The 69,593-nt window shown below is 39.2% G+C and overlaps 1 protein-coding gene and 1 non-coding gene across 2 annotated transcripts; one reads left to right on the top strand and one right to left on the bottom strand.

The window, feature by feature from the left end:
* The first annotated feature begins 16,282 nt into the window (after positions 1–16,282).
* Positions 16,283–40,691, top strand: LOC134660244 (regulator of G-protein signaling 7). The gene is made up of 17 exons (XM_063515990.1): positions 16,283–17,095; positions 18,844–18,988; positions 20,187–20,273; positions 21,136–21,293; positions 23,284–23,342; positions 23,864–24,006; positions 25,312–25,392; positions 26,330–26,443; positions 27,294–27,378; positions 27,728–27,777; positions 31,286–31,395; positions 32,544–32,657; positions 33,643–33,771; positions 37,351–37,479; positions 37,841–37,904; positions 39,570–39,662; positions 40,620–40,691. Exons 1-17 carry the CDS (start codon positions 17,037–17,039, stop codon positions 40,680–40,682), a joined length of 1,683 nt encoding a protein of 560 aa, XP_063372060.1. The 5' UTR covers positions 16,283–17,036; the 3' UTR covers positions 40,683–40,691.
* Positions 40,007–40,078, bottom strand: Trnat-agu (transfer RNA threonine (anticodon AGU)). The gene has a single exon. It is a non-coding gene; the product is annotated as a tRNA-Thr (tRNA).
* Positions 40,692–69,593: the final 28,902 nt, after the last annotated feature.

Below are 69,593 nucleotides of genomic sequence, written 5' to 3'. Positions count from 1 at the left end.
GTTTTAATTTAAAGATCTAAGCATACATAGGGTAATATAGACAGCGGGAAGCGACTTTGTTTTATACTATGTCAACTAAGTATGTATGTAGCGATAACATCTAGCCGCCCAGAGACCTATAAAAAGGTCTCCTGTTCCATTCTAATTTGAACTTTGTGTTGACAAAATAAAATTTCATTTTGCTTGGCAAGGTTTGACGTATGGGCGTCTAGAAGATAAAATGCCATTCCAAGCATTCTGTCGACGGATTGCAACAGTGGCAGGCATAGCCGTGAAATTATATTGTTGCTTCATTACTAGCCGGTTTCTCCTCACTGGATACCAGTGGCACAGTCTATAATGGCTCCTCTACACGATGGGCCAGCGCCGGCCACTCCAAGGGACGCATTTATGCGTTAGAGGGAGCAAGTGATATTGCTATCTCATTCTACCGCATGGCTGCGTCCCTTGGAGTGCCCGGCGCTGGCCCATCGTGTAGAGGAGCCATAAAACAATACAGTCATTCGACGATGCCGTATAGACAGGGCAATCGTGCGGGGTGCGACGGGGGACACCCGAACTGCATACATCGCCATGGTTAGTAGCCAATTAGTAGCTCGATACTACTTTCAGGGCTAGCGTGTCTTATTTGAAATGTTACTGTTATTTGGGCAGTTGTGTAAAAGTCTGACAACCCTACTGTGTTCTTGTGCGGTGTCGGCATATACTACTCTTTGCATCAGAGGCATCGATCTACTGTTACTTTTTACACTGCCAGTGGGCCCAGCGTCGATATTACGTCCGTATGACTATTTCCACCGGCTTGCCCAAAATTGTGCACCTTATTTTAGGCACCTCCCACGCGATTCCAATTTTACCCTTAGTCGCTGTATGGTCTAATCCGCCAGACAAAAAACGACCTTAAGGTTTTTTTATTATCTCGGAGTGATATCGCGTCCATGGTACTGAAGGGGTTAAGAATCGGGTGGTAAATAAATACATCCGGGTTATAAATATTGTCTATGTAACCGCTGTCATCAAGGTGTGTCGTATTCTTGTTAGCAACATGCCATTAATGGGTAGGTATAAAAAATGAATGAATAAGTACCAATAAAAGCCTAGGAGCAATTCTAAAGTCCCTTTTTATTCGGAACTCCACATTTGTTGACTGCAAGGCGGCGCCCGCGCGTGGCATGCATTTTAAAAACAAAGTTCGTTGACTTAAGGCTCAATAATGGCCTCTCCACACGTCACTGACAATCGCATGCGATTTCCAATACATTGCGGCATTTGATCAATCAACTGAATTTGTTGTTCCTACCTAGCCATTATAAAATCGCATGCTATATGTTGCAAGGTCTGTAGAGGCCTTAAGAATCACGAGAAATTCTAATGGAATGAGTGTTTCTACTATTATGTTATGAGCATTTTACCTGATGAGTTTTTGAGGTGAATGTACGAGTATTTAGCAATCGCGGAGTTAGAGGGAGTCCCTTAAATAAGGCAAGCCGCGATTAATATACGTAGGTACTCTACGTAGTACATATATATAGTTTTGTATGTACCGACCTATGTCCGCTAGGTTATAGGCAATTAAGATCGGTTTTCCTAGGATAGCGGTGCCGTCATATAGCGGCCGTCTCCATACTAAATAATACGGCTAAATATGGATGTCGTAGGTCGTAGTATTTGTATGGTGGCGGCACCGCTATCGGTCGGAGGAAACCAAAGCTTTAGGCACGCCCAACGGGCTAAAATGTGACAGATTTTTAACTTTTTTTGTTGTAAATCGTTTCTTGTTATTTAACCTTAATTGACCTTAAACCTATGAAATGTCTTTAAAATCGGTCAATTGTGAATCAAAATGTTATCTCTGATAATGCACACAACTCTAAATGAAAACGAATTCTACTAGAGTCCTCCGCTTGCTAGGAGCAAAATCTCAAAATCTCTCTCTTGCTCTTTACACACAAAATAACTACTTATTTGAGAACGTGACCGTGGGATATAATAAGTTGCTCAAACTTTGAACTGCGAGAGTAGACAAAAAGTGAAAGGAAATGCAAAGGTTGCCCAAAGTTTACGCGTCTTCCGGCTCCCAGCTGTGCCTAGAGTTGCGTAAGATAGGTGTCAATAAGTTTCAATTGGTTCTAAGTACCTATGTACCTATGTATTATTCATTCTGATGTATGGGTGTGATGTTTGGACACGAACACTCAAGGAGGAGAACAGCCTTTTAGTCACAGAACGTAAGGTGTTAAGAAAGATGCTAGGACCCGTCAAAAGAGACGATGGCAGTTAGAACAGCTAATAGCCGAGGCGAATATAAGTAACGGGTGAAACCAAAGCGCATCAAATCTACTGGCTCGCTTAATAAACTCAAGAATAAAATTGACAACAATGGTCATTTTATTTTAAGGACCCCTGAAAAAACTAATTGGTGACCCCTGGGCCCTGACCTAGGATGTTATTTTTTTCTCATTGCGCGCTGAGTCAAATGCTGTTTTGCCACAGTTTCATTTGCAACAAAGAGCGCTTGTTGTCTTGTCAAAACTCCTGAGGTAAAGTTTCGAGAACAGTTTGGGTTCTGTTCTGACTGTTCTAATAAACAAAGTTGACTAACAAAAGATAAGGGAAAAGTCCCAAATAAACAGAGTCACAATTCTTCCTAAACATCATTAAGTTTAATTGTCCACAATTAATAAACCACTCCTACAAGCTCCTACTGGTCCTGATAACCGAATTGCTTATTAAAGTGATTATATTTTGATTAAGTAACAAACCAAACCTGTTATCAGCCGATTTTCATAACCCAGTCTGTCAAGGTCGCGATATTCGCATTGGCTTCGCGAGTCCGCGAACGTCGAAATTCGAATATTATTTATCTCTTTCGTTCTTGCTTATTTGAGTGATAGAGAGATAGACTTCGATTGTTGATGTTCGTTTTTATAGCAGGTTATAAATTATACTTGGTCAACCAGATCTTGACAGTAGAAAAAGGCGGCAAATTTGAAAAATGTAGGCGCGAAGGGATATCGTCCCATAGAAAATTTGAATTTCGCGCCTTTTTTTACTGACAAAGTTTGGTTGACTAGCTATATAATATATTATATTATACTGGACATTTAGGTTTTAGCCGAACAGCGCTAACTTACCTACTGAGGGTCTATCGCCAACTATCTGCCTCTCTATCGCTCTTTCATTCGAGTGATAGAGCGAGAGAGAGGCCATAGTCCGTCTTAAAGCTTACTTTGCTCTCTGAGGGTCTACCGGGAAATACGAATTTCGTTATCTACCTCTCTATCGCTCGAATAAGCAAGAGTGATAGATTAGAGAGGCAGAAAAAGAAATTTCGATTTTTACGGTAGGCCTTCTGGTTCATTGTAGCTATCGACTCGCGGGTGCTCGCTATTTTTATGGTCGGTATATACTTTAATAAGATATCAAAATGTGAATATGCGCGAAGTCAGGTATGCACATTTGTTGTTATTTTGCTTATAATTGAATTAGCAATTTAGACAAACCGCATACTTACACTTTCCTACAACGTTAATAGGTAGTTTTTGAAGTGTAAATTTAACACTTAATGTTAAATAATTCGTCGATATTAGGTTTGATCATTTCTGTTTTGCAATTAAGTTCTAGGTTCTGAAAATAAAACCGAAACTATACTCTGTCAAGCAATTTCTGTCAGTAGAAAAGAATGGCAAATTTAAAAAACGCAGGCGCGTTTGGTTATTGTCCCATAGAAAATTGGAATAACGCGCGTTTTTCTACTGACAAACTTAAAATTGTTTGACCACCTATAATGTATTGGGCCCCAAACATTCCACGACTCTTCTCTTTCCGCACAGACTCTATTAATAAAACTTTTAAAAAGTTCCTAATTCGTCTATGGAACCCTAAATACCCCGAAATGCCTTTCCCGCCTTTTTAAATGTCAACCGATGTCGTCACGGCGCGTCTGCCGCCAAATATGGCCAAATGTCAAGGCCGGACGACAATCACTTTGCTTTTCGAATGGAATTAAGGAATTGAGATGTATTGGACCTTTATAAACAACAAATAACAACAGTTTTGGCTGTTTCACATTTTTATTTTATTACTTATAACTTTCAGCGCAGTTTTTTAATCGTCATTTCTTTAATAGAGTCTGTGCGGAAAGAGAAGAGTCGTGGAATGTATGGGGCCCAATCATGGCCCAATACATTTCACGACTGCAGCGATTTTGATAGCCCACGCAGTGCAAGTGTTATTTACACGTCATAAATTCATAGAAGTTTGACGTTTAAAATGACACTTGCACTGCGTGGGCTATCAAAATCGCTGCAGACTTTTCTTGGTCTGACTCTACATACTTTTTTTTATCGTGATGTGCGACTATAGGTAGAAACAAAAATTCGCAAACTCGTTATTTTTTTATTAGAAGCGTAATAAACGTTACTTACTAATTATTTAAACATTTAACGAACAACTAGCTCTGACTAAATCAAGATCTAGTTTTGCGATTACATTAATTGCAAAACTTTGCAATTGGTACGCCTTTCATATTCATACTTGAACTGGTTGTGTTAACCGACACAAACAAAGATCAAACATAGGTAAGTTACAATATATGTAGTTTGACCCAGGACAGTCTAATTTCAAACATAGACAGAGAGAATCGTACTGTCTTTGTCTTACGCTAGTATACCTACTAGCACCCAAAAGAAAGATAGAATCGAAATTCGCAAATTGCGGGCATTTTTTTCTGTCACTCTAATTACGCCTTCATTTGAGTAAAAGAGAAAGATCCTCGCAATTTGCGAAATTCGGGTTTCGCGGTAGCCCCTCTGATTCTTACTGACTGACAAGTTGTGTTTGCCAAACTATATTACAAAAGTAGCCTACTGGCTGGCTACTTTTGTAATATAGTTTACTAGCCTTCCTTACTGCGAAGGCGTGAGAACTATGACCCGTTGGTCGACGAATGGTCGATGAATCATAAAAATTAATGGATTAAGCACAGAATACCTACCCAGATCTTTGAATTCCAGGCCCCGATGTATCGCATATGTTTGGTAAGGCCTTAAATATACTGTGCCGTAAGTAGGTACTTTTTCTTCGAACTTGACGGTTTAGTTAGAATGCCGTCATGCATTATGTCTAGTTTAAGTAGACACAACATAATGCCCCCACCATAACAGCGGCATATCAGCGGTAGCAGCAAAAATAAGGTAGAGTTCGTCTAATCTAAGCTAACTTTGCACCAACTACGAGGGGTGTTCAAAATATTCTCGGTATGAGAATGAAAACAAACAAGTACGAAAAGTTTGATATTTTTATTTTTCAATATACTCCCCCCCTATGTTCATACACTTAAAAGATCGATCAATTATTTTTTTTAATCCCTCGTAAAAATATTTTTTATCTTTCGTGTAAAAATGCTCCTCCACTGCCGCCTTCAATGCTTCATCGTCAGAAAATTTATTTCCACGCAGATCCTTTTTAAGATTGGGGAGCAAAAAGAAGTCGCTGGGGGCTAAGTCCGGACTATACGGTGGGTGAGTAACAGTTTTAAACCCACATTCAACAATAGCTGCCTTGGCAATATGAGCAGTATGGACGGGGGCGTTGTCATGCAGAAGCAGAATACCTTTGGTTAACTTTCCTCGCCTCTTTTCTTTAATTACATCCTTTAATTGACGTAGAATGTTAGCGTAGTACTGTCCTGTGATATTTACACCTTTTTCTTTATAATCGATTAGTAATACTCCTTCACAATCCCAAAATATCGTGGCCATGACCTTGCCAGCTGAAGGGATGACCTTGAACTTCGTGGGATGAGCTGAACCCTTAATGTGCCACTGCATGGACTCTTGTTTACTCTCTGGGTCATAATGATGAACCCAGGTTTCATCTCCAGTAACTATTCTTTGCAGCACCTCATCAGGATTTTCACCGCACAGGTCAATAAAATCGGAACAACAAGCTACACGCATGTCTTTTTGAAGCCGAGTCAGCATTCGCGGAACCCATCTTGCACTTACTTTTGACATATTAAGATGGTCATGTATAATATCATGTACGGTACCAATAGAGAGATTGGTTACTTGTGCTATAGATTTTACCTTCACTCGACCATCTTCCAATATAAGTTTTTCCACTTTATCAATATTTTCTTGTGAAGTAGCTACTACAGGCCGGCCAGGTCTAGGGTCATCTTCAATACTCTCCCTTCCGCGTTTAAACTCGCTTGACCACTTTTGAATGGTAGATAAAGAAGGAGCAGACTCACGGTAAACACAATCCATTTCCTCTTTTATGGCTTTTTGATTTTTACCCTGTTTTGTCAAGAATTTTATCACGCATCGATGTTCTAATTTAGTTAACATTGTCAATTCGCACATGATGTTCATGTTTGTTCAGCAATTGCAGAAAAACAAAAGACTATCTCGGTTCGAATTATACTTTTTTTTAATGTCAATGAATAAACCTTAGCGGCCAGTAACGAAAGAAATTTTAGAAGAGGTCGTAAGATATCAATACCGAGAATATTTTGAACGCCCCTCGTAGAATATATATAACGAAGTAAAAAAGTGTCATTATAAACAACAACAATAAGGTAACGTTTATCAAAATTATCAATAATATCAAATATCTGGGTGACTCGGAAGACATATAAAAACTCGAAAATGCGCGTTTTCCCAGAGATAAGACCTAGCTAGATCGATTTTTCGCCCCCGAAAACCCCCATATAGCAAATTTCATCGAAATCGTTAGAGCCGTTTCCGAGATCCCCGAAATATATATATAATATCTGGGTGACCGAGCTTCGCTCGGAAGACATATAAAAACTCGAAAATGCGCGTTTTCCCAGAGATAAGACCTAGCTAGATCGATTTTTCGCCCCCGAAAACCCCTATATACCAAATTTCATAGAAATCGTTAGAGCCGTTTCCGAGATCCCCGAAATATATATATATATATATGTATATATAAATAAATAAATAAATAAACAAGAATTGCTCGTTTAAAGGTATTAGATATATAAATAAATAAATATATAAATAAACAAGAATTGCTCGTTTAAAGGTATTAGATTAGATATATATACTATCAAATCAAAGATCAAATAGAATTATCATTGACTAGCTGTTGCCCGCGACTTCGTACGCGTGGATTTGTATATTGGTGGTTATAAATTCTACATTAGCTTAGAACATTATGCAGCAAAAGATAGCAGTAGGGACGGTTAATCATTTGTTAATTATTATACAACGCATAAGATTTGTCTTTCACAACCTGGCTACGAAGTTTCAAGCCCCTAACTGAATAAAATTGTTCTCGATAATCTCGATATAATCTCTCTCAACCCCCAGAAGATTTTCAAGTCCACTATTTAATAAAACCTACTACCTAACTACCTATTTACGAAGTTTGAAGTTCCCAGCTTTAAATAAAATTTGAACCCTCTACCAACTCTCAACCCCTGTTTAAACTTTTAGGGGATGAATTTTTAAAAACGCTGAGATTACTTTTCTTGTATTGTAATAATATGCCTTTATACAACGATTCAAGTCCCGCACTCCAATAAATATTTGGGTTCCATACAAATTTTCGACCCCCTTCACCACCTTGGGGGATGAATTATCAAAGACTCTGAAATTAGTTTTCTTTTCTCTCAATAAAATACCTTTTTACGAAGCTTCAAGTTCCTAGCTGTAAATAAAATTATAACCTATACAATCTTTCAACCCCTTTTTAACCCTGTTATGGGATGAATTTTTAAAAACGCTGAAATAAGTTTTCTTGTGTTCTAATACTATGGCTTTATACAAAGATTTAAGTCTCGCACTCTCAAAAATATTTGATCTCCATACAAACTTTCAACCCCTTTTTCACCTCCTCGGGGGATAAATTTTTAAAAACGCTGAATAGGTTTTTTGTTTTTTAATAAAATACCTTTTTACGAAGTATCAAGTTCCTAGCTTTAAATAAAATTTGAACCCTATACAAACTTTCAACCCCTTTTGGACCCTTATAGGGTATGAATTTTTGAAAACGCTGAAATTAGTTTTATCGTATTCTAATAATATGTCATTATACAAAGATTCAAGTCCCGTACTTACAAAAAATATTGACCTCCATACAAATTTTCAACCCCTTTTTCACCACCTTAAATGTTGAATTTTGAAAAACGCTAACATTAGTTTTCTTCTCTTTTAATGAAATAACTTTTTACGAAGTTACAAATTCGTAGCTTAAAATAAAATTTAAACCCTATACAATCTTTCAACCCCTTTATAACCCTTTTAAGGGATGAATTTTTGAAAACGCTGATATTACTTTTCTTGATAATTAATAATATAGTTTTATACAAAGATTCAAGTCCCGCACTCTAAAAAATATTTGATCTCCGTACAAACTTTCAATCCCTTTTTCACCACCTCGGGGGATGAATTTTTAAAAACACTGAAATTTGTTTTGTTGTTTTTTAATTTAATACCTTTTTGCAAAGTTTCAAGGTCCTAGCTTAAAATAAAATTTGCACCCCAAGACAAAGTTTCATCCCCTTTTTTTACCCCCTTAGGGGTTGAAGTTCCTAAAACGTCGCAATTCCTTTTTTTTGCAATCGGCTATTATGCCTTTCTAAAAAGTTTTAAAGCATTTGTAATGGATTCAAACTTTCAACCCCTTTTTAACCCTGTTCGGGGATGAATTTTTAAAAAAGCTGAAATTACTTTTCCTGTCTTATAATAAAATACTCATATACAAAGTTTAAAGTCACACACTCACAAAAATATTTGATCTCCATACAATCTTTCAACCCCTTTTTCACCACCTTGGGGGATGAATTTTTGAAAACGCTGAAATTAGTTTTCTTATTTTTTAATATAATACATTTTTTCAAAGTTTGAAATTCCTAGCTTAAAATAAATCTTGAACCCCATACAACCTTTCATCCCCTTTTTAACCCTTTTGAGGGATGAATTTTTAAAAACGCTGAAATTACTTTTCTTGAGTTTTAATAATATGGCTTTATACAAAGACTCAAGTCCCGCACTCTCAATAATATTTGATCTCCATACAAACTTTCAACCCCTTTTTCACCACCTCGGGGATGAATTTTTACAAACACTGAAATTAGTTTTCTTGTTTTTTAATTTAACACCTTTTTGCAAAGTTTCAAAGTCCTAGCTTAAAATAAAATTTGCACCCCAAGACAAAGTTTCATCCCCTTTTTTACCCCTTAGGGGTTGAATTTCCTAAAACGTCGCAATTACTTTTTTTTGTAATCGGCTATTATGCCTTTCTAAGAAGTTTCAAAGCATTTGTAATGGATTCAAACTTTCAACCCCTTTTTAACCCTGTTAGGGGATGAATTTTCAAAAACGCTGAAATTACTTTTCCTGTCTTATAATAATATACCCATATACAAAGTTTAAAGTCACACACTCACAAAAATATTTGTGCTCCATACAAACTTTCAACCCCTTTTTCACCACCTTGGGGGATGAATTTTCGAAAACGCTGAAATTAGTTTTCTTATTTTTTAATTTAATATATTTTTGCAAAGTTTCAAGTTCCTACCTTAAAATAAAATCTGAACCCTATACGAACTTTCAACCCCTTTTTAACCCTGTTAGGGGATGAATTTTACAAAACGCTGAAATTACTTTTCCTGTCTTCTAATAATATCCCCAAATAAAAAGATTCAAGTCCCGCGCTCGAAAAAATGTTTGATATCCATACAAACTTTCAACCCCTTTTCCACCACCTTAGGGGATGAATTTTCAAAAACGCTGAAATTAGTTTTCTTGTACTTTAATTTAATAGCGTTTTACAAAGTTTCAAGTTCCTAGATTAAAATAAAATTTGCACCCTATGACGAAGTTTCATCCCCTTTTTAACCCCCTTAGGGGTTGAATTTCCAAAAACGTTGCAATCACTTTTTTTTGTAATCGGCTATTATGCCTTTCTAAGAAGTTTCAAAGCATTTGTAATGGATTCAAATTTTCAACCCCTTTTTAACCCTGTTGGGGGATGAATTTTCAAAAACGCTGAAATTACTTTTCTTGTCATATAATAATATCCCCATATACAAAGTTTCAAGTCCCACACTCACAAAAATATTTAATCTCCATAGAAACTTTCAACCCCTTTTTCACCACCTTGGGGGATGAATTTTCAAAAACGCTGAAATTAGTTTTCTTGTCTTTTAATATAATACATTTTTACAAAGTTTAAAATTCCTAGCTTAAAATAAAACTTGTACCCCATACAACCTTTCATCCCCTTTTTAACCCCCTTAGGGGTTGAATTTTTCAAAATCGCTTCTTAGCTCTTGTACACTTTATAAATTCAACCTAGTGTGCAAATTTCAACCTTCTAGCATTTGTAGTTTCGGCTCTGCGTTGATGAGTCAGTCAGTCAGTCAGTCAGTCAGTCAATCAGTCAGGACACGTGCATTTATATATATAGAAGATTAAATGCGCGTCGCGCCGATATCTTTGAGTATAAGGTACCTACTTACCTTTATAATCTTTATATCAAGTGTTTTGACATTGTTTTGACACCATTTTATGAGTGCGGTCTTTAAATAACATTGCAATGTTACCTATAGGTACTTACTTGCTTTTATATATCTTGGTGTACCTACCTACCTACTGCTACACGGCTCATTACTTATATTAATTATTGGTAGTACTCATTATATAGTATAAGGCCTAGTTTAGCCTTCTAGGTTTTTTTTTTCAAATCTGATTTGTATGGAGGCTTTGGACATATGGATATGGACATTGGACACTCTAGGTGAACATGTCAGTCTCATGGGTGCTTTCATAGTTCCCTACTCAAGGGAGAGATCATATAAAGTGGACAAAGTGATATACAATAGGTACACTGATTTCTTGAACGTCAGATAGTGTGGCTTTCGTAAAAACATGCGGCTGGGGTCTACCGCGAAAATCGAAATTCATAAATTGCGGGGATCTTTCTCTTTTACTCTCATTAAGACGTAATTAGAGTGACAGAGAAGAATGCCTGCAATTGACTATATAACTTCGATTTTCGCGGTTATAGCCCAGAGGGCCTACCGCGAACCACGTTCGACGTGTTGCCTCTCTGTCGCACTTGTAAATTCGTACGTAAGTGTGACAGGGAGGCAACACGTCGAACGTGGTTCGCGGTAGGCCCTCTGTGCCTATTTATTCTTAGGATTAGGTTATCGAAATGACTTTAGGCAAGTAAGTCGTGGCATAAAAGCCGGGACTTTAGGAAGGTAATGGGGGTAAACATAAACAGGTAGGTACCTACCTCATAAACCTACTCATAAATTATTGTTTAGGTACAGTCGCCATCAGATATATCGGACCGGCCGAGGTGGTCAAAATATCTAAACACGCGCTCTAACGCCTGGCAATAAAGGCGTGTTCAGATATTTGTGAACGCCTTGGTCGCTCCGATATATTTGATGACGACTGTAAGTAATACCTTTATACAGAGTTTGGTCGGACTCAAATCAATGACGAATTTAAATGGAATTTATTTAAGTAATAGCTTTTTCTATTAGTAGTTGATAAAATGGCAGAATAATTGATTCGCATAATGCATAAACTAGACTGATAGCACGTTTCCGTTCAGGATGTGACGTCACATGGAGATTGCACGCGTTGCAATTAATTGAAATCAATTTAGACTATCAGCGGCCGAGTACATGGCGGTTATACAGACAAAGAATTTAATTTCCGTAGGTACCTTGTTACAGTGACAATTAATATGAACGTCGCTATGGGACCTCATCAATTGTCACTGTGACAAGGTACGATGGTACGAAATGGTACGTACTAACTGAAATTAAATTCTTTGGAGTAGGTACTTATCCGTTCATACGAAAGCATTTTTGCCCAAGCTGAAACTATTAAGACCTCCACTCCGCTCTGTCCAAAATGACTATCCCGAATATTTTTTGTCGATGTACGATTTTCCCCAAAGATGTATTTAGTGTTTGTTTGCATTTTCAACGCTGTCTAGACTTTGAAATATTCTGTAACTGAATGCTTGTTGGTCGGCAGTGATTGTAATTTGTAAGTACCTAGTCAATTTGCATCGACAATTGGCCTTGACTATTGCAGCTTTCCAACGTACAGTGGACATGGACAAAGCAATGCATTCTATCTTATCTTCTTATCTTATGGTTTTCGGGGGCCCTTTTGGATATACTTCGACCCATAAGGGATCTTTTGTGCAATTACCCCCTGTAGTGTATACTAGATATAGTTATGTACGTAGTTCATAAGATATATATAAGGACCATTTACTCATGTATTTAGTGCAGTAATAAATCATCATTCTAGCTGAACACTTGTTTGTACTCAGCTCCGAATCCTCACCTTACATGGCGATCCTGCCATATACGGTGTCGCGCGTGCGGTCAGTCACCGAGTGATATTGAGAGCTCAATTAATTACAATGTAAACATAGCTCAAGTGGACGATTAATAGAACAATTAAAATTAAATAATGTAATGCTGTTTCTCACGGTTAAGTGGTTACGCTGTTGCTGATTCAAAGTTTCATCATGGGGGCTACAAAATCAAAAGTAGAGGTTATCATCGCACAAACTGCGGCCGGAGGTGACAATAAGGCTTCTGCGGGCATCTCCATGTGCCGGATGGTGGAGCTCATGGGTAATAGCATTTTGAATTCCTTTGGTTCCAGATAACCTGCTCCAAAGTCCTTCATTCTTTGTCTGGCGAGGGCGTGACATTCACATATTAGGTGTTTTACCTACCTACTCCATACTAAATTTCAACTAAATTGTATGATGTATCCCCCTGGCGGTCTAGCACAACTTGCGTTCTGGCGCGCGAGTCCATACTTCAAGTCGCGCCAGATGTATGGAGTCGCGCGCGAGAACGCAACTCATGCTAGACCGCCAGAAGTTGATATCCGGGATAAAAAGTAGTATAGGTACTATAGTTATGTTCTTTTCTGGGTTATAAACAACTCTGAAATAAGGGATTCTATTCTACAATTTTACATCAACTAAATCGACTTAGTAATTCATCACTAATCAGACAAACATCAGACATTTATTTTCATCGCTCAAGAATATCTTACACATTTTAGGAAGTAAGGAACAGAGGTAACATGTCAGCCTGCCTCGTTTGTCTAAACGGCCTCGCTTGCCCTCGGGCGTCTACTCACTCTCCTCTATCACAATTTGATCTGATTGTGAATTCCGATTAATTATGATAAATGATAAGTAAATCGGATATTATGAAATCAAATCTGAGCGGAAAGCAATCTAAAATCGATTTTCTTATCATTGTTGAGTACTACGACGCCAGCGACCAAATACCTACACGTGAATAAAAATGAAAAATTATATAATAATGTTATATCCATACTCATATTAATATTATAAATGCGAAAGTGTTGTCTGTCCATCTGTCTGTTACCTCTTCACGCTTAAACCGAGTAATTTGGACAACATTTGTATGTAGATATCAAAGAGAATAGATAGTATAGAGGGGTCCTATTACTGTCATAGTAAATTTTGTAGTCACAGTAAATTTACTGCCATCTATCGACATACGGTTAAAACTCAAAATGAAAATGTATAAAACTATCAATAAATGTAAAGTATATATGGATAAATGATTTTATTATTTTTATATCATGTCGACCCGTTTTCTTTCACTGATACGCAGGGCCGGATTAAGCATGTCGGGGCCCCTAGGCAGTGCAATGCTCGGGGCCCCCTTACAGTCAATTCTACATACATAATGTTCAGTTGTTCAGTACAAGGATGTAAGTTTGTGATTTTAATTTCAACCTTCAGGTGTCGATTGAGCCGATCCGAACATGCCGAGCGATGTCTTTTTCGCTCTTATTGCGTGGACATAAAGCTTTTTTCTATCAGTTTTTGCCGATTCCTTTTTGCGTCAAGTGTGGGGAGAGCCTTTTTTTTTCTCAATAGCGATTGTCCGACCATAAGACCATACGCCGATTAAAATGATTGAAATTAACGTAATAATATAGACTTTCCATGTATAAAATGACACTTCATTCACCAGTCAAGCTAGCATGTAGGTACAGAGTCAACCTGATAAGCACCAAAAAACGCAAGCGCAGTGAGCGCGAAATTTTTTGTGAAATAAATGTGAAAGCGTGTTAAAAAGGCCGGGCCGGGCCTAAAAATCCGAAGTTCCCAAGTGAGGCGTGCTTTCATGCGAGGTCAAAGCCGTGTTTCAGGATAAGCTCGGCTAGAGCACAGACGCCAACCAATGTCCATTGTACTGTAGCGAGGCCAAAGGCTAAGCTGAAGAAGAGGAAATTTGGAAGACAAACCAAAAATTGAGGTAAAAAGTGAGGCTGAAGGTCGAGCTCAGCAATCTCCACATTACTGACTTTCCATTGATGAGGTTTTAGGCTCTCGAGAGCCTGAAATTCGAGCTCGACATTGCTGACTAGGACATAGGTTTTAACTATAAAATAACATAATTTAGGTTCATAATCATCTAATGTTTCTGTGTCTGAGAAACTGATATTGGACATTAGGTATGAGTAGGTACCATAATTTTTTTTTATGAATTTTGGCTATTTGGAACAAATTTTTTTTTACGAGTGCGGGGCCGCCGGGGCCCCCTAGCCGAGGCGGGGCCCATAGGCAGTTGCCTACTCTGCCTTAGGGTTAATCCGGCCCTGCTGATACGATACCTATGTGTTAAAATTGAAAATATGAACAAACGGTGTCGTCAACGCCATCTAGCCGAGCATAGGCCAAAGGTGTGTGCGCCATCTATCCGAGAATGACTTTTTTTTGATTTCCGAGGCAAGTTTTTTCCTTAGACTATATTCATCTTATACGGAGTTACTTGTCTTTGGTAGATATGAAAAACCCCAAGAAAGGTCATAGTAGTTTTATTGGCGACGCGTCGCTGAGCCCGACTTCGTGTCGCTGTCTGTTACCTGTGCTGTTACGGAACCCTAAAACTCACCGATTAATGGTAAGGCAACATTGAAGTGTAAAATAAAAGCATAACTACTAAGGTAAGGTCATTCACTTTCAAAACCGAGGCCGCCTACGCCACCAGGAAACTGCATTCTGGGCTTTTATTCTACAGAGACAAAATGCATAGGTATAGAGCCTGTGCGGAAAGAGAAGAGTCGTGGAATGTATGGGGCCCCATACATTCCACGACTCTTCTCTTTCCGCACAGACTATGCTCTGCTCTTAACCGACATTTAAAAAAGAAGGTTCTCAATTCGTTCAGAACCTTTAGTTTAGCCAGTCAGCGAACAAAGAAGGAGGTTCAACAAAGGCGGTTGCTCAAAATAATCTAAGCACAACTTTATTATTAACCCTTTCAAAGCCGAGCCTATCGTGCGCGCCGCGTCATCCTGAACCTTGTCGCAATGCACGAAGGTTGATATTGCGCTGTAGCCGCGTGCGTCAGTTGACGTCTTGAAAGTAATAGCGTGAGCAGAATCACTTTGAAATGCTCACTCATAAAGCTGTATTTGCTGCTGACTGTATCCACTCTCGATTTATTGAAGTTGCTTCCATTCATAAATTATTATACCGTATATAATACACATGTTCCGATAAAAAACTGGTTGCAAGAACTCGATGTGCATAGCTCAAAATAGGTTTCGGCTTATGAAACTATGCAAGCATTTTTATCAGTGCATAAATTGCTCTTCTTACTGATAACAGCTTTTCCGGTGGATTACACATCTTGTTTGCAGTGCCATCTAGTGTCAAGTAGTGAAACTGACTAAAGAGTTTGAGAACGTAGCGCCATCTAGGGAATTTAAGAAGAGTCATAGTTTACTAAGATTTATATTCACTTTTCTATGTTAATCCACGTTCTTTATATTTTATAGAACAATGGCTAATGATGCGGTGCATGTTAGCTTACACGTTAGAGTCACTATTACAACCGTGAGGTCCGTGATTACAACAGAGGAGCTACCGCAAAAACCGAAATTCGCAAATTGCGGGGATCTTTCTCTTTTACTCCAATGAAGGCGTAGTTAGAGTGAAGGAGAAAAATGCCCGCAATTTGCGAACTTCGATTTTCGCGGTTATAGCCCAGGTTACAACTTGCCGTTACTGCCATCTGTGGGTACAAATCATAAAGTTTTGGCGCGAAAAACATTTAAATGTAACGGCGGAACGTTTTTTAATCAATTTATTCTTATATAAACTATTCACAATTATTATTTGTTGTGCTAACTAACTGTTTTTAACGCTACAAGGACTTTTTTATTGGTATTCTGTTCGCCTAAAAATAGCTCTAAATAAGGCGTTCAATACACTCGTAAACACATGCGCCCTAGATTTCTAGCTTTACAATCGACCAAATTCAGAAGTTGATACATTATCCTGCTGCCACAGAAGGAATAATTACATGTCAGATTAGTAGGGTTATACTCGCAAATGTCCTCTATCTCTTTCTTTCTAACTGCACCATCGTTTGTTTCTATCTCTTTTCAAAAAGGAACACTGAAAAATAGATAAATGGCGAACGGATGACGTTTGGTCGGTTTGGTTCATTATTTTAAAAATGATAAAATTTTACTAGTCGGAGTTTTTATTTACATTTCATGAATAAAACATGTTGTTTATTGTTGTGCACGATATTTTAAATAGTGCAAGTGCGGCGTAGTGTTTGGAATCTGTACAATAAACTAAAAACAAAATCTTCGTATAAATGTTTATTACTCGATAAAAATCTTTTATTCTACTGTATTTTCAATAAAAACAAATGCTTAGATCGTTAAATGAGTTAATAATGTGTCAAAGTTAATGTTTATAAGTGCCAGTGCTTTTTAAATCTTACTAAAATTAAATCTAAATAAGAATAGAGCTTCCTCCTAGTTCAACTAGTCAAAATGTATATTTAAAGTAATATAACTATAAAATTAAGTTATAAATAGTCGTGTTATAGCAAACTATACGTGAGTATTGTAAATATATGACATTAGGCACCCAAAATGATAAATTTCGTTACAAGTGTGTGATTTTTAGTCAGTTGTGAAAGAGTGAGTGATTATTAAATTAAAATGGTTACGATGAACTCTTCGGAGAAGGCACAGAAGGCCTGTCAGCAGGGCCCGTCCAGGTTAGTTGGTAACTCCATGTTTTTTATAATAGGTAATTAGCAGGCTTAAACACTTGATACACCAACTTTTCTGTCACCACTGTCACCAGGTACATACCTAGTCTGTTCAGAAAAAAAAAGATTTGAATGTATTGGGCCCCATACATTCCACGACTCTTCTCTTTCCACACAGACTCTAACCGCGTTTAGCAAGTTAGCATCCTAAAAAGTTACCTAGCAGGCTGGTTTGATACTAACTGCACTAACTAGGAACTAATTTTTAGGATCCTAGTGCTTAAGAGTCCGTCTAAGCTAAATCTCCGCTAACCAGGTTGGTAGCGATAAATTGATGCAGCACCACAATCATCATCATATTTTCACAGGAATTGAGGTTTTAGTTGACGCTTCCACACTCTGGTCTGTTGTGTCTATTTCATTTCATTTCAACTCACATTTATAGACGGGTCTAACGCGAAATTTATTCACATACCTTTATTTACCGACGTTTCGACACAGGTTTCACTGGTCATGGTCGTGGCTAACTGATGTCCCAGCATTATTCATCATATTCAGCGTCATTTCATTTCATTTCGTTTTCTTTTAATTTCTCTGTTGTTTGCCGAATTGGTGCAGAATGCGATTAGATGGATTTTAGCAGTTTCCACATTTAGGAATATGGTGATAGCCAGTGCTGGTAGGTACTTGAGTCTTTTGAATCTACGTTTGCACTTAAAAACATCTGAGTGAGAGCTTGAGTGTTTTATCGGAACTTAAAACGACTCAAGCCTTTGGACAGAGAGTTCGTCAAAATTATTGTAGGTTTTAAGTAAATAAACCTGTGTTGTCTACTTATGCTTTACAAAAAAAATCTTCTGATTTCTAATAAGGTAAACATACTGGTGCTCAACGCAGTCCCGCAGTATGTCATCTTGGAACTTAAGTCATTGTCAATAGAGGTGACAGCAGGGTGTCGTCTATTGGGTATTAGCATATCGAGCACTAGTATGTCTACCTAATTCATTACTTTAGTATTTATAGCGAAAAGACAAATACCAAATACTACAGACTTTGATTTCATCTAACTGTCATAGTTAAAAAAAGACACCACAAATGTTTTGAATTCCTCACGAATGTTTTGTTTCTATAAACAGGAAACTAATAAAGAATTCCATTGGATGTGTCATCAACTTGCATAAATAGCGGTAGTTTTTGTGGGTTTGTAATTATTAATATTCAGGGCATACCTATAGAAGCATGGGCTTGAATAGTACAAAGTATGAGTAATTACTTGTATTTTATTACTTTCTGGACAACGGCGCTAGAGAGAAAACTGGTGGGGATCACATTGAAAGACCGTAAAACGAATGAGTGGCTGAGCCAGCAGAGCAAGGTCACGGATGTTGTAAAACGCGTAGCCAGTTTGAAGTTGGAATGGGCTGGTCATATGGCACGAAAGACCGACTCGTGGAGTAAACGAATACTCGAGTGGCGACCATGGGGAGAAGAACATCCTCCAAGTAGACCCAATATGCGTTGGGAAGACGATATCAAAAGGACTGGGGATGAGATGGCTCCAGGTTGCACAGAACCGTGACGAATGGCGAAAAATGAAAGAGGCCTACACCCGAAGGGTAGAAAAGGGCTAAAGAGAGAGAGAGAGAGATTTATTACTTGGAAAACTTATTACCACATTAATTAAATACATAATTATTTAGGTTGAAACTTTCAAAACAAAAATTATCCTAAAACTATACCTTGTTGAATTTCAGAGACAACTCAAAATGCGTGAAAGAAGACAAGGAAAAGGATAAGGACAAAAAGGACATAGTGCCGAAGATTCCTCCGAGTGTGCAAGCGCTCATGTCCACCATCCCGTCCCCGGAGGAGTCTCCCAACTACCTCATCTACAAGAAGGTACACCTGAAGCCCCGTCTCCATATCGCGCGGCAAACTATCGAACATTGGCTCGCGCGGCAGCCGCGCGCAATGGATACCGGTATCCATTTGACATTTCTTTGACTTTAAAACATAGAGAAAAAAATACATAGAGTGCTCACTCCATACATCAGTTTTAGTACCGAAAAGACTATTAGCATCTAGCATCGAGTAGCGGAACTATCAGTACTGCTACTTGACAATACATTGTCAAGTAGCAGTACTGATAGTTCCGCGAGTCGATGCTAGATGTAGACACTGAAATTAATAGTCTGAACTGATGTATGGAGTGAGCACTCTTGTCTTACTATATTTCTCTATGCTTTAAACTGTCATAAGCGTGAGACTCAATGGTTTAGGAAAGGCGCTAGTGCTGCACTCTGGCGGCAAAACATTGCAGTAATACCCTCTATTGAGCTAATGTTACGGTTTAACTCACGTGTTTTTTTAGTCAACTTTCGGAGAGCCTAGGTCTCCATTTTCAAGCTCTAACAGTGCGTGAGTAGCGTTCGCGATTGCCGCGCGCCGCGCACTGCTGCACGCCGCGCCGCGCGGTGAGATAACCGGTTGGGCAGGCACTGTGGCCATTTCATGATATTTCCTATTCGCCAGTAACTGTTACAATAACTGGCCAGCCTTCAATAACTAGCCACCTTATACTAAAATGTATTCTGTTTATAGGTGAATAGAATTCATTTTTAGTTTAGGGTGGCCAGTTACTGGCGATTTACCCTATGTATGTTTGTATGGGTCAAATCTTGCTAGTTAAATTTAACCCACTGCCATCGAGCTGATCTGATGATGGAGACAGGAGGTGGCCATAGGAACTCTGTGATGAAACAACGCAACCTAATTGTAATTTGTATCAACCAGAAACATCTGTGAACGATGATATTAAGCTTAGAATAAATTTAAAAGTGGAAAAATTACTGTCTTGGGTGAGACTTGAACTCCAGAGGCCGAGAGAGGGGAGGCCGTGAGTTCAAGTCCCACCCAAGACAGTAATTTTTCCACTTTTATATTTATTCTAAGCTTAGTAACCTAATTGTGTTTGGGATTTGTAATTGTCTCGGCGGGTATTAAGCTTTGTTGCCTGTTGAAAGAAAAGTACAGTCAGCAATAAAAGCTTGTGTCAAAAATGTTTTTTTTTTAAACAAAATACTTTTTTGCATTAAAGATGGAGTCCATAATTGAGAAGATGCAGGATGAGAACACAGGCGTGCCCGTGAGAACCGTCAAGACCTTTATGACCAAGATACCTTCTGTGAGTACTTTTTAGGGTTCCGTACCAGGGATGTTGCGGATGCCGATTTTTTGACATCCGCGGATGCGGATGCGGATTTTTAAAGGCTCACATTCGCGGATGCGGATGTGGATGCGGATGTCAAGATAAATACATTAAAAACGTCAAATATTACATTTTAGTAATTTTTATTTCAAAAAACCGGCCAAGTGCGAGTCGGACTTGCGTTCCAAGGGTTTCGTACATTAAGTCCCACTCACGCTTGACTGCTCATTTCTAATAGGTTTTTTTGGCTAATGACTAAATTACCTAGGAGACTAGCACTTACGCCGATACTAAGACGTTCCTGTACCGACCTGTTCCACATCCGCATCCGCATTAACTCCGCATCGATTTTATGCGGATGCGGATGTTGAAAATAATGCGGAAGTTCCGCGGTTGCGGATGCGGATGCGGATATTCGCAACATCCCTGTTCCGTACCTCAAAAGGAAAAAAACGGGAGGAAGAAATCAGAAACGGGCAATCAAGCGTGAGTCGGACTTAATGTAAGGAACCCTTGGAAAGCGAGTCCGACTCGCACTTGGCCGGTTTTTAAAAGGCCGAATCACACTGGATGCGTATGCACCTATGTTCGTATGCGTATAGATGATAGCACTGCCGTTTAGGGTTCCGTACCCAAAGGGTAAAAACGGGACCCTATTACTAAGACTCCGTTGTCCGTCTATGTGTCACCAGGCTGTGTCTCATGAACCGTGATAGCAGTTGAAATGTTCAAAGATGATGTATTTCTGTTGCCGCTATAACAACAAATACTAAGTACGGAACTCTCTTTATCCTATCTCACAGTTGTTAATTTTAAATAATAATATCGTGTGTTGTAGGTATTCACCGGCACGGACCTAGTCAACTGGTTGATGCGTCATCTCACTCTGGAAGAGAGGGACGCCCTACACCTGGCTCACTTGCTCGCGGCCCACGGGTACCTGTTCCCCATAGACGACCACAACCTTACTGTGCGGAATGACAACACTTACTACAGGTACCTACACAGGGCCGGATCTAGGGTAGAGCAATGATATTATATAACCTAGATAGGTTATACTCATACTTGAGGAGCACAAAAAATATTTCCATATTTATTTCTGTGCGTACGAAGAAATCTGTTATTTTCGATTAATTTTTTCATTTCATCCGTCTTTGTCACACTCGTTGTTAAACATAAGGTCGTCTCTTTCTCTTTCGGTGTGCGGGAGCTCGTTAGCACGTACACATTTCTCGCTTGTCCAGCCGCGACTAAAGGCAACTTGTCCAATTTGTCACAAGGTAAGCTCTTCAATTTTGGAACGCCTATAACCTATCTTGAGTTATAAATCATTGGGGTAGAGCGAGTGGAGCGGCCGCTCTAGGCGCCAACATGGCAAATGAGAAAAAAATAGTTTTAAAAGACGCGAGTGTGGCGAGGGGGGGGGGGGGGGGTGGAAAATACGCTAGTTATCTTGATAATTATCGTGATTGTTATGCCTGATAATTATCGATTTGATAATAACCTAAAATTTATAAAAAAAAATGAAAAAAACGCCCCAAATAATTCAAAGAAAATAAATATAGCACCATCCACACCTGGGATAATTACTCGATATTTATCGGATGATTATCAAACTTATCAAAGACTATAATTATGTGGATAATTTCGAACCCTGATCCATACCAAATCAACCAACATAGCAAAACCCAAAAAAATACGGCGCTCTAATAATATTACAAAAAACATGATGTGTTTTTCAAATTCATGACACAAAAAGGTACAACAAATAACAAATTGCCAGTGTCAATCACCTCGGCTCCTTCTTTAGCTTGCTTTAAGAGCCAACAGGAGTGGTCATTTCTCCATACAAACGTACTCGACTGTTTCCACCGTGGGTTTTGAAGCTAGAACAATGTTTTTTTCAACTCAGATTAATATTGTCAATATCTGTGTCGGACCGTTTTGCTTTTTTTGATATTTTTGTTTTTTAAGGCGCTAGAGCCCTTCAAAAATGGCCAAAATGGCCTAATTGACTATGCCGCAATGAGAGGCGTGCTATTCAAAACTGACATCAATTAGTTAAAAAAGCAAAACGGTCCGACACAGATAATGTCATAATCATTTAGATTTCCAAATTTGGTTACGATTGGTTAAGTTTTGGAGGAGGAAACAGTCGAGTACGAAACCTCGATTTTTGATATTTTTACGAAGGATTTTTCGCCTTGTCCTTATCGCACTAGTTTTAGGAGCCGCTTCCGTTAGCGAGACGGGTATATTTACCTAAAATATTTAAATCTTAGCTCCTGTTGGCTCTTAAAAGTAGATTAAAAAGTTGGCTTCTCGACCACACATTCTACAGTATCGACGAATTTTTAAAACTTAAATTGTGAGATACCAAGAGTATAATTATAATTAACTAGAATAATGATTAAGTATTACCTATATTATTAGTTAATTTTATTCAATACGTTTTGTAAATAATTGACATGTAATATTAATATTATACAATAAATGATTATGATTATGATTACATAACATCGGTGTAGACTGTAGAGGGTTCTGGGTAGACTATCGTGCGCGGCGCGTCATTGTGAACCTTGTCGGAATGCACGAAGGTTGATATCGGTGAAGGAAAACATCGTGAGGAAACCGGACTAATCCCAATACGGGCCTAGTTTACCCTCTGGGTTGGAAGGTCTGATGGCAGTCGCTTTCGTAAAACTAGTGCCCACGCCAATTACTGGGATTAGTTGCCAAGCGGACCCCAGGCTCCCATGAGCCGTGGCAAAATGCCGGGACAACGCGAGGAAGATAAAAATAAATGATTATGATTACATAACATCGGTGTAGACTGTAGAGGGTTCTGGGTAGACTATCGTGCGCGGCGCGTCATTGTGAACCTTGTCGGAATGCACGAAGGTTGATATTGGGGTATAGCCGCGCGCGTCAGTTGACGTCTTTGGCGATTTCTTATTATTAAAGTTTTATTTATATTGTTTTACAGATTCCAAACACCATATTTCTGGCCTTCTAACCAATGGGAACCGGAGAACACGGATTATGGTAAGTTTGTAAAATCAATGATCCCTGGCAATTTAGCGTGGCACTAGTCTTTGTCAAAGACTGATGCAATCATTGGTTGTTTTCTGACAAAGTGATAAAATGATAAAATTTCAAATGAACTAGAATACCATAGTTATGTAACTTTAGTCTCATTATAAATAAATAAATAAATATTATAGGGACATTATTACACATATTGACTAAGTCCCACAGTAAGCTCAAGAAGGTTTGTGTTGTGGGTACTCAGACAATGATATATATAATATACAAACTGTCTCTGTTAAGCCCAATGGTTGCGGTTGAGAATGCCTCAAGGCGTTAAGTCCGCCACTTGTACTCTTTTTGTGTAAATTTGTGCAATAAAGTTAAATAAATAAATAAATACATAGAAAACACCCAAGACCCAGGAACAAATATCCGTGCTCATCACACAAATGCCCTTACCGGGATTCGAACCCAGGACCGCGGCTTCACAGGCACCCACTAGGCCAGATCAGTCGTCATTATGGTTTATGTTTCAGCTGTGTACCTGTGCAAGCGGACGATGCAGAACAAGGCTCGGCTGGAGCTGGCCGACTACGAGGCCGAGTCCCTCGCCCGGCTGCAGAAGATGTTCAGCCGCAAGTGGGAGTTCATCTTCATGCAGGCCGAGGCCCAGAGCAAGGTATGTCGGATCTAATCTTAGTTCAGCCGTGTACCTGTGCTAGCGGACGATGCAGAACAAGGCTCGGCTGGAGCTGGCCGACTACGAGGCCGAGTCCCTCGCCCGGCTGCAGAAGATGTTCAGCCGCAAGTGGGAGTTCATCTTCATGCAGGCCGAGGCCCAGAGCAAGGTATGTCGGATCTAATCTTAGTTCAGCCGTGTACCTGTGCTAGCGGACGATGCAGAACAAGGCTCGGCTGGAGCTGGCCGACTACGAGGCCGAGTCCCTCGCCCGGCTGCAGAAGATGTTCAGCCGCAAGTGGGAGTTCATCTTCATGCAGGCCGAGGCCCAGAGCAAGGTATGTCGGATCTAATCTTAGTTCAGCCGTGTACCTGTGCTAGCGGACGATGCAGAACAAGGCTCGGCTGGAGCTGGCCGACTACGAGGCCGAGTCCCTCGCCCGGCTGCAGAAGATGTTCAGCCGCAAGTGGGAGTTCATCTTCATGCAGGCCGAGGCCCAGAGCAAGGTATACAATACAATACAATACAATACAATACAATACAATACTCTTTATTGCACACCTCACATACACGTAGTTTACAATAAATGTACAATAACATAAACAAAGACAATAGAGGTAACAACAGGCGGTCTTATCGCTTAAGAGCGATCTCTTCCAGACAACCTTTGGGTATCGGAGACAAAAGAATTAGAATATACGGTAGGTGGCGCAAAGAAAAAATATGAAAAGTCGAATTGAATATAACCAAACAACACAAAACATTAATAAAGATAAACATACTTAAATACGTGTAACCATAAACATACATCTAGACATACATACATACATCAAAACTATATATTAAATAAAGAAACAACAGTGTCAATTATTATAAAAATAAGAACTAAGGTATGTCGAACCTAATCTTATTTCTAGACACGGCTAATTTTTATGTGACGGGTAAACTTATTTTAAGATATGCCGCTGCCGCCACCAGCTTAGTTACGCCAAGTTACACCGTCACACACAAGTGTTGAATTGTCACAAAATGAAAATACTAAATTCACTCGATTATTATTACTTCACAAACAATATTTAAGAGTAGGTACCTTATTAGTGTTGTATATGTAGGTAGAATAGGAATGCATGTATTGAGGGTAGGCTTGGTGAAAATAAATCAGTTCTCTTTGAGTTAGCATATGGATTGTTTCATTGTACTTTTCCTAAACATTACAATTAGTATCTAACTAGTATTGATATTTTGAGTACTGAAACTATTTTATAGGTTGTGTTTTTAAATATTCACATTAACTTTTTGTGCAGGTGGATAAAAAACGCGACAAGCTCGAGAGGAAAGTCCTAGACAGCCAGGAGAGAGCCTTCTGGGACGTTCACCGCCCGATGGTGAGTTACTAAGACTTAAGATCTAATAAACTAAAATTTATTTCTAATTATAACTAAGCAAACATCGAAAAATTTTAATAATTGACTCGCACAGAAAAAAAAATCACATTGGTATGGTATTTTAATAGTAGTTTATGCAACAGTGATATAATAAGGGTTCTTAAAATTCAAGGGTCGAAGTTACAAAACGAGACGTAGTCGAGTTTTGTAAAAAAAGACCCGAGAATTTTAAGAACCAATTATGAGCTGTTGCATACATTACTTTTTCTATGACAGCTGCGGCAAAAAAAAAAAAAAAAAAAAAAAAGAGTAATTATTAAAAAAAAAGAGTTATTATTTAAAAAAAATTGAGTTATTATTTAAAAAAAAAAAGAGTTATTATTGTAAATGAAAACATACCTCTTTCAATCAAGATGATCGGAACTTGTATCTTTAAAAAAAATAAAGCAGTTGTATTATACTCATAAGATGACTGCTAGCAGTCATCTTATGAGCCTATAGACAAATCATTCAAATGACATTGCTTTAGATATCACTGTCAGTCATTTAATTGACACATTTAAGTGCTGGAGTAGAAAAAAGTTATTATAATCATAATCATAATCATTTAATCGCAATTCATGGTATTACAGGTGTTAACTTAGATTAGGTACAGCATGGACCCTACAAGGGCGTGGCAACATAATAATATTATACAAAGCCTTAAATTACATGTAACAAAAAAAATCTCTACAATTATAAAAAAAAAACTTAACCTACACTAACTCTAAAATAACCCACCCTGTATCGTACCCGGCTCAAAGGTCCCCATGATGGCTGCAGCATTCCCCCGCTAAACTGCTATGGAGACCTGTTGAGCCAAGTACGCTAGTAGCGAGGATAAAATGGGCTAAAATGTTTTTAGTCAATTTTGTAAGTAAATATTTTTTTGTTTCAGCCCGGTTGCGTGAACACCACAGAGTTGGACCCCAAAAAGCTGTCCCGCATCAGCGCGCTCAAGGCCAAACGGATGCGGCAGTGCCAGGAGATCATCCAGCAGCACAACCTCAAGGTAACGTTCCAAAATGAAAGCACACTACCCATTACCACCCACCAACTAATGGACTTGTAGAAAGGTAGAGGCGTCATAGAAAAACTCGAGACCACAGAACAAGTAGAATGGCGATGCGAGCAGGGTACGTGTCGCCGCCGGTTATGAGCAAACGCTCGCATGCTAGTACTCGCGCGCGCTGACCGAAAAACGTAAACATGCCTTTTGCGCCACAATAACGTTCAGATTAAGAAGCCAGACATCAAATCTGTCTAAAGGAGGCGTATCCATTCACCAGGCACACAAGTTTTTACTACCGTTGCGCGAGAAATGTGGAAATGTGGAGAGGAACGAGCGGCGACACCGGTTCCGATACTAACTGCGCGCGATAGCCGTTCTAACCTCTTTAATATGTTCTGTGCTCGAGACACAAAACCCGTCAGGCGTCAATAGTAGTTTGTGTTACAAGGGATCAAAATGATATGTTTCCGTCAAGGGCGTACATTGAATCCTGAATGAAGCGATGGATTCTATTGTAGAATCCTGAGCGTAATGAGGGATTAAGTGTTAACGCCCAAGACGAAATAATTTTGATACCGTGTGACACATACTGCTTTTCACATCAACTATGAGGAAAATAAAAAAATCTTAGTGTTGACACAATCTGATGCTTAAACAGATTATTTAAGCTAAAAAAATAATGTGCAAAAGAATGTAAAAATAGTGTGCTAGAACAGAAAAGTGCCACTTTAATCCCTCCTAGCAGGGAGGAAAAGTGCCACTTTGATCTCTCCTATCAGGGAAGAAAAAGCTCCTTTCCGAATAGGTGGTGTGAAAAAACTATAAACCTCACATATGTTTTTTTTTTCAGAACAACCCAATAGTGACCATCACCAACCCCGAAGAAAGCGAGGAAGAGATACAGAAAAAAGCTGAAAACGTCGTCAAAGAAAACGGTACACAATAATTTATCAATGTAACTATAGTTTGTCAAAGGACTGTCTCATTTTAAACATAGACAGAGATAATCATACTATCTTAGTCTTACACTAGTACTAGCACTCAAAGAAAAGGATGAGTATAGTTTTTTTTTGTTCTTATTTACTGACAATTTGGTTTGACCAACTATAGTAATGTGATGCGATGTTTAATAAAAAAAAAACTTTTTTTTAAATTAAGCATTATAATCATGTAGTCCTAACTGTATTACGCGCTAATAATGTAGTTAGTTGCAAAAATCCTAATACAATTTCTTTATTGTAAGCGTTTTTAATACCAATGTATTTAAAAATAATGTTGTTTTAGGTGAAACCTCCGAACCTGAGGTAACTGTGTGCATTCCCGAGGCTAACAAGGTAAGATTTAAGCATATTGATTATTTTTCAATTTTGAATAAGTAGTTAAATGCACACACCTAAAAAATATAGATACTCTGGTACAATCACTTTTCAGTAGAAAAAGGCGGCAAATTTAAAAAATTTAGGATAAATAAATAAAAATAATAAATAAATAAAATGCATTTATTTCAGACAAACATGGTCCATATTTTGTTAGTAGGTACATCTTAACAATTTAAAACTTATAGCTAAGGTTAACTTAAAAATAAACTTAAATAACTATCTTAAGTAGGATAAAAAAAAATCGCCTTTTTAAACTGATAAAGTTGGTGTGCCAGACTATATCGTCCCCTGCTTGCTATACGGCCACATCTCAATTTTTTTTGATTATTGAAAACTTTACTTTATTATTTTTAATTAAAATTGAATCTCCAATGATCATAAATTTTATGTCGCCGTATAGCAAGCAGGGGACGATATCATTAAATCAAATCACTAAACTAAAATCTGGCAATGGCGCCCAAATCTTTAACCTTTTCCACGCCGTGTCAAACAGAAAAGCTGTCACTCAGACGCCACATCATTGAAGTGTCAAAACTGAAGTTGAACTTTATGCATATGCACGTAGGTCGATGTTGCTCTGTGGTCTGTGACCGATTAATCCGTCTGGCGTTGAACCTACGGTGCGGATATATCGGTCATTGGTGTCCAAAAGGTAATATAGGGTGGTTGACTGTCAGGTCAAATCAAGTTCTTTTTTTTTCTCGAACTGTCGGAACGGTTAGATACTAGTGTATATATTATGAAACGCACACACAGTGAACGCATATAAACCATGGAAGTATTCTGTCCGCTCAATTATGACCCAACGTAAAGTATTCGATTGTAGACGGTGCTTACAGACTGTTCGATTGGCAACTTCAGTGCGGCCGAGATGACAGTCAGTGACCGATGGCTAAATTGGTTTATAAAAACCACGTTTTTTTGTAATTAAAGATGTCTTCATGTGTCGTGAAGTGGTGCAGAAGTTGTTTTAGTTCATATCAAGGACAGTGGAATCACTTTTCACTTGTAGTAAACAGATAACTTCAGTAAAATTTGGAATAAACATGACGATATTTTTTCAATACTACCGTGCTAAGCTAAAACGTAACAACTGCATACGACTTTCATAACAACATACGACTTTTTAAATTGCGAGGATAATAGGGATGGTTTTATGCCAAATGAAGTAGACTATTTTATTAACTTATGATTGGTTTAGGTATTTTCTATATACAGTAGAATCCGCTTATAATGACATTGAAGGGAAGTAACAAACATGTCATACTAAGCGGATGTCATATAAAGCATAGTTGATAAACTTTTTATTTTATGTTTTCCAAATTAATCTCAAACTATTTTGTGAGAGATGAGTTTTATTAACCTTATACCAATTATCAACTTTCACCGAGAGTAAAAACTAAAACAATTTAAACGCCACAGACGTCCTCGCAGGGAAAGATGTGGGGCCGGCCACGAAAACCAGCGAATTTGTCAGTATAACCGGACATAATTCTATAAAAATAGTATTTATAGGTCGAAGTCATCTTATCCGACTTTGTCACAAAGAATTTCATATGAAAACCAAACTTCGCACAGTAATTGCGTCATAGTAAGCGGTTGGTCAGTATAAGCGGAGTCATAATAAATAAATAAATAAATAAAAAAAAACGGATAAACGAATAATAAACGGATTCCACTGTAATTATAAATGTAGTAATAAATTCCTTCTTACAGATTTGTATTTTCCTTTTTTATTTCATGAGATGGAGCTATAAAAAAACTACCTAGTTATTTCAAATTAATAATCAAATTTGGTATTGTCATTTTACATTACTTTCCATTCAGATTCCCACAAGATGCTATTCGCAGAGAACTATGGAAAAAATTTGTCCAATTAGAGAGACATGAAATTGAGTGGATACCTGGCAAGATATCTAATGTTCTATTCATGAGATAACCCGTGAGATACTCGTATATGTAGATACATTTTTTTCTATCACGCTTTCACTGAATTAATTTAACAAATACACACATTATCTCAAAATGTTGATCATTTTAATCCACCCTCTACTGTCACATATATGTAGGTTCTGTCTCAAGCCATTTCCGTCAGTAGAAAAGAGCGGCGAATTTAGAAAATGTAATACAATTGTGTAATACCTACTATAACCTAGTACCTAAGCAAATCCGTAATATTTTCAATTGTATCTGTTAGGGAGACCTGTTATTGGCTTCATGATTGTATCCTAGTTGTAAGTCTATATAGTTTGTTAAAGCTGTTGGTCTTCTAATAAAATAAAATAAATAAATAAAATAAAGTAAGCGCGCGAACGGTTATGGTCCCATACAAAATTGTAATTATGCTCCTTTTTCTACTGACAAACTTGCTTGACCGGCTATATATAAAATATTTCCATTGGAACTGAAAGTGGGGATTTATTGTGACTCCGCCTGTTCAAATGTTTTTGACCCGATTCGTGTACGCATGTAAATTTTGCAGGCTGTATAGCCTGTCCGATTTCTAAGATCAAGTTCGCCATACATTTACTATGGCGTACTTGATCTTAGAAAAACGGACAGACTATACCAGTACGGCTACCATCAATTTAGCACTGACAAACGCCGTTGAGAACGTAATTTACTTTCTATACATCTCGCTCGTACTCGCATATTAGTGCAAACGAAATGTATAGAAAGTAAATTACGTTCTCGATAGCGTAAATGTCAGTTTTGACACTGTCAGTGACTCATGGTACGGGCTCTGAACGTGACTTCGCACTGCCATACAGATTGATAATAAAATATACAAAATACTTATTATAGCGGAATACATTTATACCTACAACAATGAATATTTAATTATGTTGAGTTAGTCTGTCATTTAATTTCATAACAACATTTTAACTAGTTATCTTTTAATCTGCATTAAATTATTATACGTGAATTATTTGACTGGTTCTTCAATGTATGGCATAAACCTATCCCTGTCCAAGTCATATTCTAATCAAATATGAACCGCGAACTCTCAGCGGCCAGTACGTACAGTAAGAAGGTTATTAGCGGATTAATGTCGCTGATTGGTAGTTATTGACATTATATGCATTTCATCTACACTTAGCTGTGTACGTTAGTGTAATAGAGACAGGCTCTGTAAACGTATCGTCTTATTTAATATTTTAAATGTAGGCGTAATTGTGTATGTGTACTAATTTGGCCCGAGAATTTGAACGGTAATGTTCCCAAAGGCGGTTTCCAGTTATATGCTTTCACTGCGCACACACGACGTCACGTTCAAATTAAATCCTCCTTCTACATAGTTATAATTAAACATATATATATTTATACAGTCAGCAACCCTATTGGACTTATGTGCTTATTGTGTCTTTTTTCTTTTTCCTTGTTTGTTTTATTTTGTTACTGTGTTTTGCGACAATAAATGACTTTTTATTTTATTTCATTGTACTTAATGTTTCTTTCACAGATTTCCACGCCAAGTATAGAGCGGCAGGTGGATGCGGCTAGACGGAACCTCGCGATGTTGCGAGCTCGCATGGAACGGCGCAACGTGCGCGTGAGCAAGGTGGCCGAAATGTAAGTTTGCGACGAGATATCTGGAAACCTAATTTCAAATTTCAGGACCCTTGGCTTAAGATACTAGCAGGGATGTAACGGATGTGGTTTTATCGGAACCGAAAGCGGAACCAGATGTTTTAAATTTAGTTTATCGGAACCAGAAACGGAATCGGAACCGAAAACGGAACCGGAACCAGAACCGGAGCCTGAGTCAGTACTATCAGTAGGTATACATTACACAACACAACACATACGAATAGGTACTTTAAATTCGAAAACACGGATAAACCAGAACATGTAATTACTGCAGCACGTGGCAAGCGGGCCTATGAGCGAATGACTGGTATAAACCTGTTTGTTTTTGATGTACACCGCTCATGTCCCGCTGCCGCGCTAAGCATTGACATCCGATATAACTTCCGTTTCAAAAGTAACGGAACCGGAACAGAAACGGATGTGTAATACCAAACGGAAGTTCCGACTTAACGGAAACGGAGCTCTGTAACATCCCTGGATACTAGGGGTCCTGTCATAGTAAATTTTGTAGTTATAGTAAATTTACTACCATTTATCGACACACGATTAAAACTCAAAAAGAAAATGTATAAAACTATCAACAAAATGTACATATATGGATAAATGATTTTATTATTTTTACATAATTTTGACCCATGTTCTTTCACTGATACATATCAAACGGTATCGTCAACGCCATCTTTATAGGACCACTCGTGCGTCTGTCTGTCTGTCCGACCATTGATATGTAAGAAGATACTATCTACTCCGGATGTTTTCTGAGTTACTTTATTGTCCCATTATTTTATAGTTCGTTTACCTAAGATTGTTTACCTTCTTTCTAATGCTAAAAAAACGAACTATATGCGACGTGCGTAGTGTCAGGCGTGTCTCACTCCGCGATTTCGTCGCTTTGCTACAGGTAGCTAAAAGTACATCCGTTCCACACCAATTTTGGTGACTAGCCATAAGCCGCGCGTGGCGCTGTCGCCACCTAGCGGCCATGTCTGTGCTGATCGTAACAGACGCGTTTTATTAGAGAGTGAGTCTTCTGTACTTAGTACTATTATTTATTCTGTGGTAGTGCGTTAATTTTGTTAGTTTTATTACAATGAAGTGTATGTAAATGTAACATTACGTGAATGTTTCAGCTTCATAGCGTACTGCGAGCAATACTCCGAGTACGACATGTTCCTCACCCCCCCGGAGTACCCCAACCCCTGGATCCACGACACCACAGAGCTATGGGAACAGGAGAAACAATGGTAAGTACACAAAGTTAACTTAGACTGTTAAGTGTGACGTACATATTAAATACCTATCTCTTTATAAACTGGAATAAATGAGGAGTGTCTTTTCAAAAGGGTTTATTTTTTCTGGGAATCTATTTCTAAATTGGACCTTAAGTTTTCTTGAGCAAGGTTCTCTCTAGAAGTACCGCTAAGAAAAAAATAAACCCTTTTGAAAAGACACTCCTCAAATGTCATATACTCAGAAAAAGCAGCCGAATGGCAGCGCCATCTCTCTCGCTAACTCGGTATCACCTGAGCTGATCCAGTTAGAAAGGTCGAACCATACTGTTCTACCTTAGAGGTGGCCAGGGGGCGCCATAAGCCTTCAGTATGAAATGCATATACTTGGAAAAAAATCGATCTATGCCGCTGTCCCCCGGTGGCCGAGAGGCATCAGGCACCTGCCGCGATAGCAGAGGACGCTGGTTCGATTCCAGCCTGGGGCACTAGAGGCTTGGGTCACTTTTAGGGTTCCGTATCCATAGGGTAAAAACGGGACCCTATTACTAAGACTCCGCTGTCCGTCCGTCCGTCCGTCTGTCACCAGGCTGTATCTCACGAACCGTGATAGCTAGACAGTTGAAATTTTCACAGATGATGTCTGTTGCCGCTATAACAACAAATACTAAAAACAGAATAAAATAAAGATTTAAGTGGGGCTCCCATACCACAAACGTGATTTTTGACCGAAGTTAAGCAGCGTCGGGCGGGGTCAGTACTTGGATGGGTGACCGTTTTTTTGCTTGTTTTGCTCTATTTTTTGTTGATGGTGCGGAACCCTCCGTGCGCGAGTCCGACTCGCACTTGGCCGGTTTTTCTGAGTATATGACATTTATTTCAGTTTATAATTTATATAGTAGTGTATTTTCTGAAAATAATTTAATTTCTTCTAGTATGCACCTATCTCTTTCCTATGAAAAAGTGTGACCATTTGGTTCTCAAGCATCGTGTGTTACAGCAAGGACCCGCTGCCCCTCCGGCGCGTGCGGCGCTGGGCCTTCGGGCTCCGGGAGCTGCTTAATGACCCCGCCGGCCAGGACCACTTCGCCAGGTTTCTCTCCAAGGAGTTCAGCGGGGAGAACCTCAAGTAAGACCTACTCCAGCAAGGACTGCCACTGCGGCCAGGACCACTTCGCCAGGTTCCTCTCCAAGGAGTTCAGCGGGGAGAACCTCAAGTAAGACCTACTCCAGCAAGGACTGCCACTGCGGCCACGACCACTTCGCCAGGTTTCTCTCCAAGGAGTTCAGCGGGGAGAACCTCAAGTAAGACCTACTCCAGCAAGGACTGCCACTGCGGCCACGACCACTTCGCCAGGTTTCTCTCCAAGGAGTTCAGCGGGGAAAACCTCAAGTAAGAGCTACTCCAGCAAGGACTGCCACTGCGGCCACGACCACTTCGCCAGGTTTCTCTCCAAGGAGTTCAGCGGGGAGAACCTCAAGTAAGAGCTACTCCAGCAAGGACTGCCACTGCGGCCACGACCACTTCGCCAGGTTTCTCTCCAAGGAGTTCAGCGGGGAGAACCTCAAGTAAGACCTACTCCAGCAAGGACTGCCACTGCGGCCACGACCACTTCGCCAGGTTTCTCTCCAAGGAGTTCAGCGGGGAGAACCTCAAGTAAGACCTACTCCAGCAAGGACTGCCACTGCGGCCACGACCACTTCGCCAGGTTCCTCTCCAAGGAGTTCAGCGGGGAGAACCTCAAGTAAGACCTACTCCAGCAAGGACTGCCACTGCGGCCACGACCACTTCGCCAAGTTTCTCTCCAAGGAGTTCAGCGGGGAGAACCTCAAGTAAGAGCTACTCCAGCAAGGACTGCCACTGCGGCCACGACCACTTCGCCAGGTTCCTCTCCAAGGAGTTCAGCGGGGAGAACCTCAAGTAAGACCTACTCGAGCAAGAACTGCCACTGCGGCCAGGACCACTTCGCCAAGTTCCTCTCCAAGGAGTTCAGCGGGGAGAACCTCAAGTAAGAGCTACTCCAGCAAGGACTGCCACTGCGGCCACGACCACTTCGCCAAGTTCCTCTCCAAGGAGTTCAGCGGGGAGAACCTCAAGTAAGACCTACTCCAGTAAGGACTGCCACTGCGGCATGTCTGCTCAACGACCCCCATGTAATGCAATGCATGCAGAAGTAATTTAGTACCTATGTACGTGTTAAATACTTATCTACCTAAGATCTAGTGTATAAATTGTTTATGTACCTTATCTGACATGTAAAACATTATGTTTTATGAATAAATAATCAATCAATCAATCACATCTGTAATAGTCAATTTAGAATCTCGCGCGAGCCACGAGACGAACCGCGAGCCGCGCCACGAGACGCGAGTCCACCGCTTACACTCGCGTCTCGTGGCTCGCGCGAGAGTCTAAACCGCTTTTAAGGTTACGGAGCGGTGGCTCGCGCGGGACGATCAAAATGACTTTAAAATAGATGGTAGGATCCTATAAATGTGCTATACGCGTGCGTCCGTGAGGGACAAAAACATACGCAATGCGACACTATGGTTGATCGAATTTATTTGTTGCCCACCATAATCCATACTAAATTAAGGTGGGGAATAAAAAAAATTGTGAGACTGTGACAAGGACAAATTATAATAGCGCTTTCGCTGCTACTCCTACTGAAAGATACATAAGACTATCCCGTTTGGTTTTCCCCCACCCCTCATGCCAGATCCAGTTATACTAGATTCATGGACTTGAACGACTGTTTTGGACGACCGCGTGCGTCCAATCCGCGGCCTTAAAAAAACCGGACATGTGCGAGGCCAACTCGCCCGCCGAGGGTTCCGTACTATTAGTATTTACTGTTATAGCGGCAACGGAAACACGGTTCATGAGATACAGCCTGGTGACAGACAGACGGACGGTACGGAAGCCTAAAAATAGGGAAATATAGTAAATCAGCAACCAGTCTCACGTCTAATGTGTACGTGAGCAGTTAACCAGCATATGCCAATTAGGGATTGCAATCCGGTCTGGTTTTGAATCCGGCCGGATCCGGCCGGATTGGTATTGCGGATGAAAAATTCGTCCAGTCACGTATTTTATTATGTTTTTAGCATTATATGCGCAGTTAAGGATATTATTCTAATAGGTTAATAAAACGACAGTTTGAGGTTTCAAAAAACAACGTTTTTATTACGTAACCACTAAGTCTTATTGCAATAATCAGTCTCACAAATTAAAATCTTCTTTTTCTCTTAAAATATCTATAGCCCCACAAGTCCCACAAAAAGGTGCTTTCAATTCTTCGCTTTATTTAGCAGCATAATAATAACAAAATAACATATTCTATTTACTTTAAATTCGACAATAGTAGTTTATGCAACAGTGATATAATAAGGGTTCTTAAAATTCAAGGGTCGAAGTTACAAAACGAGACGTAGTCGAGTTTTGTAAAAAAAGACCCGAGAATTTTAAGAACCAATTATGAGCTGTTGCATACATTACTTTTTCTATGACAGCTGCAGCAAAAAAAAAAAAAAAAAAAAAAAAAAAAAAAAAAAAAAAAAAAAAAAAAGAGTTATTATTAAAAAAAAGAGTTATTATTAAAAAAAAAGAGTTATTATTTAAAAAAAATTGAGTTATTATTTAAAAAAAAAAAGAGTTATTATTTAAAAAAAAAAGAGTTATTATTGTAAATGAAAACATACCTCTTTCAATCAAGATGATCGGAACTTGTATCTTTAAAAAAAATAAAGCAGTTGTATTATACTCATAAGATGACTGCTAGCAGTCATCTTATGAGCCTATAGACAAAGCATTCAAATGACATTGCTTTAGATATCACTGTCAGTCATTTAATTGACACATTTAAGTGCTGGAGTAGAAAAAACATTTAACTTGACTGCTGAATGAAGTATTATAAATATTTCTTCATTCTATTTTAAATGCAGTTAACACTTATTATAACTGGGCTATAATGGTTTGTACTAAATTAAACGAAATAACATGTACGTTATATTATCATGTAATAACACAATTAATTAAATATAAAACAATTTAGTACTTACTTACGGTGCACGGGAATCTCAATTCTCAACTAACATTTCGACGACACATATTTCGTCGGTAGAAGACTGGCTTCAACTAACAAACAAGTTGTTGTGTTGCTGTTTGCGAGCGGAAACGCGGGGAGGGGAGCATTAAAATAGAATTACGTTCGAATATTGACGAGAAATTCTAAATTTTAGCAGTGTTTTAAGCTGTTATTTTATATTTTAGAGCTTTTATTCCTTTTACCGGATCCGGTGAAATTTTCCGGATCCGGTAGCTTGAAAAATGTACCGGATCCGGCCGGATTACCGTTTCCGCCGGACCGGATTGCTATCCCTAATGTCAATCTCTCGTGGTATCCATTCTGTGACTACCTGTCAGCAACAGTTAACCTGAATATTTTTGGTATATAGGTTCTGGCTAGCGGTGCAAGATCTGAAGGCCCAGCCGATAACGGAACACATAATATACACGTATACTGAAAAACAGCTTAAAAATTAAAATAAATAACAAAATAACAATTTACATTAGGTAAATGTAAATTATGTTATTGTGTATTGGCATATGTTAACCAGCATATGCCATTCTCTCGGAGTATCCATTCTGTGACTAGGTATCCATTCGTCAGCAACACAGGTTAACCTGAACATTTTTGGTATATAGGTTCTGGCTAGCGGTGCAAGACCTGAAGGCCCAGCCTATAAGGCGCGTGGCCGCCAGGGCCAAGGAAATTTGGAAGGAGTTCCTGGCGGCAGACGCGCCTTCGCCCGTCAACATCGACGCCGCTAGCAGGTGAGTTGTTTATTCTACTAGCGACCCGCCCCGGCTGCGCACGGGTTAACAAATTATACATAAACCTTCCTCTTGAATCACTCTATGTATTAAAAAAAACCGCATCAAAATCCGTTGCGTAGTTTTAAAGATCTAAGCATACATAGGGGCAGACCAGACAGACCAGATGGTACCAAAAAGACTATTAATTTCAGTGTCTACATCTAGCATCGAGTAGCGGAACTATCAGTGCTACTTGACAATAGATGTAGCACCGACCGGAAAGTCTAATGCTCAACAACATAAGACTTTCCGGTTGGTGCTACATCTATAATTTAAAATAATTTAATTTGTTCTAATAAATATATTGTATTGTTCACAGGGAGTTGACTCGAGTGAAGGTGGAATCCGGCACGGCAGATAGATACTGTTTCGATCAGGCGCAGGTAAATTGTGACGTTATCTATGAAAAGGGACCTTATTGTGGATGGCGCTTGCGCCATTATTAAAGATGCTCCGATATAAATAAAATGCCGCGCGACGCTGTGCGGCGTAAGCGCCATCGACAATAAGGTCCCTTTTCCTAGAGAATGCCCCAATTAATCTATGAATATCGAAATTTCATTCCATAAATACATACTTTTATCGAAATTGTTAATTGAAAGTACCCTCAAAAATACTATAAAAAATTATACGTAAGTAGTCATGTTTATTAAATACACATGTAGGGTAATTCGCCAGTAACTGGCCACTGTTAGTAATTGGCCACCAAATGAATTTTATTCACCTTTAAACGGAATTAATTATAGTATAAGGTTTCAATAACTAGCTGCCTTATACTAAAATGAATTCTATTTATAGGTGAATAGAATTCATTTTTAGTTTAAGGCGGCCAGTTACTGGCGAATTAGTCGAATTACCCTATTTTACTTTTCTCATATTCGAAATTAACCTATTGCACGCCAATGACCGATATATCCGCACCGTAGGTTCAACGCCAAAGACCGATTAATCGGTCACAGACCACAGAGCAACAACGACCTACGTGCATATACATAAAGTTCAACTTCAGTTTGACACTTCAATGATGTGGCGTATGAGTGACAGCTTTTGTGTTTGACACGGCGTGGAAAACGTTAAAAGTGAGAGTGTTTAACTCGGGTGAAAGGCACCCATTTCACCTGAGGTAGTTTAGCGCTCGAATGCAGCGACAGGCGTGGCTCACTCCGCGAGTTGATCGCTACAAGTACATGCGGGACACACCAGTTTTGGTGTCTAGCCACAGAATAAATAATAGTACTAGGTACAGAAGACTCACTCTCTAACAAAACGCGTCTGTTACGATCAGCACAGATATGGCCGCTAGGTGGCGACTGCGCCACGCGCGGCTTATGGCTTTCCCCAAAATTGGGGCCGAACGAATGTACTTTTAGCTACCTGTAGCAAAGCGACGAAATCGCGGAGTGAGACACGCCTGGTCTAGCCATAGTAGTTGCCGCGCGCTACGGAACGGACGCCTGCTCGCGCCTGCGCCACCTAGCGGTCATATCTGTCGTAATAAATGTGTTTAGTTAGAGAGTGAGACTTCTGTACCTAGTACTATTATTTACTAGCTTTTGCCCGCGACTTCGTGGCGTGGAGTTAGTAATTTGGGTAGCTTATTTTTACCCAATCTGCTTTTTAACGATTCCCCATACAAACTTCCACCCCCCTTTTCACCCCCTTAAAGGGAGATTTTTTGGGATAAAAACTACCCTATGTCCTTCCCCGGGACTCAAACTATCTCCATACCAAATTTCAACTAAATCGGTTCAGCGGTTATTTATTGCCTATACAAATTTCCACCCCCCTTTTCACCCCCTTCAGGGGTGAGTTCTGAGATAAAAAGTATCCTATGTCCTTCCCCGGGACTCAAACTATCTCCATACCAAATTTCAACTAAATCAGTTCAGCGGTTTAAGCATGAAGAGGTAACAGACAGACAGACACACTTTCGCATTTATAATATTAGTATGGATTATGTAGCAGTGAGAGTAGTGAGACCGCCAATCCGAGACTGAAATGCGTGCCTTTCACCCCTTGGTTAACAATCTATTGTTTGTTTGTGGCAGGCTCACGTGTATCATCTGATGAAGTCAGACAGCTACTCGCGGTACCTGCGCTCAGAGATGTACAAAGACTATCTCAACGGATCTAAGAAAAAGGTGAGTTCCTTGGACCCTAATAACCCGAGAATAGGATATTTGACTACTAGTCAAATTTTGCTACTATGGAATTTATATGAAACACTAGCATGTGACGTCACAATCAAATTACCTACTCTTTATAGTTTTATACGGGTTACAAAATAGAAATTGTGTCTAAAAATAACTGCTGTCTACATTAATCTATTTTCTGGTGCTTTGTTTCATGCATGGTGTAAAATAATTTATTTTAAATACAGTCAAATACCCTATTTCAATCATTTCTTGGTGAAATAATTTTGTATTAAACAGACTGCAAACGATACCACAATGCTTAGAAATAAATGAAAATTGGAAATATTCACTGTCTCGGGCGAGACTTGAACTCGCGACTCTGGATCACTAGCCCATCGCTCTGCCAACTGAGCTACCGAGACCACTCGATGACTGGAAATTCACCAGCGGAATTAATTTAAAGGGGTGGCGCATCGTTACTGGTGAATTTCCAATGAATTGGAACTCCGGTAGATGTCGCTAGGGCGCATATGAGTGATAAAGTGGAAATATTCGATGACTACTTTAAAAACACAAATCAAAATATTTGATTAAAATATTTTTCCAAAAATTGTATAAACAGATAATGTGACCGGCATTTTTAAATCTATATTCTTCTGAGGCTGAAAAGTCTTCAAAGCTAACATTTTGTGATCACAATAATATTTTCCTACTAGTCAAATCAGTTACTTTTTTAGAACTGTCAAAACGATTTGCTAATATGGAATTTATATGAAACATTACATCGTGACGTCACGGTCAACTCACCTACTTTTTTATATTTCTATCCGATTTATTAAATAAAACTTGTGCTTAAAAATAACTACTATACATGTTTTTCTATCGGTGCTTTATTTCATGCATGGTGTGAAATAATTTATTTTAAATACAGGAAAATACCCTATTTTATACTTTTTTTTTCAGACATCAGTCAAAGGAATCCGGTCCATCGTCTCATTTACCGCACGTAAAGAGACCACCAACTAACGAACACACATAGAAAGACGTGTGAATCATCTTGTGAAGACTTGTGAAACGGGGTATATTTCCGTTTGAACCGTAACTATGTAACGAGTTTCGTAACTTTGGTAACAGCAGGTACGAGTTCCGAAACTTTGGTAACAGCAGGTACGAGTTCCGAAACTTTGGTAACAGCAGGTACGAGTTTCGAAACTTTGGTAACAACTGGTGCGAGTTTCGAAACTTTGGTAACAACTGGTGCGAGTTTCGAAACTTTGGTAACAGCAGGTACGAGTTTCGTAACTTTGGTAACAGCAGGTACGAGTTCCGAAATTTTGGTAACAACTGGTGCGAGTTTCGAAATTTTGGTAACAACTGGTGCGAGTTTCGAAATTTTGATAACAACTGGGGCGAGTTTCGTAACGATGGCAGCAACTAGTATGTGCGAATTTCGTAACCTTGGAAATTACTGGTACGAGTTTCGTAACTTTTAAATTATCGATTGGGAAGTTGGTTTAAAAACAGGTGTTTTCTGATTTCTTATATTTTAAAGCGTGTTTTTACGCAACAATAAGTCGAAAATTGTGGCATTCACGTATAATATTTTAAATGATGGCATTTATTAGTTATTAAAAAACAAAAAAAACCTAATGCGTTATATCTAACGCTTTATGTATCTAAGTTTTTTTTTGCATTAATTGATAAGAAATTAAACATTTTCTTGTAATTCTTTGACTGGAACTGACAGTTTTTTCAGATAAGAATTAACAGTATAGTTAATATTATATAATTTTCAACTTCAGTCTGAAAATCTCGAAATAGAATCTAAATTCTGGTGAGAGAATTAAAAAAAAAATGATCTGAAATCGTTAAGCTATGTTACTTTATAGTTAAGAGGCCATGTTATTGTATTAAAACTATATCTAAAATAATCATTGAGAAAAAACATACTGTAAGTAAATAGTTAAAACATTTCCCTGACATAAACTTAATATCATGTGTAAACCTAGTAAATATGTGATCAACTAGAAAGTATAGTCAAACTGTGTTTAATATGCGTGTGCATATCTAGAGTTAGTCGTGATTATTTAGCATAATCGATAAAATCGCCAAAAATCGTAAAAAAACTAAATATAATTACTGTTACTTACTTCATATTTCCCCTGAAATTTTGGCATTTGACAAAACTTAGCGCTCTCCGTTTTTATGCATCTGTAACCTCGTTTTGGCACTTTTAACGTCACAGTTAAGTACCCTTACCATGAGTTTGACACTGACATATTCGCTAGCGAATGCGTAAACTAACTCACATTGCATCTCGTACTGACATTAGTACAAGTGAGATGCACTGCGTTTGAGTATTAAGACGGTGATAAACAAGTATACTGCCAACTCTATGGTACGCAGACACAGTAGCCTATGCACGCCTGCAGTGGTCAAAAGGGTGTTGAATTGATATTATTCGTGGCAAGTTATTACTTCGTTTAACCACTATCAACTCTTTGGATTAAAGGCTAATACAGTTCACGTGCTTTTGTATGACAAGCGATGTGACAGCTGGCATGTAATGTCATACATTACAACCGGTATGTATAGGCGCGGGTTTATGACGCGACTGGTGTGGTTCGGCCTTTAGGTCCCCTATAAGCTGTAATATTTATAATATTTAGAAGATAAGTTACAATACTTACCTTACATACACTTATTATAAGTTATTTTAATTCATGTCATATTGATCATGTTAAATATATAAGGATAAAGTGAAAATCATATGTGAATACGACTTTATTATCAAAGACGTAAGATCATTAGATTCGGACGAAGCTATCTCTGCATGGTATTTGCAGTGATAAAGTGTGGAAATGTCTTCATTAATGTCAAATTTCTAACAGAAATATGACGTTAAGATGACACTCCCTCACATTGTTCTGTTAAAGCCGGTACAGAGTTAGCTTAGAAGGACAATATGATATTTTTGTCTTAATGATATGTTATCAAAATGATTTGGGGCATTATCTATGAAAAGGGACCTTATTGTCGATGGCGCTTACGCCGCACAGTGTCGCGCGGCATTGTATTTACATCGGAGCATCGTTAATAATGGCATAAGCGCCATCGATAATAAGGTCCCTTTTCATAGATAACGTCACATTTAATCATCATGAGATTCATGAGTGTGAATAGAAAAAAAACCTTTAATAATAGAAATAGTGCTATTTCTGTTTTTGAATAATTTCTTGATTTATAGATAGTGAAAAGGTATGTATTATCATTACTATTAGATTATAGGTACTATATTCTGTTTTATAGACTCAGCCAAAAACTTTAAAATTAAGTATATATTCTTAATAAGTTTAATAACCTTAAAATCATAGATTTTAACCTATTTTCTATGTGTCGCACAATATCATGTGATTAAATACCCATCGTATATCTTGTAAAAACTGGTGTACCTAATGTCATATCGGCGAATTTTATTTTCGCCTAATTTCATTTCCTATTTTATCTTTTTTTTTTGTTGAAAGTTTTTTTGCAAACAGATGTCTGTCAAATTAATTATTCACATCGTTTCATTTGGGCAAATTGACATTTGGCATACTTAATGCACATTTGCGAAAAATACGTATGCATATGGTATGTAGTGTGTTGATTCGCCCAAATAAAATTATGGCAAAAAATAGTTTGGGAGGTGACAATTTGCGATAAAATTTTCGCCGATATATTAAAACGTAAAAATTAGAAAGAGACGGTTTTTGTAGATGTCCTCTTCTAATTGAATGCTTAGCTTTTTTCTTAAGTCTGATCCTACCAAAGCTTTTTTTTTAATAAACCACAAGACTGTTGCGTACATACTGCCTTTAACAGTTTTTATGTAAATACTATTTTTAATCTATAGTATAGACAATACTTGGATGTTATATATACGTAGGTGTAATTAATATTATTATAATCTCAAATATTCGCCATTTTTCTTTCATGGGTATGGGAGAATGTAAGGTTAAAAGAAAACAAAAATTAAAATAATTACAATATAGCTCAAACGTGAATTATTTTAAAAGTTCATGTCGGTTACTACTTTCCTAGTTTCAGCTTTTATATTAAATAATACGAATATTTATCAATTGCACAAATTCATGACATTTACTGTAGTTTCAGTTTTTATTTACTTATATTAAGCCAAAGTAAAATATAAATACTGTTTACTAAAGGCGCTAGTGCTGCACTCTGGCGCCAAAACATTGCAGTAATACTCCCTATTCAGTGCAAAAATAGCTTACGAGTTAGACGGACTCTAAAAACAATCTGTTTCGAACAAATGTCATTATTTTTTTCTTACCGGAATTTTCATAAAATTTGTTCATTACGCTTATCCAATTGCTCCGCCTGAGTAACGCCATACAAAACTTAGTTGATATATGTTAGTCTTAGTTTGTGGGTTTATTCTATTAGTTATGAAAATGGAATTTTGTTTGACACAATTTCGTAACTTACCAAGAAAATATTACGATTTGCTGATGATATATTTTTTTTTAATTTGAAGTTGATCTATACATTTTTTCAGCAAAAAGGAAGTTTTTTAAGTACCCATTTTTTTATAGGTACCATGATGTTTTTGGGTAGCTTTTAAGCCGGAAGCCAAATTAAATATGTATTCTTATTAATATTATGTTTGTCTCAAGTTAAGAAATGTAATGTTAATTATCAAATCATATCCAAGTGTTTTATTGGATACACTGTGTCATACATATTACTTTTTATTTATTATATGGGCGGTTTGCTGTCTCAATCTCACTTTACGATGTCAAAAAGAGACAGTCGCTTAATAATATATTTAATATGTTTTTTTTAAATAGACCCTTTGGAATTTAGTTTTTTTTACCCAAAAGTTTGAACTTGTCAATACATTGTAGGTACGTATTTTCTCGGAATCGTTCGTATTTCTCACGCTACTTCAGTCAACGTCAGTATTTTTAGTACTGATACCGAGTGAAATAACTATAGTTCGTTTTTTTAGCATTAGAAATAAGTTAAACAATCTTGATGTGTCTTTTAATTGAAAAACACATTTTAAAAATAAGTTACGGCAAATATGTAACAATTATGAATCTAATACGATCATTTGTGACGTTCCACGGCAAAAGGTACCTTATGGCACTTGGCGCTTACGTCGCATAGCGCCGCAATAATAATACCGCGCGGCGGCGGAGCGGCGTTAATAATAGCGTAAGCGCCAACGGCCATAAGGTACCTTTATCCGTGGGACGTCACATTTATATTCTTCTGCTTTCATAAGTAATAGTTTTTGATTTTTAAAAAGCGTTTTTCAATTAAAAGACATGTCAAGATCGCTTACCTTCTTGCAAGTTCTTTCTAATGCTAAAAAAAACGAACTATACCAGGACACGTTCGTGCGTTTCCGTAAAAATACGATGGTAAAGGATTATTCAATGTCAGTTAGTATTAGTTTGGACTTTGGAATCTCCGTATGATCCTGTGTATCTAGTGAATGTATTCCATAGCAATGCATATGTAGATAGTGTACCAAAGTATATTACTAGCGTAATTATGTATTAGTACCTACATATACCTATATGAACCAGAAATAAATTATTTTAAAGTGTATATTGTGATTTTTTACCATTGTCCATTCTTAATTCGAACCCTATAGCGGTTATTAATCCACAGTTGCGCACGGAGACCGATTTACGAAGTACCTAATTATACTATAATTATTATAGTCTGTCAAGCTGGATATGTCAGTAGTAATGTAAAGCAAACTAAAGTATGGGATCCCTAGGAAAAGAACAATAAGCAGCAATGTACATCGAACAACGATGACATGTAAACAAAACAGTTCCACAGATAAGATATAAATGACACGCGATTTTCGAACAATTCAAACGTAGTGTGCCACTATGAGGGTGGCATTTGTAAAAACCCTCTATAAATAAATAAAGATTAAAAAAAAACGTAGTGTTGCTAACCCGCGTTTTTTTTAATTTGCCGCCATTTTCTACTGAAAGGTTTACTTGACCAAGTAAGTATAATAATCTGTGGGTCCAACGTCGGTACCGGCCGAATGTACCTGTGTGGCTACCACCAGTTTGGCAGTTTTGGCACTGACATAAACGCCATCGAGAACGCAATTTACTTTCTATGCATCTCGCTCGTACTCGCATACCTATTAGTGCGAGTGAGATGTATATAAACTAAATTACGTTTTCGATTTTAGTTTTGAGCGTATATTTCAGTAACTTTGAAACTGTCAGTGACTCACGGTACGGGCTCTGTAATGTACAATTGAGTAAATATATATTTTTTCGTTAAAAAAGTGGCCTTAGAAATGATTTTTCATACATCTAATCTTTTGAGTATACGTCTGTAGGTCCAATACGGGCAATAAATTAAACCAGATATAGAATTTATCCGTCTAATCATTAATTAAGAAGTTTTTAAGTTACACTTAATTATGACCCCGTAATTCTTATTATTTTTAATTTACTGAGCAGCAATGTACTGCAAACATTACGAAACATAAGATGACATGAAATTAGTACGAGATACGAGCTTTTTATAGTAACTGACAACAAGCGTTGACAGTTATTTTAAAAGCGGCCAAGTGCGAGTCGGACTCGCCCATGAAGGGTTCCGTATTTAGGCGATTTATGACGTATTAAAAAAAAACTACTTACTAGATCTCGTTCAAACCAATTTTCGGTGGAAGTTTACACGGTAATGTAGGTACATCATATATTTTTTTTAGTTTTATCATTCTGTTATTTTAGAAGTTACAGGGGGGGACACACACATTTTTTTTTTTTTTTGGAATTTAAGTGTCTCTCGCGCAAACTATTCAGTTTAGAAAAAAATGATATTAGAAACCTCAATATCATTTTTGAAGACCTATCCATAGATACCCCACACGTATAGGTTTGATGAAAAAATTTTTTTGAGTTTCAGTTCTAAGTATAGGGAACCCCAAAAATTAATTGTTTTTTTTCTATTTTTGTGTGAAAATCTTAATGCGGTTCACAGAATACATCTACTTACCAAGTTTCAACAGTATAGTTCTTATAGTTTCGGAGAAAAGTGACTGTGACATACACGGACAGACGGACAGACAGACAGACAGACATGACGAATCTATAAGGGTTCCGTTTTTTGCCATTTGGCTACGGAACCCTAAAAAGCTCTTATCCCGTAACTTGTGTGATGTATTTATTACATTGCGGGCCAAATTATTTTGTATTGTTAAAATTTTCATTGTATTTCTAAGTAAAATCGAAATATACTTCTTAGGTCCTATGCTAACCACCGTTTAAATATTCGCCCTTATTGGATTTAGACACTACATGAATACGTAAGCGCCTGACATAAAGAAAAAGTCGGTTTCTACTATGTTGCTACTACTTTTTATCAGGCGCTTACCTTTCCTGTATAGACAGGTAGTATCTAATATAGGTACCCAAAAAAGACAGCATTTTTTGTAAGACCGTTATGTTATTTAAATATAAACAAGTGCGAGTCGGACTCGCGCACGGAGGGTTCCTCACCATCAACAAAAAATAGAGCAGAACAAGCAAAAAAACGGTCACCCATCCAAGTACTGACCCCGCCCGACGTTGCTTAACTTCGGTCAAAAATCACGTTTGTTGTATGGAAGCCCCACTTAAATCTTTATTTTATTCTGTTTTTAGTATTTGATGTTATAGCGGCAACAGAAATACATCATCTGTGAAAATTTCAACTGTCTAGCTATCACGGTTCGTGAGATACACAACCTGGTGACAGACGGACGGACGGACGGACGGACAGCGGAGTCTTAGTAATAGGGTCCCGTTTTTACCCTTTGGGTACGGAACCCTAAAAAGATAGGTTTTTTTTTGTAAGACCGTTATTTAATTTAAAAAAAAAGACTAGCTCGTAATGTAAAATGTCTGTTTCATACAATCCGTCAACGCATGCGTTCAACGCTGTGTTTATCGCATAAAACAACCGCACGCTTAAGCCCCTCCACACTCGCGTTCGCGGCTTCGCCCGCGCCTCACGTACATAGTCTGGAGGGGGCTTTAGATAATCTATGTATATCGTTAGGTACTAATAACTCGACTAGCTTCCTTAGAACTGACGACAACGTTACGTACGTTGATATGACGTAATTATTGGCTATACAATCAATATTTATTTTGTCGTATTGACGTCAAGCGACATTTGCAAGTCAATTTATTAATACACACCGAGTTGATAGGTGAAAACCGCATGATAAGCCGTTCAGTAGTTTTCGATTATATCGTGAACATACATATAGACGCGGCGGGGGACTTTTTTTTAGGAGTACACTTCTGACGGTCTGGCATGAGTTGCGTTCTCGATACATCAAGCGCGACTTCAAGTATGGACTCGCGCGCGAGAACGCAACTTATGCTAGACCGCTGATACATGTTCCTGAGTCATGGGTATATTCTATATATATATATATAAATATATATATCGTCGCCTAGTACACATAGTACAAGCTTTGCTTAGTTTGACGCTAGGTCGATCTGTGTGAGATCGTCTCCAAATATTTATTACTAACTACCCGCCCCGGCTTTGCACGGGTTAACAAATACTCCTAAACCTTCCTCAAGAATCGCTCTATTGATACCTAGGTGAAAACCGCATGAAAATCCGTTCAGTCGTTATTGAGTTATCGCGAACATACAGACAGACGCGGCGGGGGACTTGGTTTTATAAGGTGTAGTTATATTTATGGTGGGTTCTAGAAGCGAGTTAGTCGATCTATAGTATATTCCCATCTGTCCCCGCCTTGGTCACATGGGGACAGAGAACACACCGTTTGTATAATTATTTCTTTTAAATCATATAATTAACTCGAAATACATTCAAGGTAATATTATACTTAGCTAGCGTCATATTTTGTTTGAGCATAGACAATAGAGTGACGCAGCCGTAAAATGGCTGGGTAAATATTTGTTGACGCCAATACCTACTGTTCACTTGTGTAACTTCCAGTAGGTTAATCGATTCACACTGTATATTGCAATTATAAAAAATGTTGCAAGATGATTTTAACGGGTCTTCTTTTCCCCCAACGGCCGCGTAGAATTTAAATTCTTGGCAGTATGACCATCGGACTATAAGGAATTTTATATTGCACTTACATACTCGTAGTTCAACCATCGTACCACCAAATTCCAAAATTTCAATCAGTTCGATTTTCGAATCACGAGAAATTCTAAAATTCCACCTATTTAGCCCGTCGAATCACGGTGATTTTTTAAGTTCATCTAATTGTAAGCAAATCACTAAGTACATAGTATAAAACAAAGTCGCTTCTCGCTGTCTGTCCCTATGTATGATTAGATCTTTAAAATTACGCAACGGATTTTGATGCGGTTTTTTTAAATAGATAGAGTGATTTAAGAGGAAGGTTTATATATACCATAAAGTAAGTATAGTATAGAGTAGTCGGCCCATACAAGCCTCGCTTAGTTCCACAAAAATTCAAGAGATGTCACTCAGAGCACCATTGGGCCTAAATATATATTTGTGTTATTTCAAATCTTGCCAATTTTTAAATTAACATGTATAGTTCTAATTTATTTAGCATATTACAACAAAAACCTTTTAAAACATCCATTTACACATAGTAAATCGACGCAGAAAAAAATTTATAAATAATGGCATGAACTATTCTAAGCGCCATCTATCGCATTACTAGACAGTTAGTTTCTTGCCGTTGTAACACACTAAATAGCTCGATTGTTTGAGAAAGACTATCAATAGATGTCACTGTAGTAAATCCTCATACTTTATGATCATATCAACATTATTAAGTAATAATATAATTTATCTCAAAAATGGACGGCAAAGTCGACGTTGCCGGTTAAAAAATAGGTCGCGAAGTGTGTAGTTTATGGTCATTCTAAAAATTAAAAACATTGCAGTCTCGATTTCGGGACTGCAATGTTGCATACAAATTCCATTATTAAACGAGTTCCAAACTTTTTAAAACTTTAAATGGCCTTATCAAATGCATGCATAGGTCCATTAAACAGCCAAACAGATGATCAGCACTTATTATTATTATAATGTTGGTACCGCGACTATTTAGGTGTCTCAAATACGTTGGCGAATTTTTAGCAGAAAAATACACTTCAATTTTTTTTTAAAGGCGGCAAGCAAATCTTTTTAATGGTTTTACTTTTCTCTGTGAAAATTAGAACGTTGCTTCTGTAAAATATTTCTATTTCTTGCACCATTTTTGAGAAAAGCACTATATATGACTCGGCTGGAAGGCTACTTGCTGGCTTCGGATTCAATTAAACGGACTCCCAAGGTCGTCCGTTTAAAACGAATCCTCAGCCTGCAAGTAGCTACTTCCGAACCTCGACAATAATGTACTATTGTTCTTAGAAACGTGATAATAATTAAAATATATTAAACCTACATGGTATCATCACCCACACTGTTAAGTGTTAACTGTACCGATGTACAGTTAGGAGTGTTGCTGTTTGTATATTAATTTACTTAACCTTACGCATTGCAAAATTGTCCTCATATAGCTATACATATATTTTAGGACAGTCTTACACTAAGCGACCTACTTGGTAACAAAACATTGTAAATTCTTGAGCAGTTTGAATAGCAGGGCAGGTGACAAAAACTTGCTCAAAAGCATAGAAGGTAGCATCCTATAGAAGTGGTCTACGCGTGCCTCCGTGAGGGACAAAACATATAAATTCGACCAATCATAGCGTCGCATTGCGCCGCTATGATTGGTCGAATTTATTTGTTATGGTGGCCAACCAATGAATTCGACCAATCACGGTGGTCAATTTACGGTGGGGAATAAAACAAGATGTGAGACTGTGACAACGACAAACAATAATAGCGCTTTCGCTGCTACTCCTACTGAAAGATACATAAGACTATCCCGTTCTGTCAGTTATCCCCTGCTTCTATTCATGCTCAAAAGAGAAGAGACATCCGACATTTAAAAAAATATCCCTATATGTATGAGAGCAATAATACAATGTGTAAATGTAAATACATACATATCTTATATTTTGTGATCATATAAAAGCTGGAAGTCCTAGGTTCGGATCCCCCTAAAAGTGTATTAATATGGTGTCCCATGGTGGTGGCCCATTTGTCCCCGCCGCCATACAAGAGGTGTGGACAGATGGGAATAGATATAGACCATTAATATATACGCACACAATTAAAAAACAAATAAATGTCCTATGAGGATTTGAACCCAGGACCTCCTACTTCATAGGCAGAACAGGGTCACTGTCACTACTGACTAGCTAGGAGGCCGTAGAAATAATATACAATTTATATATGTTTAAATTAAGTACAGTCAGCGTCGTATAGTAGGTCGCATCCAAAGTATTCAAATAGTTCAGTTCGCCATACAAATAATATGGTGTACCGAACTATTTGAATACTTTGGATGCTACCTACTATATGACGCTGACTGTACTTATATAACAATTAACAAATCAGACTGGTAGCCACAGTTTAATAGCTAATCTAGGATTAAAACTTTTTAGTGGCTTGCCATTATGTTCAAAACATTTAGCTTCATACCACATCAAATATTTAAGTTTACCGCCATTGCCCGCCAGCATTGAACAAATTGGTTGTTAGTGGGTAGACAAAATAAAGTCACTATCATGTTAAACATTGAATTTATTAATTGTATTTTATTATTTTTAAGAGAATCTTCATAGCATGTGTCTGTCCGTTGAAACAGGAATCAATCTCAACCATCTTCCACTCAAAATATTTTACTTGTGGTACAGTCGCCATCAGATATATCGGAGCGGCCAAGGCGCTCACAAATATCTGAACACGCCTCTATTGTCAGGGCGTTAGAGTGCGTGTTCAGATATTGTGAACACCTTGGCCGTTCCGATATATCTGATGGCGACTGTACAGAGAAGCATTGACTATTTCATCTTCACTCTCTTGTTGCATACGAGTACATTGTAACTTCTAGTGGCTAGAGGCTGGGTCCTGAAATCAGAAACATATTTTTTATATATAAAATGTAATAATATCACAATAAAGTTAATACACATTGCCTTCACATTGGAGTCTGTTTGCAAATTGATTACATACATTTGCTTACTTTCACATGCATTAAGTGGCAAACACTAACCATTGTATAGATTTAGACCAAGAAAAGTCTGCAGCGATATTGATCGCCTGCGCAGTACATGTGTTATTTTAAATGTCCAACGTCTTTGAAATTATGATGTATCAATAACAGATGCACTGCGTGGGCTATCAAAATCGCTGCAGACTTTTCTTGCTCTAACTCTAAATACTTTGGAATCTTTCGCTTGCTCGGGTATCAATATTAGCATGGGGGGTTAAAATAAAACTTGACAATAGTTATTAGTGGGCAAGGGGGCAAAGCAGTTGTTTAACCGCTCATGCTAATGTTGATTCCAGAGCAAGCAGAAGATTTGAACTATGAGCGTAGCGAGTGGTTCGAGAAGTGGAATCTTGAGCGTTGTGAGAATTCAAGGCACGAGGGTTAAACAAACATTGCCACCTAATGAAACACAGAATTTATCACCATGCCAAAGCAGGGAAAATACCAACTATAAAATACCAAAAAAATCAAATCCACATGAACATTATAAAGAATTTATAATTCAAAATCATCATTTAAAAGTAAATTTAGTTTTCTCATTAGTATTTGAACAATCAAGGGGGCCTTTACCAGTTGGTGTGGTGATAAATTATTTAATTAACCTTTGTATTCAAAACAAACTTACCTGAAGTGTTAATTTTTTATCATTTATTGGCAAACAGTGGACACTGTCAGATTCATATGTAGATCTTACGATGAGTAGTGTTCCGTTACTACATCGGCAATTCACGTCATCATCACAGGTCTTTCCGTCTATTGCAGACGATTTATGCATTGCTGTTTAGACAACGGGTTTGGTGACTGTGGAGGCCGATGCGTGAGCGGCACGACCTCCCATATTTTGGGCACATATCACGCTTAGCACAGTCTTTAAAGCGCCACATCGGTCTTCCAACGTTCCTTTTAGCATACCTACGCAACTGCACCAAGCAAGACACGTCTAGGTATTCTATTCACGTACTTGTACTATATTTCAAATGAAGCTATAATATGAAATTAAAAAGTTTGTATAAATAGAAACAAAGCAAAGGCAACAAACGCGGTGCCGCTTTGTGGCGACTTGACTACTTGACAGTTAATTTTTAGTGTTGCCGTTGAAAGTTCTTTCTTGTCCCTAAATAGAGCTTTTATGATTTATTATTATACAATATTATTAGTTCAAATAAAATATGATATTCCAAAAGACTACAAATAATATTATATAGTACTTAAATTCCAAAATAATGATAATTATGCCTCAGTGTCCATTTCTGCTTTTTTAAGGAACATGCGTATAACATTACCCTGAAGTAGGGGACTAATTTTAAAATAGCAATAATCATTACTTGATGCGTTGATGCCGTTTTTGACGTTTCTGTGCACGCTGTTGTCTGTCTTATAGGTCACATAATTAGTGATACAAACACCTGCCTGGTCAATATACGCAAAATTAGATATATTTATTCTAATTATAACAGAAAAAGTTTATTAAAACAAACATTAAATGCTTTTGTGTAATAATTTCAGGTTTGATAGGTACGGGTTTTGCCACGGGAGAAGTTGAAAAGGAACGTTATGAAAACATATCTTTGTATGTATAGGTACTAAGATGGTACAAATCATGTACAAATCTGTTGCTTAAAAATAAAAGCACGACGCGACGTTGCCAAACTGCTTTGAGTTACTGCGAAGCGAGTCCAGTTTAACTCGACAACGTCGCATTGTATTGTTACAATAGGGTATTTTCGTACTAGTCAAATCAGTTACTTTTTTATAGTTATTGCAATGCAACTTGTATCGTAAATTTTTAGAAGGCACGATAAGAGTGAATTGAGCATGAATTGAGGTATTTTATCTCATTAGGATCGAAAGAGCTCGTGAATTTGAGTACAAATAACACAAAAGTGGCAAAAAAGTACACAATATAAAAAATGGCAAAAAATAGCAGTTTTCGATATAAGTGCGAGAAGTATGTCATTTTGCACGAGTACCGAGCTTTCGATTTTTCCGGTAATATACTGAGGGGCTACCGCCAAAACCGAAATTCGCAAATTGCGGGGATCTTTCTCTTTTACTCCAGTGCAGGCGTAATTAGAGTGACAGAGAAAAATGCCCGCAATTTGCGAAATTCGATTTTTGCGGTTATAGCCCTGTCACTTACAACGGATGATAAGATAAGATAAGATAAAAGATAGTTTATTCAAGTAGGCATAATTACAATGCGCTTATGAACGTCAAATAAAGCTAGGTAGACCGGCTCCAACCCTACACCTCTGCCCCGAGAAGATTTAAATCCCCCCTCAATTGGAGGAGGGTATCCCAATATGGGACCGGCAACAAACTCGGCGGGACACATCTTTTCAAAAATAATTACATCTTATAATTAACATGCATTACGAGAAAATAAGGGAAAAAATACAATTTAAATTACTATAGAATTCATGCAATTATACACATAAGGTGTAATAGAAATTTGATTTAGAAAATATACATATGTACATGGAATCATACAAAATCGTAGCTCTTTCAGAAAACATATCAAATTCTTACAAAAGGAAAAGAAAATAAAGTTATTAAAAGAAATGGGAAAACATATTATATAAATCTGATTGATTATTATTAATTACCAACATATAATATTTGATGTGCTTTCCTGCTTACCTGAGCTGTGTCACCTATAACTCTATACATAATACAATGTTTTTAATTGCTACTACTTTTTATTAGTTAGTTTCTGGTTTGGACCATGCATGTTTGTCTGTCAAGTAGTCCTCGACTCTGTAATAAGCTTTTAACATCAATGACTTTTTGAAGTAATTCTTAAGAGCTGGAAAGGGTAATCTTAAAGCATCCTCAGGTAACTTGTTATAAAAATGAATGCATTGCCCAACGAATGACTTTTGTACTTTACGGACACGAAACTTTCTGATAGCAAGCTTATTTCTATTTCTAGTGTTAAAGTTATGGACATCAGAATTCTTAGTGAAGGAGTCTAGATTCTTAATAACATAAATAATACTATCATATATGTATTGGGAAGCTACAGTTAAAATATTAATTTCTTTGAAAAGTTCTCTTAATGATTCACGCGCTCTTAAGTTATATATAGAACGAATGGCTCTCTTTTGTAAGACAAATATAGTCTGTATGTCAGCTGCTTTGCCTTTGCTTTGATATCTGCCCTAGTAGCACGGTCGCATTTTTATCATTTATCACCATGCCTGTCACGTTCTAACAAGTAGGTAAGTGCGAAAGTGACGGGCATAGTGATAGTGGATAAAAATGGATCCGTGCTGAGCCCGCTGGTGGCGTTAAATTAACTCCAAAATCGTCTGAATCACTCATTTTTATTTAATAACTTATGCTTTCTTGGCAATTACTTACAAACATAAATCACTTTAAATGTTGAATAAAAAAGGCGGGAAGGGAATAAAAAAATAATAATAACGGGTCCAGTGACGAGAGCGGGCCGCCGCCGCCGCCGCCACGACCACCTGCGCGACGAGGGCGGCCACCGCTGCCGGCACGCTTGGGGCCTGCGGGACATCCTGCCCCGCCCACGGCTCCCGCTACCGGTGGTATAGTGCGACGCATGAGATGGACTCAACAAATGAACGAGAATGTCATGCGCGCCTATTATGGGGCTACAGAGGGGGGAACACAACTATCCGCATATCGTTCAAGAATACTGCCTCTGTTTCAGGCTCTTGAACCCACCATCACCGTGTCGGAGCAGCGATTATCGGATCAGGTGCGCGTCATTCAGCGGCTAAAGCGGTTGGATGACTCGACACTTGATCGGCTTCGCCTGGAGGCTCTCTCTGCTTGCGCGGCCTCCACCTCGGCGCGGGACCCGCCCGCGACGTCGCCGGATCCGGTGCCGACACCCGACCAGGCACCGGGGGCACCGCGGGTGGATCTCAACGCCGACGAGGAGGAGATCGCGCAGTGTGTGAGTAGTACAGCCAATGAGCAATTGAGGAGGACTCTGGATGAGGCGATTACGCAGTATCGCTCCACTCCCAACACTAGGCCACGATTACCACGTTTGCCTATGAATAGACGCAATCTAGCGCTAATGGGAGCCCTAAACGCTTTACTAGAGCCATATCTACGGACTAGTAAAGATTTAGATGATACGCACGCGATCATGTATTGCGGAGCCATCGCGGCGTGCCGTGTTGCACGAGTCAAGCTTCCGGACTCTGAACGTGCACCTAGGACCGACGGAGGTGCCCCCGCATGGCAAATACGGATCGAGCGACGTATCAGCTCTTTTAGGACTCTTATTGCAAAGCTGATCTGCTTTAGGGGGGGCAATAACCGCCCCCGAGTAATGCGCTTTGTAAACCAGGCGTTCGCGGGGACGGATATCAGGCCCCGCGACTACATGGCCAACGTTACGGAGCGCATTGACTTTCTAAAGCAGAAAGTCTATGCATGGGCAAACCGTATTCGCCGCTACAGAGAGCGTGTGGATCGATTCCAGCAGAATCGTCTTTTCCAGAGTGACCAAAGGAAGGTGTACCGAAGGTGGGAGGAAACCAACCTTCGTGAGTCCGACACGCAGCCGCCGGATCCTACTGTCATGACTGACTTCTGGCGTAGCATCTGGTCGGTGCCTGTCGGACACACCGAGGGGAGTTGGATGAATGTTGTCGAGCGTGAGTGCGAGTCCATCGAACCTATGGGGGTAGTCACTATCACCCCCGATGACGTAAGTTGTGCCATCCGCACGACCCAGAACTGGAAAAGTCCTGGGCCGGATGGATTGCACAACTTCTGGCTAAAATGGTTCCGATGCTCGCACTCCTGCTTAGCAGCACAATTTCAACAAGCCCTCGAGCTTGGTTCTCTCCCACCTTCCTTAACAACTGGTGTCACCTTCCTGCTCTTCAAGTCCGGTAGTACCACGGAAGCAAAAAACTACAGACCCATCACATGCTTGCCTACACTCTACAAGCTCCTTACATCCATTTTGAGAGCAAAAATCAACGCGCACATTGTCGCAAATAATATTTTGGCTTCCGCTCAAAATGGATGTAGGGTTGGGTCCCGTGGTACTAAAGAGCTCCTCCTCATAGACATGACCATATGCCAACAAATCCGGCGGAACAAGGGGGCCCTCTCAGCCGCTTGGATTGACTACAAGAAGGCCTATGATTCGGTGCCTCATTCATGGCTGGGGAGGGTCTTAGAGCTGTATAAAGTTGATGCAACTTTGAGAGCCTTCCTAAGCGCGTGTATGGGGCGGTGGACCACCGTCCTTCGTCAACCAGGAGGCGGGAATGACCGCTCTGGTCCGCAGGATTTTATAAGGATTGAGCGAGGAATCTTTCAGGGTGACAGTCTGAGTCCCCTGTGGTTCTGCCTAGCTCTGAATCCCCTCAGCACCCTGCTGAAAGATTTGGGACTAGGTTGCCGGCTTCGGAGAGAGGGTGAAGTCATTTCTCACCTTCTGTACATGGATGACCTCAAATTATTTGCACCAAATAACCAAGACTTGTTGGACCTACTGAAAACTACCGAAGTCTTCAGTAGTGCCATCAACATGGAGTTTGGTGTCGATAAATGTGCGGTTATACATGTAGAGCGGGGGAGGGTTGTAAATTCAACAAATTTACAACTCTCTGAGACAATGGCTTTCAGATCTATCTCTGAATCAGAAACCTATAAATACCTTGGTATGTCACAGTCGTTGGGTATTGAGGACGAAGGTATTAGACGGTCGGTGAAGGAGCGCTTTTTCAGTCGACTCACAAAAGTCCTTAACAGTCTTTTGTCAGGAGGCAACAAAGTGCGCGCCTTCAACGCCTGGGTAATGCCCCTACTCACATACTCCTTTGGCATACTAAGGTGGACTCAGACCGAGCTGGACGCCCTGGATCGGAGGGTCCGATCACTGCTTACCGCACATCGCATGCTACACCCACGCTCGTCAGTTATGAGATTGTACATCCCACGGAAATGTGGAGGCCGAGGCTTCCTAAACGCCAAGGATCTCCACAACCGCGAGGTGTACAATCTCAGGAATTATTTCCTTAACAACGAGTGTGGGATGCATCGTGATGTGGTGGCAGTAGACAGGAACCTCACGCCGCTCTCCTTGGCAAACGAGAACTGGCGCAAACCTGTGGTACTAAGTACTGCGGATCGCAAGGCGGCATGGGAGAGTAAGGTGCTACACGGGCGGTTCTACAAGGCCCTCACGGGACCCGATGTGGACCTGCTCGCGTCGGTGAACTGGCTACGATTCGGGGACCTCTTCGGAGAAACCGAGGGTTTTGCCTGTGCAATTGCGGACGAAGTAATGATGACGAACAACTATCGGAAATACATCCTGAAGGACGGTACGGTCGACATTTGTCGGGCATGCCGCCGTCCCGGAGAGTCACTCAGGCATATCATTTCCGGTTGTTCTCATCTTGCTAACGGCGAGTACTTGCACAGACATAATCTCGTAGCCAGGATTATTCACCAACAGCTTGCTCTTCTATACGGTCTTGTGGACCGCGAAGTACCGTACTACAAGTATTCACCTGTGCCAGTTCTTGAGAATGGTCGTGCCACGCTCTATTGGGATCGATCTATTATCACTGACAGGACTATTGTAGCCAATAAGCCTGATATTGTGATAATAGATCGAGCGCAACGCCGGGCCGTGCTCGTTGACATCACCATCCCCCATGATGAGAATCTCGTGAAAGCCGAGAAGGACAAGTCCAGTAAGTACCTAGACTTGGCTCACGAGATAACCGCCATGTGGGATGTTGATTCGACGATCATTGTCCCGATAGTTGTTTCAGCGAACGGTCTAATAGCGAAGAGTCTCGACCAACATCTTGAGAGACTCTCGCTAGGTGGTTGGATCAAGGGCCAGATGCAGAAGGCGGTGATCTTGGACACGGCGCGGATAGTCCGCCGGTTCCTCTCTCTGCGGCCCTGACCACCGGTAGCTTGGGCCCTGCCCCGCTGCCGGCGGCATTCTAGGTTAGGTTTTTTATAATGTGTTTATATGTATTTTTTATTGTTTTGTAAGTGTTTTTATATTTTACTTTTATATCCATATTATAAATAACCTAACGTAAGATCAGAAATAAATAAAGTGAATAATAATAATATTCTTTATTGTGCACCACATGATGAAAAAGAATACAGAGAAAGAACAGACATTACATTAGGTAACAACAGGCGGTCTTATCGCTCAAAAGCGATCTCTTCCAGACAACCTTTGGGTAGCAGGAAACCAATAACTTACAACAATGAACGGGTAGTGCTGATACGAGATTACGTAGAGTACTAATAGAATAGCCTCACATATCAAGAATAAATATAAAAAGATATATTGAAGAATTATTTTAAGTAAATACAATAAATATATAAAATACATACATATATATATATATATATATATACACATACATAAATAAATAAAAGCAAATTAAGGCAGTGACAGGTAATGGGATTTTAAAAGATTTTTAAATATGGAAAGGGATTTGGCGCATCTTATATCCGACGGCAAAGCATTCCACAATCGAACAGCCCGAAAAGTGAAGGAGGTATTATAAAATTTAGAAGAAGAAGAAGGAGGAGCAAGGAGATGTTTCTCCGCACACCGCGCAGAAGAGAGATATTTAAAACGTTCTTTAAGGTAAGGGGGGGTAGTGGGGTTGAAGAGAATGTTATAAAGAAGGGTGAGAATGTGAGAGTTGCGACGCAGACGAATTGGCAACCACCTGAGCTTGGTTCGAAATTCCGAGACGTGGTCAAATTTGCGCAGGCCATATATGAATCTAATACAAGCATTTTGTAATCGTTCTAGTTTGTTTAGCTGGTCCTCCGTAATATCCAGGTAACAAATATCGGCGTAATCTAGTATGGGAAGAAGAAGAGATTGTGCAAGCGCAATTTTGGTGGCAAGCGGCAAAAAGTTACGAACTCTACGAAGTGACCCCAAGGAAGCAAACAATTTCCTACTGGTCTCACTGATCTGTGGTATCCACGAAAGTGTACGATCTATTAGAATACCGAGATTCTTTACTTGACTCGAATAAGGAACCTGGACGCCATCAAACACTATGGCTGGTAAGCTGTGCAAGTCAATCCGAGAGGTGAGTTTTACGTTTTTTAGTTTTAAAAAAGTTTTACTTTTAATTGCCATTTTTTTTCAATGTGGATTCTGTTGTCACTGTTGTCAGCATTATGCCAATTGAAGAGAAATTGTATTATTAAAATTAATAAAATTAATTTTCAGAACATATAATTATACATGGTCAACCAGATCTTGACAGTAGAAAAAGGCGGCAAATTTGAAAAATGTAGGCGCGAAAGGATATCGTCCCATAGAAAATTTGAATTTCGCGCCTTTATTTTACTGACTAGATTTGGTTGACCAGCTATATGTAAAAAAACATGAATCTTTTTTTATTTCATTATATTGATATATATCTAATTAATTACATTTATATTAAGTGTATAAAGTGTATTGTACGAACGTCAGCTTCATTCAGTCGCGCGTTGTTCAAGTAATACTATTGGGTCTCGAATAATACTCCTTTATGCCCAATCGCAATGTTGTTCAGGTGGGTCATTTATAAGCGGGTCTCGCATAATACTCATTTATTTAAAATGTATCAATCAGATTACTTTTTAGCACTAGTGTAAAAAAATCAAACTTTACGCACGATTTGCAGCTACAAAAACTAAACTTTTTGAGCAATTGGATTAAAAAAATATAAAGAAACGCTCAAGTACCAGTGGCATGGTGGCATATAGACGGACTTACGCCAGTAGTAATGTCTAATCCTTTTGCCATGCACCAATGGTAGCATGCGCAAAATTATTATGACAGGTATTTATTTTCAGCCGGTTTAAATAGTTTCGGCAAGACTTATGTAGCATTCTTATAATATATAAATAGAGACAAACCAAAGAAAGTCTGCAGCGCTAGATTAAAAGTAGTTTTTAAAAATCAGTATGCGACAACACCACAGAAAATGGATTAAATAGTCTTGATACTTGTGAAATTTCTACCATATTTACCGTCTATGAAAAAATTAAGCTGTATGCACAGCTTAATTTTTATGGTAAAATAAATTTCATTCCAACAATAGATGTCACTATTAATATGTAGATATATACTAATATTGATAAATAATATTGGGAGAATGTGACATTTGGCTTCATCAAAATTAATAAGCTTTTGTAATATCCGCGACGGCGGTAAATAGGTACAGAGGGCCTACCGCGAACACCGAAGTTCTCAATATGCGAGCATCTTTCTCTTTTACTCCCATTAAGGCGTAATTAGATTGACAGAGAAATTGCCCGCAATTTGCGAACTAAAGTTTTCGGAAAAACGAAATAAACCATTAAAACAATAAACATATATTAAAAATTAATTTTGGCTTTAACTAGTAGGTATACCCATGCCGTGAGCATAAGCAGTGTTGGCCGTAATGTGTAATTCTAATTAACAATTAATAATTTCCATTACCCATTAAATCCGCAATTAGTCAATTGCATTACGCATCAATTTAAATTAAGTTAATTAGAATTGAATTTTGAGACGTTTAATTACATTGACTGTCAATCTAAATTAACGTTTAATGCAATTAAATCAATTTTTTCATAAACTAATAATTAATGTTACTATTGCTTAGAAACTTGGAGCTAGGTATTAAAATTAAAAATAAGCATATGAATACAAGCTTCAGTGAATTATCAGGTCGTGATATTTTAAAATGAGACAACAAAAAAAATGACCCTGAAACCGGGCAGTAGGTACCTACTGGAACTCAGGTTTGGTGCAACATAGACACACGCCGTTTAGGCTATTCGACTCGTCACAATGAGCACTTGGGAGAGCAGTACCCAAGATGGAGCTGATGCTGAACCCTGGCAGTACCTAATGGAACTCAGGTTTGGTGCAACATAGACAAACGCCGTTTTGGTCATCCGACTCGTCTTGATGAGCACTTGGGAGAGCAGTACCCAAGATAGAGCTGATGCTGAACCCTGGCAGTACCTAATGGAACTCAGGTTTGGTGCAACATAGACAAACGCCGTTTTGGTCATCCGACTCGTCTTGATGAGCACTTGGGAGAGCAGTACCCAAAATAGAGCTGATGCTGAACCCTGGCAGTACCTAATGGAACTCAGGTTTGGTGCAACATAGACAAACGCCGGTTTGGTCATCCGACTCGTCTTGATGAGCACTTGGGAGAGCAGTACCCAAGATAGAGCTGATGCTGAACCCTGGCAGTACCTAATGGAACTCAGGTTTGGTGCAACATAGACAAACGCCGTTATGGTCATCCGACTCGTCTTGATGAGCACTTGGGAGAGCAGTTCCCAAGATAGAGCTGATGCTGAACCCTGGCTGTACCTAATGGAACTCAGGTTTGGTGCAACATAGACAAACGCCGGTTTGGTCATCCGACTCGTCTTGATGAGCACTTGGGAGAGCAGTACCCAAGATAGAGCTGATGCTGAACCCTGGCTGTACCTAGTGGAACTCAGGTTTGGTGCAACATAGACACACGCCGTTTTGGTCATCCGACTCGTCTTGATGAGCGCTTGGGAGAGCAGTACCCAAGATAGAGCTGATGCTGAACCCTGGCAGTACCTAATGGAACTCAGGTTTGGTGCAACATAGACAAACGCCGTTTTAGTCATCCGACTCGTCTTGATGAGCACTTGGGAGAGCAGTACCCAAGATAGAGCTGATGCTGAACCCTGGCAGTACCTAATGGAACTCAGGTTTGGTGCAACATAGACAAACGCCGGTTTGGTCATCCGACTCGTCTTGATGAGCACTTGGGAGAGCAGTACCCAAGATAGAGCTGATGCTGAACCCTGGCAGTACCTAATGGAACTCAGGTTTGGTGCAACATAGACAAACGCCGTTTTGGTCATCCGACTCGTCTTGATGAGCACTTGGGAGAGCAGTACCCAAGATAGAGCTGATGCTGAACCCTGGCAGTACCTAATGGAACTCAGGTTTGGTGCAACATAGACAAACGCCGGTTTGGTCATCCGACTCGTCTTGATGAGCACTTGTCTTGATGTGACGGATGACCTAAATAGCGTGAGCCTATGTTGCACCAAACCTGAGTTCCACTAAGTATAGCCAGGGTTCAGCATCAGCTCTATCTTGGGTACTGCTCTCCCAAGTGCTCATCAAGACGAGTCGGATGACCAAAACGGCGTTTGTCTATGTTGCACCAAACCTGAGGTCCATTAGGTACTGCCAGGGTTCAGCATCAGCTCTATCTTGGGTACTGCTCTCCCAAATGCTCATCAAGACGAGTAGGATGACCAAAACGGCGTGTGTCTATGTTGCACCAAACCTGAGTTCCACTAGGTACTGCCAGGGTTCAGCATCAGCTCTATCTTGGGTACTGCTCTCCCAAGTGCTCATCAAGACGAGTCGGATGACTAAAACGGCGTTTGTCTATGTTGCACCAGACCTGAGTTCCATTAGGTACTGCCAGGGTTTAACATCAGCTCTATCTTGGGCACTGCTCTCCCAAGTGCTCATCAAGACGAGTCGGATGACCAAAACGGCGCTTGTCTATGTTGCACCAAACCTGAGTTCCATTAGGTACTGCCAGGGTTCAGCATCAGCTCTATCTTGGGTACTGCTCTCCCAAGTGCTCATCAAGACGAGTAGGATGACCAAAACGGCGTGTGTCTATGTTGCATCAAACCTGAGTTCCACTAGGTACTGCCAGGGTTCAGCATCAGCTCTATCTTGGGTACTGCTCTCCCAAGTGCTCATCAAGACGAGTCGGATGACTAAAACGGCGTTTGTCTATGTTGCACCAGACCTGAGTTCCATTAGGTACTGCCAGGGTTTAGCATCAGCTCTATCTTGGGCACTGCTCTCCCAAGTGCTCATCAAGACGAGTCGGATGACCAAAACGGCGTTTGTCTATGTTGCACCAAACCTGAGTTCCATTAGGTACTGCCAGGGTTCAGCATCAGCTCTATCTTGGGTACTGCTCTCCCAAGTGCTCATCAAGACGAGTCGGATGACCAAAACGGCGTGTGTCTATGTTGCACCAAACCTGAGTTCCACTAGGTACTGCCAGGGTTCAGCATCAGCTCTATCTGGTGTACTGCTCTCCCAAGTGCTCATCAAGACGAGTCGGATGACCAAAACGGCGTTGTCTATGTTGCACCAAACCTGAGTTCCACTAAGTACAGCCAGGGTTCAGCATCAGCTCTATCTTGGGTACTGCTCTCCCAAGTGCTCATCAAGACGAGTCGGATGACCAAAACGGCGTTTGTCTATGTTGCACCAAACCTGAGGTCCATTAGGTACTGCCAGGGTTCAGCATCAGCTCTATCTTGGGTACTGCTCTCCCAAATGCTCATCAAGACGAGTAGGATGACCAAAACGGCGTGTGTCTATGTTGCACCAAACCTGAGTTCCACTAGGTACTGCCAGGGTTCAGCATCAGCTCTATCTTGGGTACTGCTCTCCCAAGTGCTCATCAAGACGAGTCGGATGACTAAAACGGCGTTTGTCTATGTTGCACCAGACCTGAGTTCCATTAGGTACTGCCAGGGTTTAACATCAGCTCTATCTTGGGCACTGCTCTCCCAAGTGCTCATCAAGACGAGTCGGATGACCAAAACGGCGCTTGTCTATGTTGCACCAAACCTGAGTTCCATTAGGTACTGCCAGGGTTCAGCATCAGCTCTATCTTGGGTACTGCTCTCCCAAGTGCTCATCAAGACGAGTAGGATGACCAAAACGGCGTGTGTCTATGTTGCATCAAACCTGAGTTCCACTAGGTACTGCCAGGGTTCAGCATCAGCTCTATCTTGGGTACTGCTCTCCCAAGTGCTCATCAAGACGAGTCGGATGACTAAAACGGCGTTTGTCTATGTTGCACCAGACCTGAGTTCCATTAGGTACTGCCAGGGTTTAGCATCAGCTCTATCTTGGGCACTGCTCTCCCAAGTGCTCATCAAGACGAGTCGGATGACCAAAACGGCGTTTGTCTATGTTGCACCAAACCTGAGTTCCATTAGGTACTGCCAGGGTTCAGCATCAGCTCTATCTTGGGTACTGCTCTCCCAAGTGCTCATCAAGACGAGTCGGATGACCAAAACGGCGTGTGTCTATGTTGCACCAAACCTGAGTTCCACTAGGTACTGCCAGGGTTCAGCATCAGCTCTATCTGGTGTACTGCTCTCCCAAGTGCTCATCAAGACGAGTCGGATGACCAAAACGGCGTTGTCTATGTTGCACCAAACCTGAGTTCCACTAAGTACAGCCAGGGTTCAGCATCAGCTCTAACATGGGTACTGCTCTCCCAAGTGCTCATCAAGACGAGTCGGATGACCAAAACGGCGTTTGTCTATGTTGCACCAAACCTGAGTTCCATTAGGTACTGCCAGGGTTCAGCATCAGCTCTATCTTGGGTACTGCTCTCCCAAGTGCTCATCAAGACGAGTCGGATGACCAAAACGGCGTGTGTCTATGTTGCACCAAACCTGAGTTCCACTAGGTACTGCCAGGGTTCAGCATTAGCTCTATCTTAGGTACTGCTCTCCAAGTTCTCATCAAGACGAGTCGGATGACCAAAACGGCGTTTGTCTATGTTGCACCAAACCTGAGTTCCATTAGGTACTGCCAGGGTTCAGCATCAGCTCTATCTTGGGTACTGCTCTCCCAAGTGCTCACCAAGACGAGTCGGATGACCAAAACGGCGTTTGTCTATGTTGCACCAAACCTGAGTTCCACTAGGTACAGCCAAGGTTCAGCATCAGCTCCATCTTGGGTACTGCTTTCCCAAGTGCTCATTGTGACGAGTCGAATAGCCTAAACGGCGTGTGTCTATGTTGCACCACACCTGAGTTCCACTAGGTACAGCCAGGGTTCAGCATCAGCTCCATCTTGGGTACTGCTCTCCCAAGTGCTCATTGTGACGAGTCGAATAGCCTAAACGGCGTATGTGTATGTTGCACCAAACCTGAATTCCACTAGGTACACCCAGGGTTCAGCATCAGCTCTATCTTGGGTACTGGTCTCCCAAGTGCTCATCAAGACGAGTCGGATGACCAAACGGCGTGTTTCTATGTTGCACCAAACCTGAGGTCCACTAGCTAGATAAAAATTACGGACGCCTTTATAAAATTACGATATATTTTTGTTAATTGATAATTATCAATAATATTTTTAATTGTCATTAAAAATTGATTTAATTTTTAATGGTTTGTGAAGCATTAACCATTAATTCTTTTTAATTTTTAATGGTTCGAAATAAATTAATATTAATGCAAATTGATGTTAATGCGAATTGACAATTAATTTTCCTTCAATGGTTAATGGTTAATTCGAATTAACCTTTTCAATGGTTAATTTTTAATGGTAATTGGGATTAACGTTCGGCCAACACTGCCCTGTACTCCTTAAGTACCCGAACTCTCTTTACTCCTACTGAAAGATACATAAGACTATCCTGTTCGGTCATTTCCTTCCACCCCTCATGCTTGATCCAGTTTTAAACTAGATTCATGATTTATTCAATACGCTATAAAGCGACATCTGTTGATTACTTCTAATCGTTGGCAACGACATATGTCTACTAACTTTCAATGAAGACGTATAGATGTCGTTAGGAATTCTATGATTTGGATGTGACACAGCGCCATCTTGTATCCATGATAGGCAACAGTGCATTTTCAGTGACGCCATCTAGTAATGATGCGCTTTTAGGCGGTCACATTTGAATGTATGGGATAGCAGCGTCTGTATATATGTAGTCTGTGTATATACCTAATTTGTTAACCCGTGCGAAGCCGGGGCGGGTCGCAAGTAAATAAATAAATCGAGCGCCATGAGAGGACCCCTTTTCAGTCGAGGTAGTCCTCGACTGAAATGAGTGCTTTTCATGACATTCATCCCTTGGTTAACAATCATTAACAATCTACTATTCCGCTCCTAGGGTATTTTTTTTAGTTGAACCACTGCAACATTTGAAGAATGTTCTCTTTCTCTCTATCCATTCGAGAGCCAAAATATACATATATCTCGGTTGCAATGGGCCAATGGGTCATTGCGACCGCTGCGACGCCGATGGTCTGCCTCAGGCATGGCAAAGGAAGTTTGGAGAAAATTACACTGACAAGCTACTCGATGCGGAGGTCCGCATTCATATTTCCGACCCAGTAGATATAGCAAAGAGTAAAGTAAGTATAATAGAGATATAGTATGAATTTTCTCAAATGACATTTACGCCTAAGACCCTAATCTGTTAAAAAAAAGCCATTGTTCTATTTGGCCAAGATTCACTACGGATCGTTGCTGCCCCATACATCATGACAATAAGCATTAGTCCATGCAATAATTACAGTACCGGCCATGGACTAGTCCATGGTACCGGCCATGGACGTACCGGCCAATAATACTTAAATATCACCTCCGTGTTTTTACGGTAGAACTTTGTTTTAATATTTGTTAGTGATTTCCACCACACTACCTACTTTAGGTAGTCTAGTACCTACTTCTAGTAGGAGTCCTATGTGCAAGGCGTGCAAGCGATGAAAAAAAATTGGTCTCATGTAATGGTGTTTTCATATAGAAGTTTTTAGTAATACCTCCTATTTTACTTTCCTATTCACACAATTTCATTGCAGTATTCATCATTATTTGTATAAAATGACTAGTAAAATATGCATCTACAAACTAATAGTAATTACGTATTTAACTTTTGGACCATAGTCACAGTAGGACTATTGTTGGTTAGTTTTACGATACTAGTATGTCTGAGACGGAAGTTTCGTACTCAATTAACATTATCAATATTATTAATTAAAATATTCCGAGAACATTTTCAGAACAGTCAACCCCCGCGCGCCGCAGCGCTAGCCAATCGCAGCCCTCCCATTCGTTTCGCGCCGTTGCCTGTTTAATTAATACAGTCTAATTTAAACAATATCTATTTGCACAGATGCCTTATTATTTTCGAAGTATGCTAATATAAATGGTATCAGACTTGCGCTGTTATTTAGTGGGTATCAGAGGTAGAAATCTGACCACTATAGCGACGCATCGAATATGAAGCTAGTTTTGGGGCTCGCGCTTTTTGCGCTTTTTGACGTAAGTGTTTTTTATCATCTTCCTCGCGTTGTCCTGGCAACTATAATCCCAGTAATTGGAGAGGGCGCTAGTTTTTACAAAAGCGACTTCCATCTGATCTTCCAACCCAGATGGTAAACTAGGCCCGTATTGGGATTAGTCCGGTTTCCTCACGATGTTTTCCTTTACCGAAAAGCGACCGGTAAATATCAAATGATATTTCGTACATAAGTTCCGAAAAACTATTCGTACGAGCCGGGGTTCGAACCGGATTGCAAGTCGCGCTCTTACCGCTAGGCCACCAGCGCTTCGACGTAAGTGTTTTTTATATAAGCAAAGCTAATTTAAAAATAGTTTAACGTTCACGTAAACGCAACGTCAGTATTCGACATGCTATGTCCAAGATTCCCTGCTATCTCTATGGATGACTTAAGTTTTAAAGATGACGTGTACCTACTGGGACAGACAGAAGCACTCGGATGTATACCTTAATGATCCTATATGGCTTCAAACTGAATTGTTACATACTGAAATTGAAACCTGGCCTGGAAATTGAAGCAAAAAAATGCGGATTTAATTTCATGATTTCCCTACTTCTCGCACAATTTATAAGTGGATGAATACAAGGTAATTTCGACTTGTAAGTTGACCATATGGCGGCGTTTGTCAAATGTGAAATTGCATGCAACAAGAATGAAGATAAAGTAAAATATAAAAAAGATTATAAAAACTGAAAATGATGCAGACATTTTGGAGTTCCTTAAACATACAACAAGTGGAAATACTAGTTTTAGTACCAAGTTTTGATATCATGCCTGTCCGCCCTGGAAAACAAACTGACTAAATGGTAAAATAAAAAGGGCACATTCCCACTCGTAAAGCGGACATGATTTTGATGCGACTCTGTCCGTCTGTCCGTCTGTCACATCGCTAAACACATCGAAAGTGTAATTTTATTTTCATGGAATATTTTATTCTTAAAGATATTGTGCAACTATGTATCGCTGTGTAACACGAGTTCGCAAACTTATTCCTTTTCTAAACATGAAATACTTTGTCTAAATATAGGTCTACCTAACGGCAGCGTCACCGGAGCCGAATCGTAAGTTTCCCATTTATTTTAAAAGTTAATAGTCTCTTTTAAAAGTGTATGTATATTTTACTCAACGTTCCAAATGTTCCAACACCTATAAATAGCTTAAAATAACAACAATGACTTACGTGTCAGTTTAATTTACTATGTTATAAGGTGAAATTCCGTTTATGACGTGTCCCGAACAATTATTGCCTATATTTGATTGTCTTGCAATTTTGGTGCAGTGGATCAAGCATAATGATTTTATTCTGTGGCCCCGCTAGTGAGACAAAAGTGGTGGGTCAATGGGTCAAAATTGTGCTTTAAATGTTGGTCGATTGATCGGTAGTTGGCTTTGGGCCCTTTTAAAATTGGTCGTTAATAATAAGTTATACTATATGCATATTAATTATCCATACTTAATATATAGCCGAATTAAAAAAAATCGAACTATAATGCAGTCTTGGCTTGATTTGATGAGTTCCTGTAATTAAACGAAAAACACGTCTCAAATTTTGCGTAAGTGGGCGTTTTCTAAAATAAATATTGAAAAGCCGATTCTCACGGATCCTGGTGTTTTGGATTCTTTCAACTCAGAATCACTAGCATATTCAA

Source organism: Cydia amplana, chromosome 26 (assembly GCF_948474715.1).
Source record: "Cydia amplana chromosome 26, ilCydAmpl1.1, whole genome shotgun sequence".
NCBI classification, from domain to species: Eukaryota; Metazoa; Arthropoda; class Insecta; order Lepidoptera; family Tortricidae; genus Cydia; species Cydia amplana.
Note: the sequence above shows the minus strand (reverse complement) of the source record. Positions and strands in the feature narration are given on the sequence as shown.

Coding starts and splice junctions, on each gene's coding strand:
- LOC134660244 (XM_063515990.1), top strand. CDS start 17,037: ATGGTTACGATGAACTCTTCGGAGAAGGCACAGAAGGCCTGTCAGCAG. Junction 20,274..21,135: donor TTATGACCAAGATACCTTCT/GTGAGTACTTTT, acceptor CGTGTGTTGTAG/GTATTCACCGGCACGGACCT. Junction 27,379..27,727: donor AAACGTCGTCAAAGAAAACG/GTACACAATAAT, acceptor ATGTTGTTTTAG/GTGAAACCTCCGAACCTGAG.